Consider the following 71,574-nt stretch of genomic DNA (forward strand, 5'->3'; position numbering starts at 1 on the left):
TAAAATATTATTTATGGATTTTGAAAATCTTAATTTTTAATTATTGCACGCGCAATGTTTTGTTGGATTTTTACGTAATACAAATTTATATGTAATCTGACTAGAAATTTTGGGATAAAAATATTTCTGATCCCATCAAAATGTGGGAAGTTTTGTTGAATTCTGTCTTGAACGATTGGTTTTTTTAATAAATCTTGAATGGTTGGTTGAAATTATTAATTATTGTCCTAGCTAGAAAATGGGCTATACTTTTAACAAACTGTAAATGGGTTGTAGTAAATTCCATTAGAATTCAAAAATGGAATGTACATTCTTACAAATCGCAAATGGACTATAAGTTCTCTGCCACACACTTGTGCGCCTACTAAGTTGACGCGTCCCTAAAAAAATAAGTTGACGCGTATGCAAGGCTTTGTCAACTTCTTATAGTCAACACATGGTTCTAGTAGCAGTGGCCGTTGGATATCTATCCAACGGATGTCGTGCTTCTTCTTCAATCTCGAATATTCTAACTTCGGCCGCCCAAAAAATGGTTCCTCCCCCTGACATCTGGGGCGCACCATTTCGGAGGCTGACCTGTGGGCCTACTAAGTTTACGCGTACCAAGGGCTTTGTCAACTTAGTCAATATAAACGATTCTAGCTGCAGTGATCGTACGATGTCCATCCAGCAGCCGTAGTGCTTCTTCAACCTCTGGTCTTCTTACTCCAGCCGCCCAAAGCATCGCCGGGCGTGCCGCCTGCTTCTGCCTCCCGTGGTCGGCTGTGCTGCCGCGGAGGCCTCACTGCCCCCTACTACTCCCACTGTTGGCCAGGCCATCCCTTCACTCACCCACACCCCCTGTTATTCTGCAGCGACGGCAGCCTCACACCACAGCCGAACCAGTGAACCCTCATACTCCTCTCCGTGCAGGCTTCCACTGTCGCATCTTCCCTGGCTCCGTGTCGTCCCCTTCCTAGGCCTCCCCATCGTCCACCGCCCTGGTGCTCTCGGCACGGCGTGGTCAACGTGGTCAAGGAACGACTACCGTCGAAAGAGTACTGTATGTGGAGAGGCTGACAGTTGGGTCCACGGCGGCCGCAAGGAAATGCCTCCTTATTACGCGCAAAATAATTATTCCTCCGCCTAACAACAGGGACCCACCGGACGGGCCACCGTATTTCGCGAAAAAACACTCCCCCTGACTGCTAGGACCCACCAGCTACATCTTCGCACGCAAGGAAGTGCCTCCTTATTACGCACAAAAAAATAAATACTCCCCCTGCTAGCTGGGACCCAATATAGTGGCAGGCTGACTTGTGAGCCTACTAAGTTGATGGGGGCGGAGGGCTTTGTCAACTTAGTCAATATGCACGATTCTAGCTCCAGTGACCATACGATGTCCATCCAACGCCCATAGTGCTTCTTCAACCTCTGGTCTTCTTGCTCTAGCCGCCCAAACTAGCGCCGGTCGTGCCTCGTGCTCCTGCCTCCCGTGGTCGGCTGCGATGGAGCGGAGGCCTCACCGCCCCCTACTACTCCCACTGCTGGCCAGGCCATCCCTCTACTCACCCACACCCCCTGTTATTCTGCGGCGACGACAACCTCACACCGCAGCGAACCAGTGAACCCTCATAATCCTCTACGCGTGGGCATCCACTGTCGCGTCTTCCCCGGCTCCACGTCGTCCCCTTCCTAGGCCTCGCCGTCGTCCATCGCCCTGGTGCTCTCGGCGTGACGTGGTCAACATGGTCAAGAAATGGCTTCCATCGGACGTGGACTATACGTGGAGAGGCTGGCAGCTGGTCCACGGCCGCAGCAAGGAAGTGCCTCCTTATCACGCGCAAAATAATTATTCCTCCACCTAACAGCGGGGACCCACCGGATGGGTCACCGTATTTCACTAAAAAAATGTTTCCCCCTGACTGTTGGGACCCACCAGTTACATCTTCGCACGCAAGTAAGTGCATCCGAAAAAAACGATTCGCCCCCCTGACTGCTGGGGCCGACCAGCTACATCTTTGCACGCAAGGAAGTGCCTGACAGTCGGGACCCATCTAGTTGAAGTGTACGTAGCGTTGTCATTCTGGTCGCGAACGTGTATGTACATAGTGGTCGATGTAGAGGCGTGCACGTGTCGTAGTAGAGGCGCGCACGTAGCATGTACATGTACGTACAGCGGCCACTGTGCAAGAAAGAAAATACAGCCACGTACGTACATACGTACGGGGTTTCGAACGCCTACTCGCACATACGTACGGCCAGGGCTCGTATACAAGGCTGGGTCGGAACGGAGAAACTGCGTCGTCGTTGTGTTCATGGGAATCCAACCGGGTGGGTCAGAATGGAATGCGGCGTCGTGTTCATCGGGGGGCTTGGACGGAATAGCCGATGGAAACGAGGCCTGGTGTACCGCAGAACGGAGGAAACGGCCTTGTGTTCGACCGGCCACGTTCGAAACAGGATCCTATTCATCAGGAGGGGTCTGGCGTACCGCAAAACGGAGGAAACAGACCTCCTACGGTCGAAACGGGGTCCTGTTGATCGGGAGGGGTGTGGCGTACCGCAAAATGGAGGAAACGGACTTGTGTTGGAGCGCTACTGTCGAAACGGGGGTCCTGTTCATCGGGAGCGTGTGGCGTACCGCAAAACGGGACTCCGCGAGATAATATTCATCTCCACCGTCGACCCCCTCTAGCCTCCACGGGCTACTGTTCATCCACCGTTGACCTCCTCCAGCCTCCACCTGCGATTGTTCATCCACGGGCTCATGTTCATCCAGCCTCCACCGCGCGCTACTCCACCGGCTACTGTTCAACCATCCCTCTCCACGGGCTCCTGTTCAACCACCCCTCCACGGTCTACTGTTCATCCAGCCCTCCATCGTCTATTGTTCATCCGGCCCTCCACGGGGTGGTCCTGTTCATCCAGCCCTCCACGGGGTCCTGTTCATCCAGCCCCAACCGGCTCGATCGATCGGGGTCCTGTTCATCCAGAGGCAACACCACGGGGTCCTGTTCATCCACCCCCACCAGGAACTGTTCATCCAAACCCTCCAGCAACGCTCACTGTTCATCCAGAGGCAGCATCGATCGGCTTCAGTTAGCAGCAGTAGCGAAGGAATCGCTTGATCGGGTTCAGTTAACAGCCATCGATCGATCGTTTGGGTTCAGTAACGCGTAGCCTGCAGTGCAATCGCTCGGGTTCAGTTAGAGCCCAATGCCTCGCTCGTGTTCAGTTAGAGCCCAACGCCTTGCACCCACGCGCGTGCGTGTACGAGAGAAACGTGCATTGCTCGGCCCCGACCACCCACCATAACCGGGAACACTCCGATATTTTCCTCGCCCTTGCTTCTACCATGGTTTTTTCCGTCATGGATGGCCCAAAAAATGTCATGCAGCTCGTCTCCGGCCCGCCCAGGACGAAAAGCCCATTTTCTGTCATGATTTTTTTGTCATAGAAGTAGGAGCCCACCACATCTATGATGATACCAGGTTTTGTCACAATTATCGTCATAGAAGTGTCATAAGTATGATAGAAAAAAAATCGTTCGGCCCAAAATGTCACGGATGTGTCTTTTTTTGTAGTGTTAGTTCATAATCTTTGATGAAAACTTGAATGTTGGCTTTACATATTTGCAACAATAAGATCAAATGGAGTTTGTAAAAGTTTTTCTTTATCACTTTCAGTTTCTCAACTGAATTGCTTGAGGACAAGCAAAGGTTTAAGCTTGGGGGAGTTGATGCGTCTCCGTCGTATCTACTTTTCCAAACTCTTTTGCCCTTGTTTTGGACTCTAACTTGCATGATTTGAATGGAACTAACCTGGACAGACGCTGTTTTCAGCAGAATTGCCATGGTGTTATTTTTGTGCAGAATAAAAAGTTCTCGGAATGACTTGAAACTTCACGGAGCCAAGTTTTGGAATTAAAAAAATATTGGCGAAAGAATTAGCAGCAGTGGGCCCACACCCTAGCCACAAGGGTGGGGGTGCGCCCTTCGACCTTGTGGGCCCCCTGGACCTCCACCGGCCTCAACTCCAACTCCATATATTCACTTTCGGGGAGAAAAAAATCAGAGAAAATGATTCATTGCATTTTATGATACGGAGCCGCCGCCAAGCCCTGTTCTTCCTTGGGAGGGCACTGGAGTCCGTTCGGGGATCTGAAGAGGGGAATACGTCGCTATCGTCATCATCAACCATCCTCCATCAACAATTTCATGATGCTCATCGCCATGCGTGAGTAATTCCATCGTAGGCTTACTGGACGGTGATGGGTTGGGTGATATTTACCATGTAATCGAGTTAGTTTTGTTAGGGTTTGATCCCTAGTATCCACTATGTTCTAAGATTGATGTTGCTATGACTTTGCTATGCTTAATGCTTGTCATTAGGGCACGAGTGCCATGATTTTAGATCTCAACCCTTTATGTTTTCATGAATATATTTGTGTTCTTGATCCGATATTGCAAGTTATAGTCACCTACTATGTGTTATGATCCGGCAACCCCGGAGTGACAATAGTCGGGACCACTCCCGGTGATGACCTTAGTTTGAGGAGTTCATGTATTCACTAAGTGCTAATGCTTTGGTCTGGTACTCTATTAAAAGGAGGCCTTAATGTCCCTTAGTTTCCAATAGGACCCCGCTGCCACGGGAGGGTAGGACAAAAGATGACATGCAAGTTCTTTTCCATAAGCATGTATGACTATATTCAGAATACATGCCTACATTATATTGATGAGCTGGAGCTAGTTCTGCGTCACCCTATGTTATAACTGTTGCATGATGAATATCATCCGACATAATTATCCATCATTGATCCATTGCCTACGAGCTTTTCACATATTGATCCTTGCTCAGTTACTTTTCCATTGCCACTGTTATGATTGCTACAAAATTGTTATTGTTACTTTTGCCACCGTTACCGTTACTTTCATACTACTTTGCTACTAAATACTTTGCTGTGGATATTAAGTCTTTTAGGTGTGGTTGAATTGGCAACTCAGCTGCTAATACTTGAGAATATTATTTGGCTCCCCTTGTGTCGAATCAATAAATTTGGGTTGAATACTCTACCCTCAAAAATTATTGTGATCCCCTATACTTGTGGGTTATCAAACACCAACACAAGGCGGTGAAAGCGAGGGTGATGTCACTACTCCCAGGATCTCATCATAAGTTCGTCATGTTCATGTACCTACACGTGTATATCTTTGATGCTCTTGACATGTTCGATGTTGATCTTACCTTCTTCAATTTATTACCGGTGTTTTTGGTTGATACATCTTGCTTTTGGTAAGTGAAATTCGAAATTTGGTCGACACTTGATTAGGCGGGCCATCTAGATTCTCTGACTTTATGTGATGGTTGGTCTCTCCCATGGGCGGCGACACTATTTGTCGCTAGTAATGTAGCCAGAATAATGATTAGTAGGGTGTACAATAGCCTTATAGCGAAGGTTGTCATACATTAGACTTTGATATTTTCTTGAATGGGCTCAGTTGTCTCAGCACAACGTCACTTGGTTCTGTATCAGGAAGGAATTGAGGAAGGCTTAGTTAGTGACAATCATACGCAAATCCTCGAGGCCAACTCCAAACTTCTATTCCTTGACATCGAGCCAAGTCATTCGAGACTCCTCGGGCTTCTTGAGTGAATCTTCGATATCTAGCGCTCTCCCCTTGGTTGTATTCAAGTGAGAGTGAATAAGGGTACATACACATGGGGTCAATTAAGGTTAGGCTTGCTTGGCAAATGAATAAGGCTACCCTTGTGGTAGTAGGTTGGAGGGGTATTCTTCGACTGACTAGGTAGGAGTGGTGCATAGTACATGATAGACTAGCTCACCTAACTTCCAACTAATGGACTTCTTTATGCCGGGACATTTTTATTCTATTGACTTGTTCTTTACCTCTCTTCTCATTTGACTTATTAATCATGATTAGTCGCTTATACTTGTGTTGATTTGACTTGACTTTGATAATTTGTGACGTAAATACTAAGCGGGGCTCCACTAGAATAACTATTCACACAATAATGATAAATGACTCTTTGATTTTTTTGGAGTGTTCATGTATCCTTTTTCGTAAAGAAATATCATGACCTTTGAGCAGGTGATGTGGTAATTCCGAGGACTGGTGCAATACCAAACTAATGAAGGTGGGACGTCACATCTCTCAGCTCAAGGTGATGCCATGTCTCGCAAATGGGTGGCATGAGAACTTTAAAGGATAATTGCAACACAAAGAAGATGTGGGGTCATGGCTCCGAGCTCCGACGTGGGCAACACACTAACTTCGAGGCTCGTGCATCACCAAGTTGGCAAAGGGGTGACATCATGTCGTTGAGGCTCCCAGGATCTCTTGAGAGCAAGTATAATGGTCCTATTCAGTAGGCTACAAGGGATTCCACATCAGTAAAATTCTGAGCTGGAGGAGAGTAAAGGCAAGAGAGAGAAGAGAGCGAGCGCTTCGCTAGTCGCCCAGCTGCAGCACAAGACGCGAGAAAGTTTCGCCCGCTTGCAGCCCGAAGCCAGCGACAACGCCGCTGCTCCCAATCCACTGCGTCCCATTGTCCAATCAGCTCCTTTTTTCTTTCTGCCCATGCATGCAAACATTGATTACCCTGACCATCCAACAGCTCGTACAAAGCCAACCTTATTATACCAGACTTTTTCTATGAAGACTATTGCTGATATGGCACCCATATAGAGCCCGTTGCCGGCGTTTCTATTAGCCATGCTCTGAGAGGTCCTCGTCTTCATGTAGTGGCACGTTTTTTTTCTTTGGATGCTCTTGACATATTTAATGTATATTTTATCTTCTTCATTTATTTCTGACGCAGTAGGTTGTTACGTCTTGCTTTTGGCAAGTAAAGTTTTGAAATTTGGTTGGGACGTTGATTAGGTTGGGTCATCTAGCTTCTTCGGCTTTACACGATGGTTAGTCTCGTCCACATGATGATACCACTATTGTTGTCGTGGATACAACATGAGATTAGGGAGGCGTCATTAGCAAAAATAAAGTCGCAGCAATGAGATCTTACAAAAAAAGAGCAAAAGAATAACTTAAATCAGATTTGATGCAAGGAGACCTTTTGCAAATAGAAAGAGAGAAAATGAACAAGCAGTACTGTAATTATGATAGAGAAAATGAACAAGCAGTACTGTAAGAGCAACTCCAACGGGCTGACCAAACGAACGATGCTTTTGTTCACTTTTTGTTCATTTGGATCGGCCGCCCGCCCGGCGTCCGCCCTCTTTTAGATTTGGGTCAGTAGTGCGTCCAACGTGTCGATCCATTTCATAACTGCGCGCGCTTAGATCATGCCAGCGGCCATGTCGTCGCCCTGGTTTTGGCGCTCCAGCGCGCGGGGAAGATTCGTCGGAGGAGGGGGGGGGGGGGAATCGGCCTAACGCTCGCTGGTTTTGGCGCTCCCGCGCGCTGGTTTTGGCACGCCGCGACCGACGCTCGTTATAAGAAGGCGCTCCCTCCACACTCTGTCTGCTGCCCACTTGTCTCGCCCCCTCTCACTAGCCTCGCCGTCTCTGCGCCACCATGTCGGTGCGCCGCCTGGGCGCTTCGGATTTTCACGGATCCGCGAGCGCCGCTCCGGCGCCTTCTCCTCCGAGATCTAGTTTGGTGAGAAACGCCTCATCCTCGGCACCTTCGACACCGCAGAGTAGGCGGCCCGTGCGCACGACGTGGCGGCGTGGTGCCTCTTGAGGCCTCGTCGGAAGATGAATTTCCTCGACGTGTCGAGCCAGCGGGCGCAGGATCTCGCGCCTCTCCCGCGGCTTTTCACGGACGAGGATCATCGTGTCCACCGGAGGCGGCAGCGTCGCCTCGCCATCGCCGAGATGGACGTGGAAGCCATGGTGCTGTGGCGCGAACGCTTCCCGCAGGACATCATCGACGAGTGCCAGTTCTACAAGCAATGGAGGACGAAGAGGGAGGCGAGGAGGACGGAGCGAGCCGCCTATCGGGAGGACAAGTGTGCGCGGAAGCAGGCCGTTCAATTAAAACTGAAACTACGAGAAACGTCGGGGTGGGACTTCAAGGACGAGCGGTATGCTGACGCCTACATTCAGACATCGGAGAAAGACATTACCGAGTCGGAGTCGGAAAGCGACGAGTAGTTGATCTTTTCTTTAATCCGTGTACGCTAGAGCTATATATGTATCCTTTTTCTATCGGAAAAAATGGTCGGCGGCGTCGGCGACGAAGCAAGCGGGCAAGGGTGTGTTGTTAGATATGGAGAGGCCAATGTACCACCGACCAGCGGGCCCGGAGAGGAGAGAGGATGAGCGCGTGCGTCTGTCTTGTGTTCGCGCCGACGCAAATCCGGTGAAAAAATGGGCTGGGAATGGATCGGCACGCGGACGAACGTGGACGCGCGTTCGTTTTGATCGGCGCGTTGGGCCAATTTTTCTGTCCGCGCCGACATAAGAGCATCTTCAGCCGCGCCCCCAACAGGCCCACCCCAGGCATTTTTGCCGCGTCGACGCCGAAAAAACGGGCCCAGTCGCCCCCCAGAAGCCCGTTTTTCGCCGGCTCGGGCCGAAACTGGTGTCGGCGGACCCAAGTAGAACCCGGCGCCCTGGGGGCGCCTGGGGCGCCGGCACAAGCGAAAAAGGGCGCGTGGGTCAGCCCTATCGGCGAGTCCAGCGCATATTCCTATCGTTTCTTCCCGCTTTTCCCCCACTTCCCTCTTATTTTCTCCTTTCCTCCCGCTCGCCTCCCAGCCGGCCGCCATGCCACCGAAGAAGTACGTCGCCCCCCGCGCGGCGGCAACCGCCTCCGTCGCCCAGCCGAAGCAGAGGAAGTCAAGGGCGCCGCCGTCCAAGCCACCGGGCATGACAAACGCCGAGTGGAGGGCGGAAATTCAGCGACAGGAGGATGTCACCACCGACCGGCGCAACAGGGCCATCGCCAAGAAGGCCTGTGACAACGCGGCGCGCGCAGCTGCGGCTGCGGCTTCGGCAGACCAAGCCGAGGCCGAGGCGACTCGCGCGGGGATGATGAACCGACCCGGCAGTCACGCCCAGTACGCTCCCTAGGGCCAGCAAAGCGTCGGCTCTTCGTCGCCGCAGCCATGGGGATCGCCCTCGCTGAGCTAGCCGACGGGGACGCGCACGGTGGGTTCAACCCAAACATCACCTTTCCCCAGGACACCCGGCCCAGCGCACGCCCTCGCCCGCCTTCGCCGGCGTGCAGTACCCTCCATACAATTACTCGCCGCCCGCCTACGCGTCCTCCCCGACGCCCCATCTACGCCGTTGCGCACTGCCCTTCTCGCACCTCGGCGACACGGACGAGACCGAGGGCGACATGGACGACATCATCGCCGCAGGTTCGGCCGCGGCCGTCGCGTCTCGCGGGTTTGTCACCAGGACGAGACGGTGGATCTTAGTGGTGGCATGGACGGCGAGCTCGGCTACATCTACGGCGAGGACGAGCAGGAGGAGCAGGAGCAGGAGGAGGAGGACGAGGAGGAGGAGGAGGAGGAGGAGTCGGCGCCTGTTCCGGCGAAGGGGCGCAAGAAGAAGAAGCGGGCGTCCAGGTCAGGCGAGCCGCGCATCAAGTGGGCGTCCAAGGAGAAGAAATGCCTCACCGAAGCATGGAAAGTCGTCTGCCTCGACCCGACCACCGGCACGAACCAGAGCATCGACACGTACTGGGACCGCATCAAGGCCGAGTTCGACGAGCGCAAACTCGTCGACCCCTACTTCAAAGGCGTCTACATGCAGCGTGGCTCGAAGGCGATGGCGAACCATTGGGGGCGTATCCAGGGGGTGTGCAACAAATGGCATGGGGTCGTCGAGGAGGTCGTGGCTCGCCCGAAGAATGGCGCCGACGTTGAGGATCAGGTATGCCACGCCGGTCTCTCCCGCCTCTCTTCACCGTGTATGCCTGCCAACTGTTTGTTCCTCCGTGCAGTTGCTGCGCATGTTCGCCCTGTACTGGCAGAGCAACATCAACGCCGAATTCAAGTACCTTCATGTTTACAAGCGCATTGACAAGTGCGAGAAGTGGGCGGAAGCCCGGCGCACCCTCGACAAGGCCAAGGAGACCTACAAGCCAGACGCGCTGACTCCTGGCGCATCGGAAGGGCGGCCGGACGGCAACAAAGGTGTCAAGAAGGGGAAACACGCCGACGCGGCTACCGCTCGAGTGCACGAGTCCATCAAGCACTGCCTCACCGACGTGCAAGCCCGGGCCGTCCTTCGTGAAGAGAAGACCGACGCGCGATGGTCGGCGTTGATGTCGAGCAGCACCGTCAAGCTCGACCTGCTCCGGACCAACGTCGCCGCGAAGAAGAGAAACACCGACCTGACTTTCCTGCTGAGCGGGGCGGACATGCTCCAGAGCACCGACGAGGCGGTCAAGGCGTGGTACTTGACGGAGCGCGGCCTCAACCTGAACCAGCTTTCCTCGACACCGCTGCCGACGCCGACGCCCACGCGACGCCGCCGCCAAGCCCGCGTGATGACGCCTCCACGACGCCCAGCAGTATCGATGCCGCGCCGACACCGCCCAGCGCAGAAACAGCTCCGACACCGCCAAGTCCGCACACGCCAACTCCGTCGACGCCTGGGGCAGAGCCTGCTGAGTGATGCGAACGCAAACTTCTGCCGCTCTATTTTTTGTGCGCCTGTCCGATCGTCGAACTGTGACTTGCGATCGCCGGATTTGTGTGACGTATTTTGTGAGCGAGAACGATCAAGCTCGAATTTTCCGCGTCCTGGGACGGTGTCTGGGGGCATGACTGGAAGCTAGGTCGCCCCAGGGGCCGAACTAGCGCCGGTTCACCCCCATACCGCTATTTTTTAGCGTCCTAGGGGCCGAACGGACGAAATGGACGGCGGCGGCGGTGGCCCCAATGAAGTTGCTTTAATTATGATATCGATACGCTCAGATTGGAACATAAAAACACCTTTGGCCACTTGAATTGGTACGATCGGGATATGGTCAGATTGGAATCGAGCGAAATGATAGCTCAGATTGCAGAAGTAAATATAGCGCATCTTGTTTACATCCACACGATACCGCCGATAGTACTAGGAGCGTCGGCATGGTCGGTGCACCCATGGAGGAGCACCACCTGAACTTGCGTCCGACTGTCTGGCCACGGCCATTGACTGGCAAGTCGCCCCCACGACGACGGGTTTCCCCACCAGCACAGCACAGTACCAGGAGGCCGGCGCCGCACACGCACAGGCCCCGAGCCAGCAGAGCGCTCCCTGTCCGTCCGATCTTCGGTGGGCGGTGTCGAGATCCCGGACACCTTTAACCGCCTCGGGCAGGCCCCACCGCCGCACCCCACAGTTTCGAATTCAAACCCCTCCCCCCCTCTCTCTCTCCCCTCCCTCCCCACGCGGCGCGCTGCTCCCGAATCGAAGCTTCCAGAAGCCTACGCGGAGGCGCGCCGGGACCCGAGCGGGGTGAGGGGCGGAGGGAGGCGCATGGCGGAGGCGCGGAGGGTGTCGTTCCGCAACGGCCGCTTCGCGTCGCGGAAGACGGAGGAGGCTGGTACGCAGATCTCTCGTCGCCCCCATCCATGGCTTCTTGCTTGATCGGTTCATCCCTGTAGGCTGCAGCGCGGTGTCTCCTTCGAGATTCCTGCGGCCCGTCTTCTTCTTCTTTCTTGCTGCGCCTCGTTTTGGTTGGGTTCTGGGCGGGTTTGCGCTGAAGCGAGCGCGTGGCCATTTTCGGGCGCGTTTGTTTTAGTAACTTTGGCGGAGGGCTCGCGGGAATCGCGCGGTTCCATTTCTGGATATACCCTATTGAATCACGGGATCCTGCGGATATTGTGCCATCTGATGTGCAACGATTCTTTTTTTCCTGCTTCTATATTGGTCAAATCGACGCGCTTGTTGGCGGAAGTTCGTTGTAGAAATCGGTGTTCGTCAGACTCAGACGCGCTGCTGTGCATTCTACCCTAGTTCTGCGATATGTTTCGGTGATTCCTGAATCTGTCGCTGCTATCTTTGCTCCAAGAACCCGTGCAAAGCAGTGAAAGTGCAGCTTTTATTCCGGTTATTATTATTATTATGCATGCTTTCATTTCTGTAAGAAAAACAATGTTAGTTGCGGAGGAAAATCCTAAACCAGATTGTGCAGTTGGCCAGTTCTAATTATACTTTTAATGCAAGAGTGCCATTCTTGCAGCTAGAACGCCGCATTACTGCATTTCCTTGCATATGTAGCCAATACTACCATGTTTAGTTTAACATGCCACAATTTCCAACACATGGAGTTGTGCTTGTGTAAATCTCATTGGCTCACTGTACTTCTTGCTTTGGTTTGTGCAAGCATGGAGACGGCACCAGGCTGCAGCGTGGCTAGAGAGCATGGTTGGGCCCTTCGGCCTTACCCATTGCCCATCGGAACAAGAATTTGTTGCTGCTCTAAGAAACGGCATTGTCCTATGCAAGGCCATCAACAAAATACAGCCAGGTGTTGTGCCAAAGGTTGTTGCAAACGCCCCCTGCGATAGCCAGCCATCGACGGCTTTTCAGTATTTTGAGAACATCCGCAATTTCTTGGTTGCTGTTCAGGCACTAAAGTTGCCGAGCTTTGAGGCCTCTGATTTGGAAAAGGTTTGCTAGCTATCCTTACTGTGTTAATCTTGATGATGGATCGATGCCCATTAGCCACGACGCTAATTTGGTTGTTTGTGCAGGACAATCTTGATGCTGGGTCAGTGGGCAAGATAGTTGATTGCGTCAATTCTCTGAAGTCCTACCAGGAGCGAAAGAAATGCAGCGGAACCTATGGGCCAGTCAAGTATATGAAATCACCTCTTGCACCACGCTCTGCAATTCATGTTCAGTCTGAAAATGTCACTTTAGGATCTTCTACCCCTCAAAAGTGTCTAGACTTGACAGAGATTGATGCCGAGGGACAATCTTCTCAAAACGTGGGTCCTAACATGGAAGGTTTGTGATGCACTTTACTTTGCAAGTTTTTTACACTTATAGTGCTTAAATGTTTCTAGCCGGTAAGTAACCTCTGTCGCCGTATGGATGCTGCTTCTTTAGTTGATTTCTCAATTAATTGTGCTATTTATGTTTTGCTCCATGCGTTAACTAATTTCAGCGACTTGGTTAAACATAGTATCTGATGAATAATTCGACCATCTATGTATTGTGCATTTGCAGAGGCAATTGGAAAACTTCAGAGGATTATTCTTGATTGCATGATAAGCTGCAAGGAAAATCTGAACCAGGACGCTCTTAAAAAGGTCCTTAGTCAACAATTTTTTTGGTTGAATGTACAGAACCATGTATCAGTTTTCTGATATGGCTAAACTTATTTTCCAGGATCCAGTAACGCTAGTTGGCACTATTTTATCAAATCAACTGGAAAAAGAACAGGTGACTTATCTATTGAATTCTTCCTCTCAAATGCCATATGTATTTGTTGACGCTAGCCTCACCAATTTAGTCGCACTCAGGCTTACTTTTGTTTTATAGGCAGGCCGCAACAGTAAGCACCTGCGTCTTTCCATATTCGGTATAAGACATCTTTTCTGAAAAATGCCTGTGTCAAATGGTTGAGAATCCACATAAATATGTGATTCCTTCGCCATTAGTTGCACTGTTATTATTCAGATGACGTCTCAGTATATTTTTGCATATCATAAGTTGATGTCTACTCAAAGCGTTGTTGCACCAAATATTTTCCGTTTCTTATCATCATCTCAACTAAATTGTGTTGTCTTATTCTTTTCATGCACACTTATATTCTTGCTCAATTTAGTGCACACCAATATGTGTGATAATGTGAACTTCCTTCCATATATTAGTGATTATTACATCATAACTTAAGTATATTACTGTTACCACACTGTAATACTGGGAGAGATGTTAGAACTACATCTTTCTACGTAAAACAAAGAACAAGTTCTGTATAAAAGTAAGAATACTGATACCGTAGAAATGTAGAACTATGAGGAATCTTAACTTTATTTCCTACTCTTGGCGGTTGGGTTCCTCCTAACGAATGAAACCGATGGAGTTTGTATTTGTTTTATTACTCTGAAGCACAGCTTTTAGAAAATACCATGTGATACAAGCAGACACTAAGATCTTCGATCTTTCATATTTCTCAGTTCTGAATTCTAAACTGTGGTTATACCAAGTTCCTTTTGTTTGTGTTGTCAGACTTGTGCATTTTGTGCAATGAATTATATGGCCTTGCAGGCTGGTATAGTTGGTCTACATTTCTGTTCGCCGATCTATCAGGATTTTTCCAATTGGAAATTTTCCTTTTTAGCGCCTCTTAATATTTTATCTGTTAGGAATATGCAACTTGTATTCCCATGAGGCCATAGGCCGATATATATATACATGTACAGGTGTGGAACATATGCAGGAAACCCCTCATATAACGGGATAAATACAAAGGGGTACATGACTTATATTATAACTCTAACACCCCCCTCAAACTCATGGTGGATGAACAACACTGAGTTTGGAGAGATAAAAGCCATGTTGTGCTCTAGTCTGAGCCTTCGTCAGGAAATCCGCCAACTGTAACTCGGAAGGCACATACTGAAGAGCAATAACCTGATCCTGCACAGCAGCACGCACATAGAAAGCATCAACACCAATATGCTTGGTGAGCTCATGCTTCACAGGATCGCGTGCAATGCTGATAGCACCTGTACTGTCAGATAGAAGCAGAGTCGGTGTAGTGACAGAAACACCAAAATCCTGCAGTAACCACCGTAACCAAGTCACCTCTGCCGTCAAAAGAGCCATTGCTCGCAACTCAGCCTCGGCACTCGAACGGGAAACTGCAAGCTGTTTCTTCGTCTTCCAGGCAATGAGAGAACCACCAAGAAAAACACAGTAAGCAGAAAGTGAACGGCGATCGGAAGGATCACTAGCCCACGTAGCATCCGAATAGGCCTGGAGCTGTAAAGAACTGGAGCGAGGAAAGAATAGACGGTGAGAGATAGTGCCTCGAAGATATCGAAGAACACGAAGGAGATGACTATAGTGAACCGAGGTGGGGGCAGGGACAAACTGACTCAGAATATGAACCGGATAAGATATGTCCGGACGAGTGACAGCTAGATAGACAAGACTGCCAACAAGATGACGATAACGCGTCGAATCAGGGAGAGGATCACCATCAGTAGCACAGAGGTGAACATTGAGCTCCATAGGAGTCTCAACAACGCGCTCGTTAGTAAGAGCAGCACGAGCAAGAAGATCCTGGATATACTTTTCCTAGGATATAAAAAAGCCATCAGAGGTAGAAGAGACTTCAATCCCAAGAAAGTAGCGAAGAGGTCCAAGATCAGACATAAGAAACTGCTCACTAAGACGGGCCTTTACAAAGGCAATATACTCGGGGTCATCCCCCGTGATGATCATGTCATCAACATAAAGAAGAAGAAGTGTCCGACCACGAGGAGAAAGGTGAATAAACAATGCGGGATCATGAGCACTTGCTAAAAAATCAGCAGCAGTGATCACAGAGGCAAAGCGCTCAAACCAGGCGCGGGGGGCTTGCTTAAGGCCATAGAGAGAGCGACGAAGACGACATACCATGCCATCAGGAACAGAATACCCAGGTGGTGGCTGCATGTACACCTCCTCATGCAGCTCACCATTAAGAAAGGCATTCTTAACATCAAGCTGAGATATAGACCAGTGGCGTGCAGAGGCAACAGCAAGAAGGGTACGAACAGTGGTCATATGAGCCACAGGAGCAAAAGTCTCGTCATAATCACGACCATGCTCCTGCTGAAAACCACGAGCCACAAGACGAGCTTTGTGACGCTTAAGAGAACCATCGGAGCGAGTCTTAACCTTGTAGACCCACTTACAAGTGATCGGACGGACTCCGGGAGGAAGAGAAACAAGATCCCAAGTACCAGTGCGTTCAAGAGCAGCAATCTCCTCTGCCATCGCAAACTGCCATTCAGGATGAACAACAGCCTGACGGTAAGAAGTTGGCTCAAGAACAGCAGCACCAGCGGTGGGAAAGCCAAAGCGATCAACAGGCGGACGAGGACGAGAACGCAAGCCATAAGTAGGCTGAGAGGAAGATGACGACCCATCCATAGAGGCATCAACTGGTCGTGGACGACGAGTGTAATGCTGAGGAAGAGATGGAATAATAGAAGGAGGAATCGGCAAGGTAGAATCAGGGGGTGGTGACGAAGAAGTCACCGGAGATGAAGGTGTAGAATCCGGTGACAGACTGGGAGAGGAGACCGGGGAGGAAGTCACCGGAGATGAGGGTGGAGAACCCGGTGACATGCTAGGCGAGGAGACCGGGGAGGATGGTGGCTGCAAGTCAACTAGATGTGGAGAAGGAGAGGAAGGGGAACGGAGAGGTACAGTGTCGGCAGGGGTGAGAAGTGAGTCAGGAAAAGTGAGGAAAGAGATATTCTGCACTGAAAAAGTCGAGGAAGATGGGCGTGGGTAGAAGGGACGAGACTCTTCAAAAGTCACATCTCGAGAGATACGCAGCTGACGACCAATAGGATCCCAACAACGATACCCCTTATGCTCATCACTGTAGCCTAAGAAGACACACTCAACAGACTGAGCGGTCAGTTTGGTGCGTTCGCGAGGGGCAAGAAGAACATAGCAAACACAACCAAACGAGCGAAGCATCGAATAATCGGGAGAACGATCAAAAAGTCGCTCGAAAGGAACACCACCCTGTAGAGCAGCGGAAGGCTGTATATTGATAAGATAGGTGGATGTGGAGACGGCCTCAGCCCAAAAATGAGGCGGGAGAGAGGCAGCAATCATCAATGCACGAGCCGTCTCAAGAAGATGTCGATGCTTTCGCTCAGCCACACCATTCTGAGCATGAGCACCAGGACAAGAGAATTGAGAGAGAGTCCCGTGCTCAGCAAGAACACCACGCAACATCTTAGAGATATACTCGCCGGCAGAGTCAGCACGCAAAACACGAATGGGTGAAGAGAACTGAGTATGAACCATGGCAGCAAAACGCTTATAAATAGACAACACCTCAGAACGAGAAGTCATGAAATAAAGCCATGTGTAACGAGAGAAATCATCTATAAAAATAATATAGTATTTATGACCACCTTTCGAAGCGAAAGGGGCCGGACCCCATACATCAGAATGAACTAAATCGAAAGGACGCTTAGACACGGACTCACTATGTGAATATGGTAACTGAATCTGCTTGCCAAGACGACAACCCTGACACTCTAAAGAGACATCTCCTGAGACAGACCCCAGAAGACCTCGACGAACTAAAGAAGACAACCGAGAACCACACAGATGACCAAGTCGATGATGCCACTGCTGGAAGGAACCAGTGACGGAGGCAACAGAAGCGGGAGAACTGGCGATGGTGGTGGCAGCAGAAGGAACATGAAGCCAGTCCAACTCCCAAAGACCCTGAGAATCACGGCGGCGAGGGCCAGCCCCAACCAGAGTGTGCGTGTGACGGTCCTGGACAGAACAAGAGTCAACGTCAAGGATGACGCGACAACCAGAATCCGTAAGTTGTCCAGCAGAAAATAAATTCATGGTAAGGCGAGGAACATGAGCAACATCAGGAACAGAATAAGAAGGAGTAGTAAGATTGCCTCTACTAGCAACAGAAAGGGGAGTACCATCAGCAGTGAGGACATGAATAGGAGAATCGAGTGATCGAAGAGAGGACAAAGTGGAAGAATGAGAAGACATATGAAAAGAAGCTCCAGAGTCCAGAACCCATGGGGATGTACCTGACTGTGTAGAGGGTGAGTGCTCAGTGCGGGAAGCATCAGTCACAGAACCGGCAGCACCCGTCGAGGAAGAACCTGAAGCCGCGAGCAGACGCTTAAGTCTCAGAATATCCTGCTCAGTCAAAGCAATGGCTGAAGCTGTCGAGGTAGACGACGAAGTCCCTGAAGATGATGATCGAGCCTTGCGCAGGTGTTTCTTCTTTGTGTAGCACTGAGACTCAAGATGACCATCATTGTTGCAATAGGCGCAGTGTGGACGGGGGCGACCTGAGCCTCCAGAAGGAGTGGGCAAGAGCGGCGGAGCACTCGAGCGAGAAGTGGTCGATGGAGCAGGTGGCGTAGGAGCACGAGTAGCAAGCACAGAAGGAACCTCCAGCAAACCAGCACCACGTAAGCGAGTCTCCTCCGCACGAATCTCAGAAAGCGCCTCCATGAGAGAAATACGGCCACGAGCAAACAACTGAGCACGCCGGGGCTCAAACTCCTTACGGAGCCGAGACAAGAACTCATAGACGCGATGAAACTCCAAATTGGCCTGGACAGCCTGGCAACAGGGGCAGGTACGACACCCAGCACTACGGAGAGAATCAAGCTGACGCCAGATAGCAGAACTCTGGGCATAGAAGTCATCCACAATAGAGTCACCCTGCTGAAGAGCATGCTCCTGACGGATCACAGAGAGGTATAAGGCATCACCAGAGGGCTGATAGCGCTCACGAAGACGGGTCCACATCTCAAAGACAGTAGAAAGACCCAGAAATTCAGAAGCAAACTGAGGCAGAACACTAGCAGTGAGAACAGCTGCAGCACGAGCATCATCATCAAGCCACTGGGTGTAAGCAGACAGAGCACCATGATACAACTGAAGAGCCTCCTCATAAGTCAAAACCCTCTCATCATAAGCACGATCAGCAGCCTCATCAGCAACCTTAGCCGCATCCTTGGCGGCCTGATTAGCATCCGTGGGAAGAACCGATGGAGTGGGCGGAGTAGGAGCCACCGGAGGAACTGGACGTGGCGGACAGCAGACCTCGCCAGAAAGAACACCCCAAAGACGAATGCCACGCATGTGAATGCGCATGAAGCCAGTGAACTCGGTGTAGTTAGTACCATCAAAGATCACCGGACAGCGAGGGACAGCAACAAAACCCGAGGCAGTAGACTTTTTTTTTTTTAGGATCCGGCGAGAACAACCAGATCGGGATCAGGCGCGGGCTACAAGAGCTTCGGAAGCCGGCTGGAGAGGGAACCCGCGGCTGGGGCAGGGATGGGCGGCTGGAGCAGGGACGGGCGGCTGAGACGAGCTCCCTGGGCGCCCACGGGAAGGGCGGCTGAGACGAGCGGGATGGGCGGCTGGGTAACTCCCGATCTGGACGAGCCGGCAGCCAAGCTCCCTGGGCACCGGCGGGATGAGCGGCTTGGAGGACTCCCGGCGGCTTGGAGGACTCCCGGCGGCTTGAGACGAGCGGGATGAATCGGGACGGGCCGGCAGCAGTAGCCCGTGCGAGCGCTCCTGGGCAGCCCTGCGAGCGGCCGGCGGGAAAGGAGAGCAGGGCTCCTGCGGGCGGCTGGGAGAACTCCCGATCGGGACGGAGAGGAGATCGAGCGAATAGCTTCGATCGAACAGACAGATCAAACGCACGAGTTGCAGCGTGCAAAAAATTGACCTAGCTCTAATACCATGTTAGGAATATGCAACTTGTATTCCCATGAGGCCATAGGCCGATATATATATACATGTACAGGTGTGGAACATATGCAGGAAACCCCTCATATAACGGGATAAATACAAAGGGGTACATGACTTATATTATAACTCTAACATTATCAAGGCTAATTACAGCTGACACCAATGCCTTTTATGCAGTTCAAACCACTCCTTCAACTTATTTCTCCAGAAGGGGCTGCTACGAAAAATGAACCAAATCAACAAATCGAGGTAATGTTTAAATATTGCAATGTCCTTTTCCATTTATCTGCAGAAGTTAGCGGAAATGACTTGGACAATATTTTTCTCAAGAGAGAAGCAAAAGCTTTGTGTTTATAGAATAATAGAATGAAAAGCATTGGTTGACAAGCCTAAAGACACCTAAGCAATATCTAGCTGCTATGCCATATTGGCAGCTAAAGATTTCATGCATCGCCTTTAATCTCATGAATAAACTTTTAAAATGTGCAACTAGAGAATAGCCATTTTAGTATTTGGCTGTGATACAGGTTCATAACCTGACATTCTATCAGTTTTTCCTCATAGTTATGGTAAAAGGCTACATATATCTTTGCTGATTTGACTATGTACTTCACATCTGGGATGCGTAATAAATGCCGGTGCTGAAGCCTGAAGAACACAATACCAGAATACACTCTTACTCTGTTTAAAAATGTTGTTATAGGGTAGAGATAAGGTCAAATAACTCTAGCTTCTGAGGAATTCCCCCAAGACATTTATTTCCGCAACACTTCAGTGACGAATTATGACACTTAGCTCAAATTTTGTACATCATTGTGATGCATTATACCATTATTTTCTTTCAGTGTTCAAACTCGCAGAATGAGAATAGACTGCGTCTCTTGGAAGCACAGGAATCTGAACTTTTGGTGAGATCTCATGCTGCTAACTAAAGTGTATTGAAGTTTGATAGTCAGCATCATCCATTTAAGGTTTTCTTAAAATAAACGTGTTTTTGAGATACTGCAATGATCTTATATGTTCCTTAAATGGCAAGTTTTACCTCTTTGTGGGTTCAACAACAGTTTGCTCAGCACTCAGTTTGTACTTTGTAATGACATGACTTATTTTACAGGAGCTCAAGACAATGTTTCAAGAGGTTAAAGTTGATTTCAGGTCTTTGCAGACCCAATTCCAAGATGATATCACAGAATTAGGTATGTTGCTTAAACCTTCGCCAGAGCACACAGTTCCAGGTATTCGAAGTAAGCTCCATTTACAAGCTTTAGCGGTCTGGTGTAACACTGAGACTTACTTTACAGGCCATAACATTCAAGGGATATCCAAAGCTGCTCTTGGCTATAACCAAGCTGTGAAAGAAAACAGAAACCTGTATAACATGCTTCAAGAAGTGCGAGGTATCAGTATAGTTCAGTGTTGTCATGGATGTTACTGTTTTGATGACTTCTAAGAGTTTTTTTTTATAGGGAATATCCGAGTCTTCTGCCGGATAAGACCACTTATGAACTCAAAGTCTATTTCTTCAATTGAACATGTTGGAAATGATGGTTCGATAATGGTTTGTGATCCATATAAGCCACAAACTACACGTAAGATCTTTCAGTTCAACCAAATTTTTGGGCCAACAACCACTCAAGGTAATATGGTCTAAACTTTTCCTCAAAATATTGGTCTAAACTGTACTTGAAGTTGTATGCCCATGTCTTTATCTAATTTTTACATCTTCATGCTCAAATATCCCCAGATGAGATTTACAGGGAGACGCAATCATTGATTAGATCTGTCATGGATGGTTATAATGTGTGCATATTGGCTTATGGGCAGACAGGTTCTGGCAAAACCCATACAATGGTATAGAGACAAATCATATTTTCTACAGTAACTCCTTATTTTTACTGGACCATATTGAATCACATGTAATTGTTCTTTGTCTGTGCATGATGGTGATTAGTGCGCCCCGTCTGGTGGGTTATCGTCTAACGATCTTGGAATCAATTACATGGCACTGAACGATCTCTTCACTATATCAACTTCTAGAGAAGATGTAAAGTATGATATACGAGTGCAGATGGTTGAAATATACAATGAGCAAGTTCGTGATCTCCTAAGCGAAGATACTTCAAGCACGAAATATCCTTTCATATCTGATGTGCCACTCTTGTTATATTTTTGTCCCAGTGGAATCCAATTTCATAACTGTGTTGGTTCCTGACATTAATTTCACATTAGATATAAGGTCTTCAAGCAATGGTCTGTTCAACCTTCCAGATGCAAAGATGTGCCCAGTTCAGTCCCCTTCTGATGTTATGACTTTGATGCTGCTGGGGGAAAAGCACCGTGCTTCTGGTCCAACAGCAATGAACAATAGAAGCAGTAGGTCTCACAGGTTTGAGTTCGCACTATCTGCCCCAGTAACCTTTTTGTGTGCTCTTTCAATATTTGCTGCAACTGATTTTTTATGTTTGCAGTATCTTGACTGTCCATGTAAATGGGAAGGACATTTCTGGCAATGTCAGCTGTAGCTGCCTGCATTTGGTAGATCTTGCAGGAAGTGAAAGGGTTGACAGGTCAGAAGCCACGGGGGACAGATTGAAGGAGGCTCAGCATATTAACAAGTCACTGTCTTGCCTAGGGGATGTCATCACTGCCTTAGCTCAGAAGAATTCTCACATTCCCTACAGAAATAGCAAACTTACCCAATTGCTACAGAGTTCATTAGGTATATGGCTACATCTTGGAACATGCTCACCACATTCACTGGTCTAGCTATTGATATTAATACTACTGATCAACCAAGTGGTTGGTCACTTTTGATGTTATATGTCTTTTCTTTAAGTATCTTCTACATAATCAGCATCATAGTTTAAGTGCATGCAAAATCACTGATAATGAAGCAGTGCTTTCATTGGCTCCATCCTACCTTGTTATACATTGACGTTATATTCCCACTGTAATATCTTATAATATTGTTTTTGCATTGCCGATGACAGGGGGAAATGCAAAGACATTGATGTTAGCCCACATAAGTCCGGAGGGGGAATCTTATGTAGAAACTCTTAGCACACTGAAATTTGCCCAAAGGGCTTCTACTGTTGAACTTGGAACTGCTCATGCAAACAAAGAAAGCAATGATATAAGAGAGCTTAAAGAACAGGTAATTTTCCTGTTGCTTCCAATTGCATATTCAAGAGTTGTTGCTAGTTTCCTAAATCAACAATATAATTTGACCACCTTTACAATGTTGCATTTACACTTAAATTTATTATTTCATCACTTTATCTTTGTGTGAAACATTGGACTGAAGAATGGAAGACTTTGTCCTTACAGAATTTTGCATTTATCTCTGTGTTGCTAGTGTACATTGAATTTTTATTGCTCCAAATGCTTACATTTGATATGTATTTCATTTGCTTTACAAACAGAAGATAAGTATGTAAGATTCAACATATTTTCAGGTAGAAACTCTCAAAAAGGCATTGGCAACCAAAGAATTTGAAAGATCGTCACTTAAACTGAAGGAAAATACAGTAACGAGTGAGAGAACAAAGCAACTCCCGCAGCGTACCCCACCAAGGCCGCGTAGGTTAAGCCTAGAGACTACTAGTAGTGAAAAGGGTAGCATACCAGGAAAGCCTCCAAAATCACCTGTTTCAGCGATGACGTTCAACAGAGATCACGGGACAGCTCATGACAAGGAGTGCAGTATTGATGTCTTCAACCACACAAAGATCCACAGATCTGTAATACAGGTATATCTTGCTCTGAATAACTTCATAATGTTTGGTGATGTAACGACTGACCTTTTATCCTTCTTCCTCATTGTGATAAAAGATGTCCCCAACATTATCTGAAGAGCCAGTCGGACATGAGAGTGAGACGATAGTTACAACAGATGATACGGTTACCTTTTATCAACTACCCCCTGATGGTTATAATCAATACAAGCAGTCAGGTTTGGATACTCTCCAGAGAACACCATGCAGATCAAGGTACATGGGTGTGCAAGTGAGTCAGACGGAAGAACCTTCTGATGCCAAATTGGATAAAACAACCACAAGCAGCGTGGCGAAGAGAGGGTCACATTTAAGAAGATCCATTCAGAGCAGCATAGGGAAGTTGATTCATGGCTCTGAAAGAAGGTAGGTCCATTCAGAGCAGCATATTAGTATGCACTTGCAAACGATTATAGATTGTAATTCTGCATGTGCACTAAGCTTTCTCTGCCGTTGACACACGTTGCAGGAATACTCCACATTCAGCCCAAGCAACTCCTGCCAAAATCACAACTAATGCAAATAATGACGGCGCATCTCCAATTACTACCAACGCGAGGTTAAAAAGAAGACAGTCACTAACAGGTCTCCCACCTCCATCGACGACCATGTCACGCAGATCATCTCTAGGAGGAAAGTCGGATTCGAGTAAGTATCTGGATAAAGAAAATGTTGTTTTACTCCTACTTCATATACTTAATATGTAATGATGGAGGCTGCCTTGTGCAGAGGAGTAATCAACTAAATTGTTACTAATGTTGTACCGTTTGATGAAAGGTGTACAAAATAGCCAAATCATTGCATGTGCTGCCAGCGCCAGAAATTACAAGCCACTGCCATTCTCCTGGGTTCGATGGCCTGAACAACATCAATGTGAATTCTCCATTCTTTCTTAACCAATCCTTTGCTTCCCAGGCCAAAACCACTATAACCCTCTTTTAGCTGCTTGCATTCTATTTCCTCATGGCTTCAGTAATCATTGGTTTTGATACATATGCAATCAAAGAAATCATCAAGGATTCTTGCCATTGCTTTCTGAGCCTATAGATCCCTTCCTGTCAGTATATTGTTCCTAGTTTTTAAAATTTTCCGAGTGAGCTGCTAGTTGATGCTTGGAACTGAATTTTACTTGTTCCCTACTGCAACTTTAAGAATGCAGCAAGTGGGAAACAGAGCTCTGCAGGAGAAAATGCCCAATCAGATATAATTTTACTATAAATCCTGGTGCTGTATATAGTTTTAAAGGACGTTGTGTTGTGATGATCCTAAGTTTTTTACTGAAAGAGCTTCAACTTCCATTGACAGGTTCAAGTGACAGAAAAGCCAAAACGCCACCTCCGATGAATTCAGCTGCGAAGGCAAAGAGATGGCTGTGAATCCTCAGTGAAAATCGTCAGAGATTTCCATCTCAAGCTGAGCATGAGTCCGCGATAGCTGCCGAGTTAGAGTCATCAGCTTCTGTCAAACCATGATACTGCTGAAGAAGGAACACCAGGCAAGGGTTCGCGATGTTGAGAGAGCCCCCCACAGGTTCAGGCTAGGTTACATTCCTTGTAACAACTGAAACTTCTTGAGAGGTTACATAACATGTGGATGGAGTATGGAAATGGAAGCAAGTAAAGAATGCTTGTTTTGTGTTTGTTGTATTCTGAATCTCTGAATGTGTCGAGAAAGCAATGCACAAATGATTCAGATTAACCTAGCAGCCAAGTGTCAGATTTGGCATATGTAATTTCATGGCTACTTCTGGAACATTTTTGTAACTGCTCGTTTGGCCTCGGTTTTCCTTTTTCTTTATTTCACATGAGCTAAATAGCCTTCGCATGGTCAGGATGCTTACGCTTTAGAGTCTTCACTTATGCTGATCCATCAGTTTCAGACAACCAGATACTTGGAGGCTCGTATTGTTTTGAGAGACCATGGGCACACTTTTGTGGTGGCAAGAAATATTAGATTTGACAACATGACTGGTCCTCTTTCAGTTTAGTTTCTTTTTTGCAGGGACTCTTTTAGTTTAGTTTAATCACCTGTCGGGATGCAATTTGGTTTTTGACAAAGGGTGGATTTCCTTAGCTTAAAATTGAGCATCAGGGATACAAACCCAGTGGGCCCACACCGGCCTTTGCATGGTTATAGGATACACACAACCAACATCAACACATACACAAAAAACACACTGGCACTAAGTCAGAATCTGAAGCGAGCTGTTGACTCTTCCAGTAAAGTAGTGAGGGAAAAAGAGGCATGTCAGATTGAATTGGGAGCAATGAAGGGTCATATGGATTTATTACTCAATCAACTTGATTTACTTACAAACAAAGTGGACAAGCAAGACTCCTGTATAGTATATCTGAAAAAAACAAGGAGTTTGGTATGATTGCCGGGCAGGCTGGAGCGAGCTGTGCAGCATGCAGTACGTCAAAATGAGGTCAATTTCAGTGAGTTACTTGACAGATTTAGAAATGGTAGACTCTCTAAAGGAGGTGGAGAAACAAATCAATATTTATGTAACATCACTGAAGAAAAGGAGAACATATTCACATCAACCATTTATAAGGAAACAGAGTTTTCTTTTTTTTTGAAAGAAAAGGCAGAACAATTTCTGCCTTATGCATTTCAAAACAGGTATGAAACCTGAGTGACCGAGGTCAATTGCATGAAGGCAATGTTAGCGCTGCACGAAAAATGCAGCTGGCCATTGCCAAGCCATGTTGAGCTAGGAACAGAAGAAAAGGGATGGGAAAAGAGATACAAAAGGAGCTACAGGATGGGGAATACGAGAGCCTATCAAAAAATCTCCATCCACCGAAGCATGATCTGCTGGTCTGCAGAGTTCTTCGCCCAATGATGCCATAGGTGAATCATGTTGGCTGCTTCACTTAGTAAGAGAGCATCAGGCCATCTGTTATTGTCAAAAACTCAGGCATTTCGAGCGCTCCATAAAGTGACCGCACACACAGCAAAAAGCACATGCCATAGTTTGCCAATTCTGTATGATGCCAGAGGTGATGAGACAAACTCCAGAAGGCTGTTTGCCTGCACAGCCAGGTCTAGCACCCCAATTTTCTTCCAAAGGACATCCGCAGCTTTGCATCTGAGCACCAAGTGAGTAATTGATTCAGTGGCAGGGCAAACATCACATCCGTCATGTGATGCAATAGCTTTCCAATTCTTTTTAACCATGTTATCTCGAGTGTTCAGCCTACCATGCAAGGCCAGCCAGAGAAAAACTCGGTGGCACATGGGGATGATGCTGTTCCATATGAAAGCAGCCTGCGGCCAATTCATACCTCTGAAAGTTAACAAATTATAAAAGTACGCCATGGTTGCTTCGCCCTTGTGAATAGAAGAAACCCTTTTATCACCGTGTGTTAGATCCGGCTGTATGTTGCAAAGCTTCGCCAGCAGGTCATCCAGTTGCCGTGCAGCGGTCATAGACAGGTTGGGATGTAATTGAATGTTCCATTGCCCACTGTACTGAGAGGCCACAGTGCATAACTTGTTCCTGGCAAAAGTGAAAAGCGTGGGAAAAGAGTCCCTTAACCGGCCATTGCCTGACTAATCATCTAGCCAGAAGGAAATCCTGGAGCCGTCTCCTAACGAACACTTTGTAGCGTTGATGACCAGAGGCATCGAGTTTTTGAGGCATCTCCACATAGGTGTATCTCCATTGCTTGCTACCATTGGAATGGTGCGTTCACAGTATCGTCGTGCAAACCAACTAAAGCAGGGAACTTCACTATCTTGCAACACCTTCATGGTGAAGCGGCAGATCATAGCCAAATTATGCGCACGTAAATCCCGGATTATGAGTCCCCCAGTGCCCCTGGGGAGGGTAACAACATCCCAGGCCACAAGCATTGCCCTCCAAGGGCAGATTTCTTTCCTTGCCACAAAAAACCCCTGAGAATTTGCTCAAGCTTACCCAGGGACTCCTTCGGCCATAGAAAACAGGCCATATAATAATTTGGTATAGCTGCAAGTACAGAGTTTATCATAGTAAGCCTCCCTCCCCAAGACAAGAAGGTTGCCAACCAGCCAGAGAGTCTTTTGTCCACTCGGTGTATGACTGGCATCAACATCGCATGGGTGATCTTGTTTGTTGACAACGGCAAGCCCAAGTAGTTACAAGGAAAGGTTGAGACCGGACACTCTAACAGCTCAGAAACTTGCTGGCCAGTAGATTGCTCCATGTTGATGGGCACAAAGGTGCTTTTATTGGAGTTGATCTGCAGATCAGTGAAGTCAGAGAAACGCTTAAGCATCCTCTTGACGATTGCGTCTTGCTCCACAGTCCCTTTGATCAGCATCAGGGTGTCGTCAGCGTACTGCAGCACCGGGAAAAAGGAATCCATCTCCAACGGATGTAGCAGATTGCCTCTCCTGAACTCCTCACAACACATCTGCTGCAGCACATCTGCCACTAAAATAAACAGGTAGGGTGATAATGAATCCCCCTGCCGGAGACCACACTTTGCGAGGGTCGGCTCCCCCAGTTTTCCATTCAAAGTAACCCTTGCCAACTTGTGTAGAGAAGGTTCTTGATCCAGAAGATCCACCTTTGTCCAAAACCCCTGGCGGCCAAAACAGCAAACAGTGCGTCCCAGCTAACACTATCAAAAGCTTTCTTGAAGTCTAGCTTCAGTACAATTGGTATCTTCTTCCTTTTTGCATATTGTACAAGCTCTGCAGCGAGGGAAATTTTTTCAACAATGCATCTGCCAGCAAGGAAACCAGATTGTAGTGGGTGCACTAGTTTAGGTATCCACAGCTGCAGCCTGGTAGTTAGGAATTTTGTGGCTAGCTTGGGGAGGCTATGCACCAAGGATATAGGCCGGAAGTCTTTAATCTCCATTGAAATTTCTTTTTTAGGCAGCAAGACAATGGATGCAGAATTGACGCCTGAGAGATCGGCGTTATTTGCATGAAAGTCACTGAAAAAATTCAGCAGATCAGGTTTCAGAGTTTCCTTGAAGCATTTGTAGAACTCATTTGTGAAACCGTCCGGCCCAGGACTACGGTTGTTCGGGGAACGTTTGATTGCAGAGACGATTTCAGCCCATGAAAACTGCTCTTCTAGCGAGCTTAGGTCGATCGGATCATAGAGCGCTGAGATATCTACGACCGGTACCGAAGGAGAGGCCTGTCCGAACAAGGTGTTAAAATACTCAGTTGCTATCCTGAGCTTGTCCTCATCATCAAAGAATTCGATACCATCCTTGACAAGAACTCTGATTTTGTTCCTTCTTGAATGACTATTTGCAGCAGCATGGAAAAAACGGGTGTTTTCATCCCCCAAAGTGCATTGACAGATTTTTGCCCTTCTCCTCCAAATGCTAGTTTGCCAAAGGATTAACTGCTGGACTTTCTTATTGGCATGATCTCTAAGACAAAACTCCAAGTTAGAGAGTGTCCTGTACTCCTCAACCGCATTCAAAAAGTCCACAACATGCTTGTTATTTTCCATGAGCAGCTGAACACTTCCCCTGCTTCTACCCTACTTGCGGATGGCAGCTCGAATTCTTCTCATCTTAATGCTGATAAGAGATGTAGTCGCAGCAAAGGCCCTGGTGCCTCTAGTCCAACCTTCTGAGATAATCCCCCTGACCTCTTCAATATCCAGCCAAAAATTCTCGAACCTGAAAAAATTGCTTCTGGTGGTGTCTTTACTGAATTCCACGATGAACAGAGCATGATCAGAAGTTGCGGCCATTATGGCAGTGGCCACAGTTTGGAAGAAACCCAAATTCCACTCGGCGTTGACGAGCACCCTGTCCAGCTTAACAAGCATTGGTTCCCTTCTCTTATTGGACCAAGTATATTTGCGATTTGCAATATGAATATCATCCAAGCCATGTTCTCTAATCCAGCTGTTAAAGTGCTCCATGACTGACCAGTTTATGCGTCCTCTAGATTTCTCGTGGGCAGACCTGTACATGTTGAAGTCACCCAGCAGTATCCACGATCCACCCACAAGAGCAGCAGCTTGGTTGAGGTGCTGAAAAAAATCTTCCCTTTCTGAACTATCACATGGGGCATATACAGTGGTCAGTGTGGCGGCATTTCCATTGGAATTTGACTGAAAGGGAAGATTCAAGCTCTGAAGTTTTGTTTCCTGCAAGCACGCAACGTCAGCACGGCTAGAGTGAGTCGCATCCTTGATTAAAGAGCATTTATCAGTGTCACCAAGACCGCATATGTTCCAGTTTAGAATCCTCATATTAGATGTGGGGGACACACAAAAAACAAGGAAGAACAAAGACAGAGGACAGCAAGGACCAAGGAGGTACTCTGAATGTAAGACTGGAAATTCATTTGAATAGAGACAAGAGATGCAAATACAAGTAGGATGCAGATACAACAGCCGCAGACGCAGCAGACCGACACATGCAGATACAACTACCCCTGAGAGTGACATGGACTGAAGATAAGAACGCATGACAAGTCTTGTTGAATCTATTGAAAAAAGAGTCTTGTTGAATCTATGAGAGAGTTTGAGAATCTTGTTACAGATCAAGAAACTATCATTTCACAGTGAATCTAGGTTGGCTGTTTTTTGTTTCATTCTTGATATAAGGTTGCCTATATGATCGAGATTCGTGATCGATGCTGAAGAAATTCGCGGACAAGGAACATAACTAAAAAGAATTTCTATTGATAATACTAATTCAGACACCAATTACATCAAGAGTAGCCCCATTGGCCACGTTTGGTTCCAGAGACCAAATTCACATCTAGACTGGCTAGAATCAGCCGAGCTAAGCTCTGATTCTGATGGCTAGCACGATTTACACTAACAGCTGAGCTACACTGAACCTGGTGCCATGGGTGGTTCATTCAGTTGGTCCATACGAAGTAGGGGCAGACGGGTCCCATGGCCGGCGTCCAGTTGCCACACCCGAAGAAGCACTTCCCCTGCATCGGCCCTGGCACGGACACCACGCCTCCTCTGGTCGGTACCCTGCAGTAGCAGAAGCACGTCCCAGGCAAGCCATCGCAGGGGCTTATCATGTGAGGCTGCGGCGGCTGCTGCTGCTGCTGGATCAGCGGCGGCGCCAGCGCCGATGAGCCACCGCAAGGGCTTGTGAGAAGCTGCTGCGGCTGCTGCTGGATCGGCGGCGATGGCGCCAGCGAGCCCGTGATGGTCATCTTGACCCCACGCAACATGAGCTCAACAAGAAGCCGCGCCGTGTTGCGCGCGTCATCCAACCCGCTGTGCAGGCGGCCCTCCCAGTCCAGTCCCGCCGCCCGGACCGCCTCCTGAAGGGTGACCCGCCCTCCGCCGCCGAGCGCCGCCTGGAAGGGGACCCTCAGGTTGATCCAGCGATCGAAGTAGGACGGCTTCTCGATCCCCTTGAAGCGGCACTCTGACTCGAGCATGGTGCGGCAATCCCAATCTCCCCAGGTCACGACGGCCAAGCTCCCTGCCCCCGCCGTCGCCGCCTTCAGCCAAGCCTCGTGCAGCCAGAGCGCCTCGCCGAGATCCACGCCGCTGTCGACGTCCTCCTGCCGGATGCCGGTGAGTTCCCTGCAAAATTGAGTCAGCACAGGGTGATGTTTTGGACGAACGTACCTGCGAAACGCCGACTCGATGCGGCCGGTGGCGCCGTCGACGAGCACGGCGGGGAACTCGATGATTTCCTGCGGGAAGATCCTCCCGTCTTTCACGCACGTCGCCTCGAAGTCGACCACCACGAAGAAGTCGAAATCTTGCACCTGCCCCTGCCCGCGCGCCGCCATGTTCGACGGAGTGCGCGAGATGGGGGGAAGTTGGGCGGCGAAGATAGGGGAAAGATCAGATCGAAAAACTAGGGTTGCGAACCCGTCGGTGCGTCGTCCCCTTTAAATCTAATCGATAATCGAAGCAAAAACGAAATCTGATTCTTGGATCCGCAGCTCGACGGATTGGCGTAACTTCTATCCAAATCCAATCCGATGCTTTTCGGAACAGCAGTTGGCGCGTTTTTTTTATGTCGTTGGCGCTATTTTTGTAATCTAATCAACAAACCCAAGGCTGTGATTTCTCAAAAAAAAAAAGGTTGTGATTAGCGGGGAATAAAAACAATGGCTGTGCATCTTCACATGTTCATGTGTTAGTTGGTTTTGTTGACCCTTTTTTTATTATTATCTCGCTACTTCTACTTTAGGGCATGGCCAATACTCCAGCATGGACAGATGCTCCAGCACGCCACGTAGGTCGGATAGCTGAGTTTAGCAAAAGGTGTAGCTCGCAGAGATAGATGGGATCCCGCAGAAGAGGCCGGCTCTCCCCTGACAAAAGTGCAGACGCTGCCAATGAGGAAGGGTTGGACATCACCGTGCTAACTTTAACAGGACAAGCCTACTCTATGGTGAATAGAAAAAGGCTGCCAACCCTGAGGACAATACCGCTCCTTCCGTTGGACCAAGGTAGAATTAGACAGTGGCTTTAGTTGCTTTTATCTACGTGAAACATTAGGGCAGTGGTGTGGTGCTGCCCCCATTGTACACGCCCTTAGAGTCTTAGAACATCTATAGCCGGGCATCCCAAACCTGCCTCAAACCTTGGGCGGACAGCCCGCACTGACCAGTAAAACAAAAACGACTCACCCAGGCGCTTCAAAACGCCCTCAAACGCACGGACTGTCCGGCGCCCATTAATCCACCGGCTAGTTGCCGGCGGAGCCCGACGAGGACAGTGGCTCCTCGCTTGGGTCTATCGCCGGTCACTGACGACAGGACGGATGCTTGGCGGCTCCGCTGGATGAATGCCAAGGCGTGGCAGCTTGCCATTGAGCAGTCTGAGTGCGAGGGGGCAGAGGCAGCGGCGGAGGCGGCTCGGCTCACGAAGCTCAAGCGGCAGGAGGACACGACCGTCCGGTGGCTCAAAATGCTCATCGTCCTCTCCGACTCCTCCGAGAAGACGACGACGATGACCATGGCACCTCGTCCGATGACCGGGCAATCCTCCACCAATCGCCGACACCTACAGCTGCACTGTCAACCGAAAGGGGAAAGGTTCGGCGAGGAAGTGGTGAAGATCCACCTTCTCCACTTTAATTTCAAGTTTCCAGATGTAGTTTAAATTTGTCTGCCGTTTATGTGCATCATGTGAATTTTGGCGATCTTTTAAAGATCTTTTGGTGAACGGATTGTGCATTTTATGTCCGATTGTATGTATGTTTCATGTTCTACGTAGTTTTATTCATGTTGCATGGTTTAGTATGGATATAAGGGATCGAATATGAGATACACGGATGTGGACGACGCTTTTTGAGGCCTGGCCGGTCAATGCCCACAGACACAACTGGACGCATCAGCGAACGCTTCAAAAGATGATGTAAAACTTGATGATATAAAAATGATTATAGGCTAGAACAGATAAGATGTTTGGACACCGTGCCTGCGGTTGCTTTTTCATATGCCCAAAAACTGAAGCCCAAAGTGAAAAACTGAAAAGCAATTGAAACTTGAAATCCAACGGCGGAGAGGTCGGGAGCTTCGAACGGGACTAGCTTCTCGGTGGTGGTCAGGTCGGTAGATTGGAGGACACCTAATCACTAATAAACCTCAGCGGCCGACGATGGTGTGGCAGCTACCATCTTGGACGGAGGAACTTTTTGAATTGATGACGGTGTTTCGAGCGTCCACAATAGTTTTCTTGGCCGAAAGGTACGAGTAGTGGCGTGGCAGCGAGGCTGGGGCTGTCACCGGATTCGCGGCGACAAGTAAGTTCCACCATGGCGGTTGGGTTACCGACGCGGCAACACCGTGTTGGGGAACGTAGTAATTTCAAAAAAATTCCTACGCACACGCAAGATCATGGTGATGCATAGCAACGAGAGGGAAGAGTGTTGTCCACGTACCCTCGTAGACCGAAAGCGGAAGCGTTAGCACAACGCGGTTGATGTAGTCGTACGTCTTCACAATCCGACCGATCAAGTACCGAACGCATGACACCTTCGAGTTCAGCACACGTTCAGCCCGATGACGTCCCTCGAACTTCGATCCAGCCGAGTGCTGAGGGAGAGTTTCGTCAGCATGACGGCGTGGTGACGATGATGATGTTCTACCGACACAGGGCTTCGCCTAAGCACCGCTATAGTATTATCGAGGTGGACAATGGTGGAGGGGGGCACCGCACACGGCTAAAAAATCAAATAAATTGTTGTGTCTATGGGGTGCCCCCCTGCCCCGTATATAAAGGAGCAAGGGAGGGAGGTGCGGCCGGCCAGGAGAAGGCGCGCCAGGAGGAGTCCTACTCCCACCGGGAGTAGGACTCCCTCCCTTCCTTGTTGGATTAGGAGAAGGGGGGAAAGAGGAGGGAGAGAGGAAGGAAAGGGCGGGCGCCGCCCCCCTCTCCTTGTCCTATTCGGACTAGAGGGGGAGGGGCGCGCGGCCTTGCCCTAGCCGCCTCTTCTCTTCTCCACTAAGGCCCACTATGGCCCACTAAGACCTCGGGGGGTTCCGGTAACCCCTCGGTACTCCGATAAAATCCTGATTTCACCCGGAACATTTCCGATATCCAAATATAGACTTCCAATATATCAATCTTCATGTCTCAACCATTTCGAGACTCCTCGTCATGTCCGTGATCACATCCGGGACTCCGAACTAACTTCGGTACATCAAAACTCATAAACTCATAATATAACTGTCATCGAAACCTTAAGCGTGCGGACCCTACGGGTTCGAGAACAATGTAGACATGACCGAGACATGTCTCCGGTCAATAACCAATAGCGGAACCTGGATGCTCATATTGGCTCCCACATATTCTACGAAGATCTTTATCGGTCAGACCGCATAACAACATACGTTGTTCCCTTTGTCATCGGTATGTTACTTGTCCGAGATTCGATCGTCGGTATCTCAATACCTAGTTCAATCTCGTTACCAGCAAGTCTCTTTACTCATTTCGTAATACATCATCTCACAACCAACTCATTAGTTGCAATGCTTGCAAGGCTTATGTGATGTGCATTACCGAGAGGGCCCAGAGATACCTCTCCGACAATCGGAGTGACAAATCCTAATCTCGAAATACGCCAACCCAACAAGTACCTTCGGAGACACCTGTAGAGCACCTTTATAATCACCCAGTTACGTTGTGACGTTTGGTAGCACACAAAGTGTTCCTCCGGTAAACGGGAGTTGCATAATCTCATAGTCATAGGAACATGTATAAGTCATGAAGAAAGCAATAGCAACATACTAAATGATCGAGTGCTAAGCTAACAGAATGGGTCAAGTCAATCACATCATTCTCCTAATGATGTGATCCCGTTAATCAAATGACAACTCATGTCTATGGCTAGAAAACATAACCATCTTTGATCAACGAGCTAGTCAAGTAGAGGCATACTAGTGACACTCTGTTTGTCTATGTATTCACACAAGTATTATGTTTCCGGTTAATACAATTCTAGCATGAATAATAAACATTTATCATGATATAAGGAAATAAATAATAACTTTATTATTGCCTCTAGGGCATATTTCCTTCAGTCTCCCACTTGCACTAGAGTCAATAATCTAGATTATACAGTCATGATTCTAACACCCATGGAGTCTTGGTGCTGATCATGTTTTGCTCGTGGAAGAGGCTTAGTCAATGGGTCTGCAACATTCAGATCCGTGTGTATCTTGCAAATTTCTATGTCTCCCACCTGGACTAGATCCCGGATGGAATTGAAGCGTCTCTTGATGTGCTTGGTTCTCTTGTGAAATCTAGATTCCTTCGCCAAGGCAATTGCTCCAGTATTGTCACAAAAGATTTTTATTGGACCCGATGCACTAGGTATGACACCTAGATCGGATATGAACTCCTTCATCCAGACTCCTTCATTTGCTGCTTCCGAAGCAGCTATGTACTCCGCTTCACACGTAGATCCCGCCATGATGCTTTGTTTAGAACTGCACCAACTTATAGCTCCACCATTCAATGTAAACACGTATCTGGTTTGCGATTTAGAATCGTCCGGATCAGTGTCAAAACTTGCATTAATGTAACCATTTACAATGAGCTCTTTGTCACCTCCATAAACGAGAAACATATCCTTAGTCCTTTTCAGGTATTTCAGGATATTCTTGACCACTGTCCAGTGATCCACTCCTGGATTACTTTGGTACCTCCCTGCTAGACTTCTAGCAAGGCACACATCAGGTCTGGTACACAGCATTGCATACATGATAGAGCCTATGGCTGAAGCATAGGGAACATCTTTCATCTTCTCTCTATCTTCTGCAGTGGTCGGGCATTGAGTCTTACTCAACTTCACACCTTGTAACACAGGCAAGAACCCTTTCTTTGCTTGATCCATTTTGAACTTCTTCAAAACTTTGTCAAGGTATGTGCTTTGTGAAAGTCCAATTAAGCGTCTTGATCTATCTCTATAGATCTTGATGCCCAATATATAAGCATCTTCACCGAGGTCTTTCATTGAAAAACTCTTATTCAAGTATCCCTTTATGCTATCCAGAAATTCTATATCATTTCCAATCAGCAATATGTCATCCACATATAATATCAGAAATTCTACAGAGCTCCCACTCACTTTATTGTAAATACAGGCTTCTCCAAAAGTCTGTACAAAACCAAATGCTTTGATCACACTATCAAAGCGTTTATTCCAACTCCGAGAGGCTTGCACCAGTCCATAAATGGATCGCTGGAGCTTGCACACTTTGTTGGCTCCCTTTGGATCGACAAAACTTTCCGGTTGCATCATATACAACTCTTCTTCCAGAAATCCATTCAGGAATGCAGTTTTTACATCCATTTGCCAAATTTCATAATCATAAAATGCGGCAATTGCTAACATGATTCAGACAGACTTAAGCATCGCTACGGGTGAGAAGGTCTCATCGTAGTCAATCCCTTGAACTTGTCGAAAACCTTTCGCAACAAGTCGAGCTTTATAGACAGTAATATTACCGTCAGCGTCAGTCTTCTTCTTGAAGATCCATTTATTCTCAATGGCTTGACGATCATCGGGCAAGTCAACCAAAGTCCACACTTTGTTCTCATACATGGATCCCATCTCAGATTTCATGGCCTCAAGCCATTTTGCGGAATCTGGGCTCACCATCGCTTCTTCATAGTTCGTCGGTTCGTCATGGTCTAGTAACATAACCTCCATAACAAGATTACCGTACCACTCTGGTGCGGATCTTACTCTGGTTGACCTACGAGGTTTAGTAACAACTTGATCTGAAGTTCCATGATCATCATCATTAACTTCTTCACTAATTGGTATAGACGTCACAGGAACCGGTTTCTGTGATGAACTACTTTCCAATAAGGGAGCAGGTATGGTTACCTCATCAAGTTCTACTTTCCTCCCACTCACTTCTTTCGAGAGAAACTCCTTCTCTAGAAAGGATCCATTCTTAGCAACGAATCTCTTGCCTTCAGATCTGTGATAGAAGGTGTACCCAACAGTCTCCTTTGGGTATCCTATGAAGACACATTTCTCCGATTTGGATTCGAGCTTATCAGGTTGAAGCTTTTTCACATAAGCATCGCAGCCCCAAACTTTAAGAAACGACAACTTTGGTTTCTTGCCAAACCACAGTTCATAAGGCGTCGTCTCAACGGATTTCGATGGTGCCCTATTTAATGTGAATGCGGCGGTCTCTAAAGCATAACCCCAAAATGATAGCGGTAAATCAATAAGAGACATCATAGATCGCACCATATCTAGTAAAGTACGATTACGACGTTCGGACACACCATTACGTTGTGGTGTTCCAGGTGGCGTGAGTTGTGAAACTATTCCTCATTGTTTCAAATGTATACCAAACTCGTAACTCAAATATTCTCCTCCACAATCAGATCGTAGAAACTTTATTTTCTTGTTACGATGATTTTCAACTTCACTCTGAAATTCTTTGAACTTTCCAAATGTTTCAGACTTATGTTTCATTAATTAGATATACCCATATCTGCTTAAATCATCTGTGAAGGTGAGAAAATAACGATACCCGCCGCGAGCCTCAATATTCATTGGTCCACATACATCAGTATGTATGATCTCCAATAAATCAGTTGCTTGCTCCATAGCTCCGGAGAATGGCATTTTAGTCATCTTGCCCATTGTGACGCCCCCGATTTGACCGTACACTAATCATACACGCAAACGTGTACGATCAAGATCAGGGACTCACGGGAAGATATCACAACACAACTCTACAAATAAAATAAGTCATACAAGCATCATATTACAAGCCAGGGGCCTCGAAGGCTCGAATACAAGAGCTCGATCATAGACGAGTCAGCGGAAGCAACAATATCTGAGTACAGACATAAGTTAAACAAGTTGCCTTAAGAAGGCTAGCACAAACTGGGATACAGATCGAAAGAGGTGCAGGCCCCCTGCCTGGGATCCTCCTAAACTACTCCTGGTCGTCGTCGGCGGGCAGCACGTAGTAGTAGGCACCTCCGGTGTAGTAGGAGTCGTCGTCGACGGTGGCGTCTGGATCCTGGGCTCCAACATCTGGTTGCGACAACCAGGTAGAAGGGATAGGGGAAAATAGGGAGAAAGCAACCGTGAGTACTCATCCAAAGTACTCGCAAGCAAGGAGCTACACTACATATGCATGGGTAAATGTGTAAAGGGCCATATCGGTGGACTGAACTGCAGAAAGCCAGAATAAGAGGGGGATAGCTAATCCTGTCGAAGACTATGCTTCTGGCCACCTCCATCTTGCAGCATGTAGAAGAGAGTAGACTGAAGTCCTCCAAGTAGCATCGCATAGCATAACCCTAACCGATGATCCTCCCCTCGTCGCCCTGTGAGAGAGCGATCACCGGTTGTATCTGGCACTTGGAAGGGTGTGTTTTATTAAGTATCCGGTTCTAGTTGTCATAAGGTCAAGGTACAACTCCAAGTCGTCCTGTTACCGAAGATCACGGCTATTCGAATAGATTAACTTCCCTGCAGGGGTGCACCACATAACCCAACACGCTCGATCCCATTTGGCCGGACACACTTTTCTGGGTCATGCCCGGCCTCGGAAGATCAACACGTCGCAGCCCTACCTAGGCACAACAGAGAGGTCAGCACGCCGGTCTAAATCCTATGGCGCAGGGGTCTGGGCCCATCGCCCTTTGCACACCTGCACGTTGCGAACGCGGCCGGAAGCAGACCTAGCCTAGTAGGCGTTCCAGTCCAATCCGGCGCGCGCCACTCAGTCGCTGACGTCACGAAGGCTTCGGCTGATACCACGACGTCGAGTGCCCATAACTGTCCCCGCGTAGATGGTTAGTGCGTATAGGCCAGTAGCCAGACTCAGATCAAATACCAAGATCTCGTTAAGCGTGTTATTTTGAAATAACCGCGAACGCCGACCAGGGCCAGGCCCACCTCTCTACTAGGTGGTCTCAACCTGCCCTGTCGCTTCGCCACGAAGATCCACACAGAGGGCCGTCGGGAAAGTATGTCCTTCCAGCCCCCAATTCGTGAATCAACTGCGGGTACTCCTCGAGCCAACCCGACTTTGGTCATCACATGTATCATGTATAAAGTATATAGTATATACCCGTGATCACCTCCCGAGTGATCACGGCCCGATAATATAGCATGGCAGACGGACAAGAATGTATGGCCATTGATGATAATCTAGCATCCTATACTAAGCATTAGGATTGCAGGTAAAGGTAACAACAGTAGTAGCAAGGACAAGCTATGCATCAGAATAGGATTAACGGAAAGCAGTAACATGCTACACTACTCTAATGCAAGAAGTAGAGAAAAGAGTAGGCGATATCTGGTGATCAAAGGGGGGGCTTGCCTGGTTGCTCTGGCAAGAGAGAGGGGTCGTCAACACCGTAGTTGTACTGGGTAGCAGCGGCGTCGGTCTCGGTGTCTAGCGAGAGAAGAGGGGGAAGAAACAATAAATATAATGCAAACAAATGCATGACGATGCATGACATGACAAAGCATGGTGCTAGGTGTGCCCTAACGCGGTACGAGGTGGTACCGGTGAAGGGGGAAAACATCCGGGAAAGTATCCCCGGTGTTTCGCGTTTTCGGGCAGAGTAGTCGGAGGGGGAAAGTTACGAGTTCGATAGGTTAGGGTGGTGTGGCGGACGAACGGGTTGCGTATCCGGAATCGTCTCGTCGTTCTGAGCAACTTTCATGTACAAAGTATTTTCATCCGAGTTACGGATTAAAAGATATGATTTTCTAAAGATTTAAATCATTTTCTGATTTTAATTATATATTTAATTCCAACATTATCCAAAACAGTGTGTGGTGACGTAGGCATGACATCAGAGTGATGTCAGCAGGTCAACTGGTCGGTTGACCAGTCAAACCAGACAGGTGGGTCCAGTGGGACCCACATGTCATTGTCAGGGGCATTAACAGGGGGTTTAGACTAACTAAACAGGTTAATTAGAGGGTGGGACCCAGTAGTTAGTGAGAGAATAGGGTTTTAATTAGCTAACTATTTAGTTAACCAATTATTCTTTTTATTTATTTCGTTTATTGAAGTGGGGCCTATAGGTCAGTGAGATAGGGGCGGCCCAGTCAGCAGTTGACCCAGTCAACAGGTCAACAGGGGGCCCTGGGCCCACCAGTCAGTGGCCCAGGTGGTGGGACCCGCGGTGCCAGGTCATCAGGGCCGGCCCTCACCGCCGGCGACCAAAAGCACGGCGTAGACCCGCCGGAGTTCGCCGGAAATTGCGCACAGGGCACGGATCGCGCGCGCCTGGGCTCGTTCGAACGAGCGCGCAGAGGCGCATCTAGTGGGGGCGGTGGCGTGGCCGGAGGGGGGCCGCAGCGTCACCGGTGACGAGCGGGGCGGATGCCGGCGTTCGGCCGCGAGAGGGAAACGGCGCTGCGGCACGACAGCAAGTACCCTAAACGGCCAGGAGGCCTCTACGGGCGCGTGCGAGCACGACAGGCATGAGCCCGGGACCAAATGGTCACCGGACGGCTGCCGGCGACGGGCGCGTGCGGCGATGCGTTCGGGCGTTCATCGAGCTAGGGGCTAGCGGCCACGGAGCAGTGCATGAGCGGGTGCGTTGGGTTCCTGGGGGCACCAGGAACAAGATGCCGTGCTCAGGCGAGCACGACGGAGAGTACGGCCACGGCGGCGGGCTCTCGGGTACTTCGGCGGCAGCTGGCTAGGGCGCACGAGAGATAGAGAGGAGGGAGCAGGGGCTCACCGAGCGGCGCACACGGTGGCCCTTGGGGGTTTAGTAGCTGCAGGGGCGCGGCCGGAGTCGGTGAAGAACGGCGGCGGAGTTTGTCGGAGCAGAGGAAGACGAAGGCGGCGTCGGGGTGTTGCGGTGGCTCCGGTCTCCAACGGGGAGCACCAGTTGAAGCAACGGACGACGGCGGCCCTTGGAGACACCGTGGGGCAGCGAGGTGGGCACGGTGGCCGTGGCTAGGCCGGAGCCATGGCGGCGGTGGCGCTCGGTTACAGAGGGGAACGAGGGGGAGCGCGGTGGATCTGAGGGGGAAGGCGCGGGGACCGAGGGGAGAGTGGGGCGAGTGGGAGGAGAGACCGAGGGGGTGCGGCGTGGCGACCTTATCCCCTCGTCGTCGCCGGCGAGAGGGTGAGGCGGGGACGCGCCCCTGTTCCGACCCGGGTCGGGGGAACAGGGAAGGGAGGCGGGCCGGTTCGGCCGGATGGGCCAGGTGGGTTAGCTGGGCCAGATGGCCCAGGGGGGTTTTCCTTTCTCTTTCTTTTTTTTTTCTTTTCTTTTTTATTTCATTTTAAAGTATTTAGTCGTTTACTAAAAACGTGTTTTCTGCACCATAATTACCTTTGTAATATTTGGCGTCCACCGAACATTTTTGTTTCAATTTTGAAAACTTTTATTGTCGACCTTAATTTTAAGTTTGAATTTGACGCGTTTTCGAATTATCCCGAGATTAATAACAGTAATCGCAGATGACATGGCATCATTAGGAGAGTTTTACTGTAGCCAAATTATCCGGGCATTACACCCATGAGGCACGGTTCGCAAGTACCAAATGATTCATAATCAAGTGGTTCTAAAAGTCCATCAGTATGGAGTTTCTTCATGCGCTTTATACCGATATGACCTAAACGGCAGTGCCACAAATAAGTTGCACTATCATTATCAACTCCGCATCTTTTGGCTTCAACATTATGAATATGTGTATCACTACTATCGAGATTCATCAAAAATAGACCACTCTTCAAGGGTGCATGACCATAAAAGATATTACTCATATAAATAGAACAACCATTATTCTCTGATTTAAATGAATAACCGTCTTGCATCAAACAAGATCCAGATATAATGTTCATGCTTAACGCTGGCACCAAATAACAATTATTTAGGTCTAATACTAATCTCGAAGGTAGATGTAGAGGTAGCGTGCCGACGGCGATCACATCGACTTTGGAACCGTTTCCCACGCGCATCATCACCTCGTCCTTGGCCAGTGTTCGCTTAATCCGTAGTCCCTGTTTTGAGTTGCAAATATTAGCAACAGAACCAGTATCAAATACCCAGGTGCTACTGCGAGCTCTGGTAAGGTACACATCAATAACATGTATATCACATATACCTTTGTTCACCTTGCCATCCTTCTTATCCGCCAAATACTTGGGGCAGTTCCGCTTCCAGTGACCAGTCTGCTTGCAGTAGAAGCACTCAGTCTCAGGCTTAGGTCCAGACTTGGGTTTCTTCTCTTGAGCAGCAACTTGCTTTCTGTTCTTCTTGAAGTTCCCCTTCTTCTTCCCTTTGCCCTTTTTCTTGAAACTGGTGGTCTTATTGACCATCAACACTTGATGCTGATAACCCACAAGTATAGGGGATCGCAATAGTTTTCGATAAGTAAGAGTGTCGAACCCAACGAGGAGCTAAAGGCAGAACAGATATTCCCTCAAGTTCTATCGACCACTGATACAACTCTACGCACGCTTGACGTTCGCTTTACCTAGAACAAGTATGAAACTAGAAGTACTTTGTAGGTGTTGTTGGATAGGTTTGCAAGGTAATAGAGAGCGCGTAAATAAAAGCTAGGGCTGTTTAGATAAAGACACAACTACATTAATTTTAGTAAAGAGTGTTTTGTTACGAGAAAGTTATTTGTCCCTAGGCAATCGATAACTAGACCGGTAATCATTATTGCAGTTTCATATGAGGGAGAGGCATAAGCTAACATACTTTCTCTACTTGGATCATATGCACTTATGATTGGAACTCTAGCAAGCATCTGCAACTACTAAAGATCATTAAGGTAAAACCCAACCATAGCATTAAAGCATCAAGTCCTCTTTATCCCATACGCAACAACCCCCTTACTCGGGTTTGTGTTTCAGTCACTCACGCAACCCACTATAAGCGAATCATAAACGTATTGCAACACCCTACAGCGGGAATCCCTCACGCTTGCGCGACACGGAGATCACCATAGGACAACACCAATAATAAGACATGCAACTCAAACCAATCATGATCATCAAATAACCCATAGGACAAAACGGATCTACTCAAACATAATAGGATAGCCATACATCATTGGGAAATAATATATAGCGTTGAGCACCATGTTTAAGTAGAGATTACAGCGGGTAAGAGAGAGGTTACACCGCTGCATAGAGGGGGGGAAGAGTTGGTGATGATGGCAGTGAAGTTGTTGGTGAAGATTGCGGTGATGATGATGGCCCCCGGTGGCACTCCGGTGCCACCGGAAGCGAGGGGGGAGAGCCCCCTCCTTCTTCTTCTCCTTCCTTGACCTCCTCCCTAGATGGGAGAAGGGTTTCCCCTCTGGTCCATGGCCTCCATGGCGTGGGAGGGGCGAGAGACCCTCCGAGATTGGATCTGTCTCTCTGTTTCTGCGTTCTCAGATTCTACCCTTTCACCATTTCTTATATTCCCGGAGATCCGTAACTCCGATTGGGCTGAAATTTTAACACGATCTCTATCCGGATATTAGCTTTCTTTCGGCAAAAGAAGGGCATCAACCGCCTTATGGGGTGTCCACGAGGGTCAGGGGCGCGCCCCCTGCCTCGTGGGCCCCTCGAGCATCGTCTTGCATTGATTTCACTTCCCAAAAATCATATATATTCCAAAAAAATCTCCGTCAGTTTTTATCCCGTTTGGACTCTGTTTGATATGGATATTCTGCGAAACAAAAAACATGCAATAAACAGGAACTGACACTGGGCACTGAATCAATATGTTAGTCCGAAAAATAGTATAAAAAGTTGCCAAAAGTATATGAAAGTTGTAGAATATTGGTATGGAACAATCAAAAATTATAGATACGACGGAGACGTATCAGATGCTCCTTCTTGATTTCTACCTCCGCAGCCTTTAGCATTGCGAAGAGCTCGGGAATCGTCTTATCCATCCCTTGCATGTTATAGTTCATCACGAAGCTTTTGTAGCTTGGTGGCAGTGATTGAAGAATTCTGCCAATGACGCTATCATCCGGAAGATTAACTCCCAGTTGAATCAAGTGATTGCAGTACCCAGACATCTTGAGTATATGCCCACTTATTGGAGAATTCTCCTCCATCTTGCAGCTATAGAACTTTTTGGAGACTTCATATCTCTCAATCCGGGCATTTTCTTGAAATATTAACTTCAACTCCTGGAACATCTCATATGCTCCATGACGTTCAAAACGTCGTTGAAGTCCCGGTTCTAAGCCGTAAAGCATGGCACACTGAACTATTGAGTAGTCATCAGCTTTGCTCCACCAGACGTTCATAACATCTGGTGTTGCTCCTGCCGCAGGTTTGGCACCTAGCGGTGCTTCCAGGATGTAATTCTTCTGTGCAGGAATGAGGATAATCCTCAAGTTATGGACCCAGTTCGTGTAATTGCTACCATCAACTTCCAACTTTGCTTTCTCAAGGAACACATTAAAATTCAACGGAACAACAGCACAGGCCATCTATCTACAATCAACATAGACAAGCAAGATACTATCAGGTACTAAGTTTATGATAAATTTAAGTTCAATTAATCATATTACTTAAGAACTCCCACTTAGATAGACATCTCTCTAATCCTCTAAGTGATCACATGATCCATATCAACTAAACCATAACCGACCATCACGTGAAATGGAGTAGCTTTCAATGGTGAACAGCTATATGATTCACGCTCGACCTTTCGGTCTCAGAGTTCCGAGGCCATATCTACATATGCTAGGCTCGTCAAGTTTAACCTGAGTATTCTGCGTGTGCAAAATTGTCTTGCACCCGTTGTAGATGGACGCAGAGCTTATCACACCCGATCATCATGTGGTGTCTGGGCACGACGAACTTTGGCAACGGTGCATACTCAGGGAGAACACTTTTATCTAGAAATTTAGTGAGAGATCATCTTACAATGCTACCGTCAATCAAAGCAAGATAAGATGCATAAAAGATAAACATCACATGCAATCAATATAAGTGATATGATATGGCCATCATCATCTTGTGCTTGTGATCTCCATCTCCGAAGCACCGTCATGATCACCATCGTCATCACGTGACACATTGATCTCCATCGTAGCATCGTTGTTGTCTCACCAATCTTATGCTTCTACGACTATCGCTACCGCTTAGTGATAAAGTAAAGCATTACAGGGCGATTGCATTGCATACAATAAAGCGACAACCATATGGCTCCTGCGAGTTGCCGATATCTTGGTTACAAAACATGATCATATCATACAATAAAATTTAGCATCATGCTTTGACCATATCACATCACAACATGCCCTGCAAAAACAAGTTAGACGTCCTCTACTTTGTTGTTGCAAGTTTTACGTGGCTGCTATGGGCTGAGCAAGAACCGTTCTTACCTATGCATCAAAACCACAACGATAGTTTGTCAAGTTGGTGATGTTTTAACCTTCGCAAGGACCGGGCATAGCCACACTCGGTTCAACTAAAGTTGGAGAAACTGTCACCAGCCAGCCACCTGTGTGAAAGCACGTCAGTAGAACCAGTCTCGCGTAAGCGTACACGTAATGTCGGTCCGGGCCGCTTCATCCAACAATATCGCCGAACCAAAGTATGACATGCTCGGATGCCACTGTTGGGGAACGTAGTAATTTCAAAAAAATTCCTACGCACATGCAAGATCATGGTGATGCATAGAAACGAGAGGGGAGAGTGTTGTCCACGTACCCTCGTAGAACGAAAGCGGAAGCATTAGCACAACGCGGTTGATGTAGTCATATGTCTTCACGATCCGACCGATCAAGTACCGAACGCACATCACCTCCGAGTTCAGCACACGTTCAGCCCGATGACGTCCCTCGAACTCAGATCTAGCCGAGTGTTGAGGGAGAGTTTCGTCAGCACGACAGCGTGGTGACGATGATGATGTTCTACCGACGCAGGGCTTCGCCTAAGCACCGCTACAGTATTATCGAGGTGGACTATGGTGGAGGGGGGCACCGCACATGGCTAAAAGATCAAATCAATTGTTGTGTCTATGGGGTGCCCCCTGCCCCCGTATATAAAGGAGCAAGGGGGGAGGTGCGGCCGGCCAGGAGGAGGCGCGCCAGGAGGAGTCCTACTCCCACCGGGAGTAGGACTCCCTCCCTTCCTTGTTGGATTAGGAGAAGGGGGGAAAGAGGAGGGAGAGAGGAAGGAAGGGGGGGGGGCGCCGCCCCCCTCTCCTTGTCCTATTCGGACTAGAGGGGGAGGGGCGCGCGGCCCTGCCCTAGCCGCCTCTCCTCTTCTCCACTAAGGCCCACTACGGCTCATTAAGCCCCCAGGGGGTTCCGGTAACCCCTCGGTACTCCGATAAAATCCCGATTTCACCCGGAACATTTCTGATATCCAAATATAGGGTTCCAATATATCAATCTTCATGTCTCGACCATTTCGAGACTCCTCGTCATGTCCGTGATCACATCCGGGACTCCGAACAACCTTCGGTACATCAAAACTCATAAACTCATAATATAACCGTCATAGAAACTTTAAGCGTGCGGACCCTATGGTTTCGAGAACTATGTAGACATGACCGAGACACATCTCCGGTTAATAACCAATAGCGGAACCTGAATGCTCATATTGTCTCCCACATATTCTACGAAGATATTTATTGGTCATACCGCATAACAACATACGTTGTTCCCTTTGTCATCGGTATGTTACTTGCCCGAGATTCGATCGTTGGTATCTCAATACCTAGTTCAATCTCGTTACCGGCAAGTCTCTTTACTCGTTCCGTAATACATCATCCCACAACTAACTCATTAGTTGCAATGCTTGCAAGGCTTAAGTGATGTGTATTACCGAGTGGGCCCAGAGATACCTCTCCGACAATCGCAGTGACAAATCCTAATCTCGAAATACGCCAACCCAACAAGTACCTTCGGAGACACCTGTAGAGCACCTTTATAATCACCCAGTTACGTTGTGACGTTTGGTAGCACACAAAGTGTTCCTCCGGTAAACGGGAGTTGCATAATCTCATAGTCATAGGAACATGTATAAGTCATGAAGAAAGCAATAGCAACATACTAAACGATCGAGTGCCAAGCTAACAGAATGGGTCAAGTCAATCACATCATTCTCCTAATGATGTGATCCCGTTAATCAAATGACAACTCATGTCTATGGCTAGAAAACATAACCATCTTTGATCAACGAGCTAGTCAAGTAGAGGCATACTAGTGACACTCTGTTTGTCTATGTATTCACACAAGTATTATGTTTCCGGTTAATACAATTCTAGCATGAATAATAAACATTTATCATGATATAAGGAAATAAATAATAACTTTATTATTGCCTCTAGGGCATATTTCCTTCACACCAGAAGGCATCTAAACATTACGGATAGTTACTTTGACTCTTATAACATGACCCAAGTTGGCTAGGCAGCTGGAACATTTGGTCCCAGCTCACCTGGTCAATTTGGGCCATGCATCAGAGATCCAATGATCCACATGTATTTTCTCTATTTGTGCACCTAGAGGGTGATTGCATTGTAGTCTCCTACACAATTTTTTTGGAGCCCTTATAAATACCCAAATGATATGTGTTACAAGTCAGATGCGTGGCACTTTGGCCCTGACGTTTTTCGACAACAATTATAGTCAGGCTAGGATGGAAAATGAGTGGATGAAAAGATAATTTGTTATCCGCGGAAGGGAAGAAAATCTTACTGAAATCAGTTGTACAAGCTATCCCAACTTATTCCATGTCTGTCTTTAAAATCCCTAAAAAATTGCCAAGGAATCATTGATGCGATGTCGCAATTTTGGTGGGGCGGCGATGAAAATCAAAAGAGAATGCATTGGATGGCGTGTGGAAGATGTGTATGTCAAAATACCAAGGAGGAATGGGCTTCCGAGATATACATTGCTTCAACCTGGCTTTCTTAACCAAACAAGTGTGGCGTCTGCTTGATAATCCTAATTCCCTATGTGCCACATCTTGAGAACTAAATATTTTCCGAATGGGCTTAATAAGTGCAAGTCTAAAAATAGATTATTCCTTTACTTGGCAAAGCATTATGGCGGGAGTTGATTCTCTCAAACATGGTTATACTTGGAGAGTTGGAAATAGACAAAATATTAATTTTTGTTGAGATGCATGGATCCCGAACTATGCAAATAGGAAAATTATTACTCCTAGAAGAGAGCATCTTCTGTCAAAAGTTGCTGATCTTATCGATCCAGTCACCAATTTTTGGGATGAAGATTTAGTAAGACAGATGTTGTGTCCAACTGATAGTCAAAGGGTGCTCGCGATTTCCCTCCCTATGCATAATATAAAAGATTTCATTGCTTGGAGCTATACAAAGAATGGATTGTTCATGGTTCGTTCGGCTTATTTGAAGAATTGAACAAACAACATGGGATGAAATTGCAACATACAAATGGTATTGATAGAAAAAATGTCAATCCTATTTGGAGTAAGATTTGGAAATTATCTTATCCGGCAAAGGTGAAAATTTTCATTTGGCATACTTTGCATGGAACCCTCCTGTGTTGTGTTACACTTACTAATAGTCATATGAAAGTTTCGCCCATTTGCCCATCATGTTTCAATGGGCCAGAAGATACAAAACACATGTTGTTTCTATGTCAGAAGGCGACAGAGGTTTGGGAGAAGCTGGGATTGCATGAGGCCATTAGTAAAGCTTGTGCTATCGATCGTGCGGGAGAGGCAGTTCTTGAGTTCTTACTTCTTATGCTGGAGCAAGAACTATCTATAGTGGGCATCCAATATGTACATGAATTGGTCGCTATAACAGCTTGGTATTTATGGTGGGACGGACATACGCTAGTTCATCAGGGAAAGTCTCAAGATGCACACCGAACTTTGATGGTGGGCCGTGCTATAATGGCAAACTATGTTATTGTTAATGCACACTCCTCAAGGGCAACAAATAGAATAGAGGGATGGACAAGACCTCCTATGGGTTTTGTGAAATTGAATGTCGATGCTTCTTTTGATAAGGACATGCTTAGAGGCACAATTGGGGTTGTCCTTAGGGATGACAAAGGAATGTTCATTGTTGGCGGGAATTGGAAGATGGATTGGTGTGCAGATGTCTTAACAGCAAAAGCGTTGGCTCTAAGACTTAGCTTATTACTTGCATAGAAGGTGGGATGCAATCGTCTTGTTGTTAACTCCGACAATATGAAAGTAATTGACACAATGAAGAATGGAGGACATTTAGCGAGCGCGGGTTAGCTAAATTTTCTGTGAAAAGGGATTGGTTTGAGGAACATATGAATGATATTGTAACTTCTCTTATTGACAATGCAACCGTTATTTTCAATAAATAAAGCAGATGTTTGATACGTCTCCGTCATATCTATAATTTTTTATTGTTCCATGCCAATATTATACAACTTTCACATACTTTTGGCAACTTTTTATACTATTTTTGAGACTAACATAATGATCCAGTGCCCAGTGCCAGTTCATGTTTGTTGCATGTTTTTTTGTTTCGTAGAAAATCCATATCAAACGGAGTCTAAATGGGACAAAAACTGACGGAGAGTTTTTTTTGGAATATATGTGATTTTTGGGAAGAAGAATCAACGCGAGACGATGCCCGAGGGGGCCACGTGGCAGGGGGGCGCAACCCAGGGGGTCAGGCACGCCCTGGGCCCTCGTGGACATCCCGTAAGGCGGTTGGTGCCACTCTTTTGCCACAAGAAAGCTAATACCCGGATAAAAATCGTATCCAAATTTCAGCCCAATCGGAGTTACGGATCTCCGGAAATTTAAGAAACGGTGAAAGGGCGGATTCAGGGAACGCAGAAATAGAGATAGACAGAGAGACAGATCCAATCTCGGAGGGGCTCTCGCCCCTCCCATGCCATGGAGGCCATGGACCAGAGGGGAAACCCTTCTCCCATCTAGGAAGAAGGTCAAGGAAGGAGAAGAAGAAGAAGGGGGGCTCTCTCCCCCTCTCTCCCGGTGGCGCCAAAACGCCGTCGGGGCCATCATCGTCACCGCAATCTACACCAACACCTCCGTCATATTCACCAACATCTTCATCACCTTCGCCCATCTATCTACAGCGGTCCACTCTCCTGCAACCCGTTGTACCCTCTACTTGAACATGGTGCTTTATGCTTCATATTATTATCCAATGATGTGTTGCCATCCTATGATGTCTGAGTAGATTTTCGTTGTCCTATCGGTGATTGGTGAATTGCTATGATTGGTTTAATTTTCTTGTGGTTGTGTTGCTGTCCTTTGGTGCCCATCATATGAGCGCGCGCGTGGATCACACCATAGGGTTAGTTGTATGTTGATAGGACTATGTATTGGAGGGCAAGAGTGACAGAAGCTTCAACCTAGCACAGAAATTGATGCATACGGGATTGAAGGGGGATCAATATATGTTAACGCTATGGTTGGGTTTTACCTTAATGAACGTTAGTAGTTGCGGATGCTTGCTAATAGTTCCAATCATAAGCATAGAATTCCAAGTCAGGGATGACATGCTAGCAGTGGCCTCTCCCACATAAAACTTGCTATCAGTCTAGTAACGTAGTCAATTGCTTAGGGACAATTTCGCAACTCCTACCACCACTTTTCCACACTCACTATACTAACTTTATTACTTCTTTACCTAAAACAACCCCTAGTTTTTATTTACGTGCTCTTTATATTCTTGCAAACCTATCCCATTACACCTACAAAGTACTTCTAGTTTTATACTTGTTCTAGGTAAAGCGAACATCAAGTGTGCGTAGAGTTGTATCGGTGGTCGATAAAACTTGAGGGAATATTTGTTCTACCTTTAGCTCCTCGTTGGGTTCGACACTCTTACTTATCGAAAGAGGCTACAATTGATCCCCTATATTTGTGGGTTATCAAGACCTTTTTCTGGCGCCGTTGCCGGGGAGCAATAGCGTGGGGTGAATATTCTCGTGTGTGCTTGTTTGCTTTATCATTAAGTAGTTTTTATTTTGTGCTCTTGTTTTCTATCTTTAGTTACGGGTAGGAACGCAAAATACCAAAAAAATAGTTGTACCTACTACACCAATGGTCGAAGAACAACTCAAAATCTATCACACTACTGAAGCTTTTTACTTGGATCATCTTCGACCCTATGTGCTCGGGCTGAAACCCCAACTAGCTTAGTTGAGGGCAAATCTTTAGATGAGCATGCTTGTTATGTGCGACACCGCATATCTGAAAAGGGAAACTTTTACTGGATCAAATTCATCGTTTGCAGTGCTATGCTTGGAATTTATGTGAAATATATGATTGTACTTGTTGTTCTAAAGACCCTAAGAAACACCTTCCTTACTGATACGTCTCCGTCGTATCTACTTTTCCAAACACTTTTGCCCTTGTTTTGGACTCTAACTTGCATGATTTGAATGGAACTAACCCGGACTGACGCTGTTTTCAGCAGAATTGCCATGGTGTTATTTTTGTGCAGAAATAAAAGTTCTCGGAATGACCTGAAAATCAACGGAGATTATTTTTGGAATATATAAAAAATACTGGAAGAAGAATCCATGTCAGGGTGCCCACACCGTGTCCACGAGGGTGGGGGCGCGCCCCCTGCCTCATGGTCCCCCTGATGCTCCACCGACATCCACCTTGACTCCATATATTCACTTTCGGGGAGGAAAAAATCAGAGAGAAGGATTCATCGTGTTTTACGATACGGAGCCGTCGCCAAGCCCTAAACTCTCTCGGGAGGGCTGATCTGGAGTCCGTTCGGGGCTCGGGAGAGGAATTCGTCGCCATCATCATCATCAACCTTCCTCCATCACCAATTTCATGATGTTCACCGCCGTGCGTGAGTAATTCCATCATAGGCTTGCTGTACGGTAATGGGTTGGATGAGATTTATCATGTAATCAAGTTAGTTTTGTTAGGGTTTGATCCCTAGTATCCACTATGTTCTGAGATTGATGTTGCTATGACTTTGCTATGCTTAATGCTTGTCACTAGGGCCCGAGTGCCATGATTTCAGATCTGAACCTATTATGTTTTCATGAATATATGAGAGTTCTTGATCCTATCTTGCAAGTCTATAGTCACCTATTATGTGTTATGATCCGTTAACCCCGAAATGACAATAATCGGGACCATTACCGGTGATGACCGTAGTTTGAGGAGTTCATGTATTCACCATGTGTTAATGCTTTGGTTCGGTACTGTGTTAAAAGGAGGCCTTAATATCCCTTAGTTTCGAATAGGACCCCGCTGCCACGGGAGGGTAGGACAAAAGATGTCATGCAAGTTCTTTTCCATAAGCACGTATGACTATATTCGGAATACATGCCTACATTACATTGATGAACTGGAGCTAGTTCTGTGTAACCCTATGTCATAACTGTTGCATGATTGATCGCATCCGACATAATTCTCCATCATCGATCCAATGCCTACGAGCTTGTCATATATTGTTCTTCGCTTATTTACTTTTCCGTTGCTACTGTTACAATCACTATAAAACCCAAAAATATTACTTTTTCTACCGTTACCACTACTATCATATTACTTTGCTACTAAATACCTTGCTGTACATATTAAGTTTCCAGGTGTGGTTGAATTGACAACTCAACTGCTAATACTTGAGAATGTTCTTTGGCTCCCCTTGTGTTGAATCAATAAATTTGGGTTGAATACTCTACCCACGAAAACTGTTGCGATCCCCTATACTTGTGGGTTATCACTTACCAATGTGGGCTTAGTGATAATGGAATCGTATCTTCATATGCCGAGGGTGTTTATAATTACTATGATGTTCAACAAATTAAAGAATTTGTTGCTTTTAGAGGTACTTGTGAAATTGCTTCTTTTATTGAAGAGTGTGATACTACTCTCTACAAATCTGAAAATTTGGCCATACTTAAATATTTCTATGATAATTATGCTTCTAATCCTTATATTAAACCATATATTGAGGACTCTTCCGTTGTCCAAGAAGAGACTAATATTTTGCAGGAGTCTATGGAAGAAGAAATTAATGACATTGTGAGCTCATTGGATGAAAAAGATGAGGAGGAGAGAAAAGAACAAAAGGAGGAAGAGCGGATTGATCACCCATTCCCACCATCTAATGAGAGTAACTCTTTATCCCATACATTGTTTCATTTCCCTTCGAATCTACCAAAGGATGAATGCTATGATGATTGTTATGATCCCGTTGATTCTTTTGAAACATCCCTTTTTGATGATGCTTGCTATGCTTGTGGCCAAGATGCCAATATGAATTATGCTTATGGAGATGAACTCTCTATAGTTCCTTATGTTAAACATGAAATTGTTGCTATTGCACCCACGCATGATAGTCCTATTATCTTTTTGAATTCTCCCGACTACAGTATATCAGAGAAGTTTGCCCTTATTAAGGATTATATTGATGGGTTGCGTTTTACTACTACATGTGATGATTTTGATAGATATAATATGCATGTGCTTGCTGCTCCTACTTGCAATTATTATGAGAGAGGAACTACATCTCCGCCTCTCCATGTTTCCAATATGATAAAATTGCAAGAAACTGTTTATACTATGCATTGGCCTTTACTATGTGTACATGAATTGTTCTTTTATGACATGTGATGCATAGGAAGAGAGTTAGACTTCGTTGTTGCATGGTATATGTTACTTTGTGCTCACTACTAAATCACAAATCATCGTTAATTAAAATTGGCTTTGATATACCTTGGGATCCGGGTGGATCCATTAGTTGAGCACTATGTGCCTAGCTTAATGGCTTTAAAGAAAGCGCTGCCAGGGAGACAACCAGGAAGTTTTAGAGAGTCATTTATTTCTGTTGTGTGCTTTTATAAAGTTTAAAAATAAAAATAATGTGCCAAGATTTTCCTTTAGGATGTTTACATTGCTTGTTGGTTTGTGCGGTGTAGGACAGAAACTTTGGCTGTAGTGCGCGATTTTACATTTTTTACTGGAATGTCAAACGGTTCTGAAACTTTTTGCACTGTCTTTTTATACATTTTTTCCTAATTATTTCAGAATTTTTGGAGTAACAGAGGTATGGTGAATGTTCAGATTATTACAGACTGTCCTGTTTAAGACAGATTCTGTTTTTGATGCATAGTTTGCTTGTTTTGATGAAACTATCGATTTCTATCAATGGATTAAGCCATGGAAAAGTTAATTACAGTACATAAAATGCAAAAGTAAAATATGAATTGGTTTTCAACAGTACTTAGAGTAGTGATTTGCTTTATTACACTAACGGATCTTACCGAGTTTTCTGTTGAGTTTTGTGTGGATGAAGTGTTCGAAGATCGAGGAGGTCTCGATGTGAGTAGAAGGAGGAGAGGCAAGAGCTCAAGCTTGGGGATTCCCAAGGTACCCCAAGTAAATATTCAAGGAGACTCAAGCGTCTAAGCTTGGGGATGCCCCAGAAGGCATCCCATCTTTCTTCAACAAGTATCGGTATGTTTTCGGATTTGTTTCGTTCATGCGATATGTGCAAATCTTGGAGCATATTTTTCATTTAGTTTTCATTTTTATTTTATGCACCATGCTGGTATGAGATAGTCCATGGTTTATTTATAGAATGCTCATTTCACTTCACTTATATTTTTTGAGTATGGCTTTGTAGAATGCTTCATGTGCTTCACTTATATCATTTGAAGTTTGGATTGCCTGTTTCTCTTCACATAGAAAACCGCCATTTGTAGAATGCTCTTTTGCTTCACTTATATTTGTTAGAGCATGGGCATATCTTTTGTAGAAATAATTAAACTCTCTTGCTTCACTTATATCTATTTAGAGAGATGACAGGAATTGGTCATTCACATGGTTAGTCATAAAATCCTACATAAAACTTGTAGATCACTGAATATGATATGTTTGATTCCTTGCAATAGTTTTGCGATATAAAGATGGTGATATTAGAGTCATGCTAGTGGGTAGTTGTGTATTGTAGAAATACTTGTGTTGAAGTTTGTGATTCCCGTAGCATGCACGTATGGTGAACCGTTATGTAACGAAGTTGGAGCATGAGGTATTTATTGATTGTCTTCCTTATGAGTGGCGGTTGGGGACGAGCGATGGTCTTTTCCTACCAATCTATCCCCCTAGGAGCATGCGCGTAGTACTTTGTTTCGATGACTAATAGATTTTTGCAATAAGTATGTGAGTTCTTTTTGACTAATGTTGAGTCCATGGAGTTATACGCACTCTCGCCCTTCCATCATTGCTAGCCCCTTCGGTACCGTGCATTGCCCTTTCTCACCTCGAGAGTTGGTGCAAACTTCGCCGACGCATCCAAACCCCGTGATATGATGCGCTCTTTCACACATAGGCCTCCTTATATCTTCCTCAAAACAGCCACCATACCTACCTACACTACAAAAAAAGACACATCCGTGACATTTTGGGCCGAACAAAAAAAATTTATGTCATACATATGACACTTCTATGAAGATAATTGTGAAAAAACCCGGTATCGTCATAGATGTGGTTGGCTCCTACTTCTATGACAAAAAATCATGACAGAAAATGGGCTTTTCGTCCTGGGCGGGCCAGAGACGCAGCTGGATGACATTCTTTAGGCCGTCCATGACGGAAAAAACCGTGGTAGAAGCGAGGGGGAGGAAAATTTCGGGGAGTTCCCAGTTACGGTGGGAGGTCGGGGGCCGAGCGATGCACGTTTCTCTCGTACACGTACGCGTGTGTGTGTGAGGCGTTGGCTCTAACTGAACCCGAGCAAGGCGTTGGGCTCTAACTGAACCCGAGCGATTGCACTGCAGGCTACGCGTTACTGAACCCGAGCGATCGATCGATGGATGTTAACTGAACCCGATCGAGCGATTCCTTCGCTATTGCTGCTAACTGAAGCCGATCGATACTGCCTCTGGGATGAACAGTGAGCATTGCAGGGGGGGGGGTTTGGATGAACAGTGTGCGGTGGCGTTGCCTCTGGATGAACAGGACCCCATGGTGTGGTGGAGGGCTGGATGAACAGTAGACGGTGGAGGGGTGCCCGTGGAGGGGTGGTTGAACAGGACCCCGTGGTGTGGAGGGCTGGATGAACAGTAGACGGTGGAGGGGTGGTTGAACAGTAGCCAGTGAAGTAGCGCGCTGTGGAGGCTGGATGAACAGGAGCCCGTGGAGGCTGGAGGAGGTCGACGGTAGCCCGTGGAGGCTGGAGGAGGTCGACGGTGGAGATGAACAGTATCCCATGGAGTCCCGTTTTGCGGTACGCCACACCCCTCCTGATGAACAGGACCCCCGTTTCGACCGTAGGAGGTCCGTTTCGTCCGTTTTGCGGTACGCCACACCCCTCCCGATCAACAGGACCCCTGTTTCGACCATAGGAGGTCCGTTTCCTCCGTTTTGCGGTACGCCACACCCCTCCCGATCAACAGGACCCCCGTTTCGACCGTAGGAGGTCTGTTTCCTCCGTTCTCCGGTATGCCAGGCCTCGTTTCCATCGCCTGTTCTGTCCAAGCCCTCCCGATGAACACGACCACGCATTCCATTTCGACCCAGCCCGTTGGCTCCCATGCGTTCCGTTGCCTCCCGATGAACACGACGCATTCCATTGCCTCCCCATGAACACGACACATTCCATTGCCTCCCCATGAACACGATGGCGATGGTGTTTCTCCGTTCCGACCAAGCCATGTACACGAGCCCTGGCCGTACGTATGCGCGAGTAGGCGTTCGAGACCCTGCCCGTATGTACGTACGTGACCGTATTTTCTTTCTTGCACCCTGGCCGATGTACGTACGTGTACATGCTACGTGCGCGCCTCTACTACGACACGTGCGCGCCTCTACATCGACCAGTATATATGTACGTACACGTTTGCGGCCAGAATGACAACGCTACGTATGCTTCGACTAGGTGGGTCCCGACTGTCAGGCACTTCCTTGCATGCGAAGATGTAGCTGGTGGGTCCCAGCAGTCAGGGGGGCGAATCGTTTTGTTTTTTGCCCAGACGCACTTCCTTGCGTGCAAAGGTGTAGCTGGTGGGTCCCAGCAGTCAGTGGGGAAATGTTTTTTTCGTGAAATACGATGGCCCGTCCGGTGGGTCCCCGCTGTCAGGTGGAGGAATAATTATTTTGCACATAATAAGGAGGCACTTCCTTGCTGCGGCCGTGGACCCAGCTGTCAGCCTCTCCACGTACAGTCCATGTCCGATGGAAGCCGTTCCTTGACCACGTTGACCACGCCGCGCCGAGAGCACCAGGGCGGTGGACGACGGCGAGGCCTAGGAAGGGGACGACACGGAGCCGGGGAAGACGCGGCAGTGGATGCCCACGCGTAGAGGAGTACGAGGGTTTACTGGTTCGCTGCGGTGTGAGGCTGTCGTCGCCGCAGAATAACAGGGGGTGTGGGTGAGTAGAGGGATGGCCTGGCCAGCGGTGGGAGTAGTAGGGGGCGGTGAGGCCTCCGCCGCATCGCATCCGGCCACGGGAGGTAGGAGCACGAGGCACGACCGGCACTGGTTTGGGCGGCTGGAGCAAGAAGACCAGAGGTTGAAGAAGCACTATGGCCGTTGGATGGACATCGTACGGTCACTAGAGCTAGAATCGTGCATATTGACTAAGTTGACAAAGCCCTCCGTCCCCGTCAACTTAGTAGGCCCACAAGTCAGCCTGCCACTATACTGGGTCCCAGCTAACAGGGGGAGTATTCATTTTTTTGTGCGTAATAAGGAGGCACTTCCTTGTGTGCGCAGATATAGCTGGTGGGTCCGAGCTGTCAGCGGTGGTAACATTTTTTTTCGCGAAATACAGAGGCCCTTTCGGTGGGTCCCTGATGTCAGGTGGAGGAATCATTATTTTGCGCGTAATAAGGAGGCATTTCCTTGCGTGCGGCCGTGGACCCAGTTGTCGGCCTCTCCACGTACAATCCACTTCAGATGCATGTCGGTCGTTGACCACGTTGACCAGGCCGTGCTGAGAGCACCAGGGCGGTGGACGATGGCGAGGCCTAGGAAGGGAACGACACGCAGGCAGGGAAGACTTGGCAGTTGTTTCCCACACGGAGGGGAGTACGATTGTACGAGGGTTTATTGGTTCGTCTGCCGTCGCCGGAGAATAACAGCAGGTGTGGGTGAGTAGAGGGATGGCTAGGCCAGCGATGGGAGTACGGTGGGGCGGTGAGGCCTGCGCAGCAGCACAGCCGGCCGCGGGGAGGAAGGAGCAGGCAGTCCCGCCGGCGCTTGTTTGAGCGGCTGGAGCAGGAAGAGCAGAGATTGAAGAAGCACGACAGCCGTTCGATGGACATCCAACAGTCACTTCTTGTGCGTCAACCTTTTTTAGGAAAGCCTCAAATCTATGGAAAACAGCATACAGCCTATCTGCCATTATTTCTATAATTTACAACCCATTTGCTAATTCTTAAGGTTTTTTTTGGAGCCCATATTATTTTTGTTAGCATTACAACCCATATTGTGGCCACGGTTAAAAAATTATACGAATTTTTGCATATTTCGGTGCGGTCCGAACTGTTTTTAATCCCGAAATTTCGACTCACATTCAAACTGATTTTAAAAATAAATGTATATCAATATAAAATCCAACAAATTCTCCACGCATAAAAATTAATGTAATTTAAAATCTTGAAATGAAACAAAGATATTTGAAACTAATTGCCGATTTGATGTGTTTTAAAAATGTACAACCCATTTCTCATTACTGATGGGCCATTTTCTCGTCCAGCGGAATGAAAGCTCTCCTCGTCTTGAAAGATTTGCAGCCCAACAGGCCTGACAAAGCGACTTACTTGGCAAATCACAAAAAAACTGGGCTGTGGCCGTGGACCCAGCTGTCAGCCTCTCCACGTACAGTACTCTTTTGATGGAAGTCGTTCCTGGACCACGTTGACCACGCCGCGCGGAGAGCACCACGGCGGTGGACGACGGCGAGGCCTTAGGAAGGGGACGACGCGGAGCCGGGGAAGACGCGGAAGTGGAAGCCCGCGTGGAGAGGAGTACGAGGGTTCACTGGTTCGGCTGCGGTGTGAGGCTGCCTTCGCCGTAGGGCCTGGCCAGCAGTGGGAATAGTAGGGGGCGGTGAGGCCTCCGCGGTAGCACAGCCGGCCACGGGAGGCAGGAGCATGCGGCATGACCGGCGCTGCTTTGGGTGGCTGGAGCAAGAAGACCAGAGGTTGAAGAAGCACTATGGCCGTTGGATGGACATCGTACGGTCACTGGAGCTAGAATCGTTCATATTGACTAAGTTGACAAAGGCCTTCGTCCCCATCAACTTAGTAGGCCCACAAGTCAGCCTCCCACCAAGGTGGGTCCCAGGTAGCCGGGGGAGTATTCATTTCTTTGTGCGTAATAAGGAGGCACTTCCGGTGGGTCCGAGCAGACAGCGGGGGAACGTTTTTTCGCGAAATATGGTGGCCCGTCAGGTGGGTCCCAGCAGTCAGGGGGCAAACATTTTTTCGCAAAATACGGTGGCCCGTCCAGTGGGTCATTGCTGTCAGTTGGAGGAATCATTATTTTCCACGTAATAAGGAGGCACTTACTTGCTGCGACCGTGGACCCAACTGAGACTCTCCACGTACAGTATACTTTCGATGGAAGTCGTTCCTTGACCACGTTGACCTCGCCGCGTTCCGTTGCATGCATGCGTCCATGGGCGTGGTGCGTCCCCACTGTCAGCCTCTCACGTACAGTCATCTTCCGATGACTCTCGGTTGTTGACCATGTTGACCACACCGTGCCGAGCGCACCCAGACTAGAACGACCCGGAGATGGGGAAGACGGGGCAGTGGAGTCGCAGATGGAGAGGAGTGGGAAACTTCACTGGTTCGGGTGCGCGGCAGCACAGCCACGGTGCCGCCCACGGGAGACAGGAGCAAGAACAGAGGTTGAAGAAGGAGCACGGCTGTTGGATTAACATCCAACGGTCTAGCTGCTAGAATCATTTGTTGATTAAGTTGACAAAGCCGTGCGTACACGTCCGCTTAGTAGGCCCACAACAGTCACCAAATCTGACGGGTCCCAGCTGTCAACGGGATGAATAATTTTTTTCACAAAACAAGGAGGCACTTCCTTCCGTGCGAAGATACAGCCGGTGGGTCCCAGCTGTCAGGTGGAGGAAACATTTTTTTCAGCTTAATAAGGAGGAACTTTCCTTGCGTGCGACCATGGACCTCGTGGGTCCCAGCCGTCAGGCTCTCCACGTACAGTCCTCTTCCGATGACTCTCGTTTGTTGACCATGCCGCACTGAACGCAGTGAGGCGGTGGACGATGGCGAGGCCCCGGACGGGAACGGCTAGGAGATGGGAAAACATGGCAGTGGAGTCGCATATTGAGAGGAGGAGAAGGGTTATAACTGGTTCTATTGCGGCGTGGGGCTGTAGTCTGTGAAGAATAACAGGAGGTGTCGAGGGGTGGAGGGATAGCCTGGCCGGCGGTGGGGTAGCGCTTCGCAGCGATGCGTGCTAAGCAGAGCCGCTAGCCGCTGGAGGCCGGACCAGGCGGTCCCGGCGACGCTGGAGGAAGAAGACGAGAGATTGAAGGTGCACGCCGGCCATTGGATATAAATCCAATGGCTGTGGATGACACAATCATTTGTTGACCAAGTTGACAACGCCCTGCGTAGGCTTCGACCTATTGGCCCACATGTCAGCCTGCAAAAATGTGGCATATATTTAACCCATGTTTTCTAGAATGTACAGTCTATTTGCTGGGCCGGGTGAACAAATAATTTCGCGTCAATCAGGCCCATTTATATTTTCTAAGAAATCCCAACCCATTTGCACTTCCCTGAAATACACGTATTAGGTGGGCTCGTTATATATATAATGTTATGTTAGAAGGAGCAATTAATATCAAAGAATAAACCGGAGAGGCACATTATATATATATATAATTAAGAAATTAGCGAGTTATTGCTCAAAATAAAAATGAGTGCGTTATTATTAAATTGGTCCTTAAAATCTTCGCAAGCTTTTGTACGCAATCATCAGGATTTTCCTTGCCTGTGAGTCAAAAACAACCAGGATTTTCCTTGCCAACTTCCGTTAAACATTTAATTTTATAAGTTAATAACATGTGGGATGTTTTTATAATGTATATATAAGTCTCTATAAAATATACGATAATAGTAATTATATAAATCTTTCCCTAATAATAAAGCACGGATTGACTCTTTGGGTTCACCGTCACAATATGCTTCTTTCCGTGAATTTATGCTTTCAGTTTTTTTCCGTTAGTTTTGATCGACAGTCCGTCCAATTGCTGCGAGGCGGTACTAAAAACTTTGTCCATCCAATTGGTCCATGTCCACATTCTCTTATTGGGCATGCACGCATGTTTCGGCCTGCATGCACGCTTCTGTATCTGTACCTTACCTGATTTTCACACATGTACTCGGAGTAATCCCACCTCGATTGCTTACATGAAAGTCTACCAGTTTATATACCTGGAAAATTGCATATCAACAACGAGCCTCTTGAATCAACAAACACAGAAAGAGAACGAAGGGAAATTGTACAACAAAACGGCAGTCCAGCGCGAAGCTGTTCAGTCTGGTGCTCGCTGGGGTGAGGAAGCGGAGGCGCAGCGCGCAGATGCCTGCGACGCGGGACAGAGGGCAGAGGATGATGGAGGCGGAATGCCGAGGTCGGGCTGTGGACTCGGAGTGGAGGAGCCACGGAGAGGCCTGGGAGCTACCATGGCAGCCACGAGAGCGAGATGGGCCTGGCCATGCTCGGCGATCGTCAGCCGACTTCGTGTTTCTCTACTGATGATCCCTGAACACCTGCTGCCCGGGGTCGTCTACATGCTGTTATCTCAGTTTGCTTGGTAGTTTCATTCTTGCTTAAGATTAGACCTAGGCGTGTAGATGCAGATGGACATTGGAGGTACAGTGTTGGCACTGACGACTTGGATAGAAATATTTTTGTATGCACTCCGAGTGGGTCAGTCTATATACACTTAAATTTTCACATTTAGTTTCCTTCAGTTAGACGACAGCAAGGAGATAATGCACTCCTTTTTTTTGAAAAATATCATAAGGGACATCTTTTGGAAGAATGACGAGCCATGTTGGCCGTAGTTGGAGTGAAAGAATTACAATTTTTTTGTGCCAAATAATCAGATATAGCACTGGTTCAGAAAAAAAACCGAAACCATGAGAAATGTTGTTGTTAGATGTCAGTGCGCATCATATATCCTCTTGGCCATGCCGGTCATAACAGCAACAACTTTCTTCAGGCTGGTGATGCTCATATTGTCAATCATTCTCACTGTGGTGCCTGAGACAAAAACTCCTAAGGCAGTTTGGTAATTTATGATGTTATTACACCGCAGCACATGTAATGACAGACCCGGTAAAGAAGAATAGAACGTAAGTGTGTGCCATATTTTTTCCCGATGCAACGCACGGGCCCTTATGCTAGTATATATAATGTGGTAGAAGGGAAACCATAAATTGGACACAACATTACTTTTATAAGAGACCTGCGTTTTATACCCCACAGTAGGCATACTAACAAGTTCACACACAAATACAACAGAAAAGGTAAACATTCATATCAAACTCAGGTTCACAGGACACGTTCATATTCATAGCCAACATTCACTATCAACAACTCAAAAGATTCATATATACACAAGCTCAGCATATCTATGCATCCAAATGATTGATAGATCACACGACAATATTCATACATAATTGACAAAAAGATTCAGATATACACATGTTCAGTATGTTTATGCATCCAAATGATTGAGATCATAGCCAATATGATCCATGGACGAACTTTAATTACCTTGGGTACAGACTGGTAAATGGTGTTCAATCGGAGGTACTTCTTGCTAAAATTAGTTCTTGTACGAGTAAACTTTCGAGTACATAAGAGGCAACACAGACAATCTGAACTTTGCTTGTAGGTTTATCCTCAAATAGTGGCCTCGTGCCGAGGGAGGTTTGAGCAACTTGGCCACTACTTTCATCCAACTAGTTTACTAGCTCATCTTGGTCCTGTATCTTGCCAAAATTCTACATTGCAGACGAGAAAGGAGGCGGTTGAGAAAATGAACCACCCAAATTTTTTGTGCAGTTCAACTGAAATGGAGCATCCTTGGTGTGCAGACTGATTAAGTGCCAGATGAATATACGCGTCAACCAACTTGTCTGGAATCTTTAGACTCCATGCCATATAGTTCGCTACCATATGTGCCGATAACCAAAAGGCACAAGTTGGGACCAAAGACTGGACTGCGTTTTTCTGGGCTATGCACCAAGCAATATTTTTGGCGTTCACTCTCCTAATACTTGGAGTTTGACAATTGGTTGATGCCGGTTGATACTCGAATGAATATAGGCACTTCTTGTCAACATCGATGCTTGTCTGAGTGAACTTTGGAGTACATAGCAGCAGCATAAGTACCTGTCCATCTGATCATTTTGTGCAGTTCTACTGAAATCACTCGATTTAATGATTTGCCTGCGAGTTCAGGCTCCAAATTACTCCTTTATGAAATCGTCAAACAGTAGCACAATACCAAATTACCAATACATATGACAGGCACAATAATTAGGATAAAGACCAGAACCAACCTGTGTGAGGTAGCATATCAATTACTATTTCCTTTGACTAGAAGCCGAGATAAGCCAAGCGACTGACAGCAAAGGAAGAAAGCAAGCGGAGATTAGCGACTGAAAGGAAAGGACGGAAGCTGTCGAGGCAATGAAGCACCCAAAGTTTTTGTGCAGTTCCACCAAAATTGAGCATCCCTGTTGGCACATATATTGAGAGAGTGAGATTACTGTAATAGTGGGACTAGTTGATGAAACATATACTAACAAATAGAAGCACCCTCATTATCTTAATGGGTAAAGTTAGCAACATAGTAGTCTTTCTTAAAGAGAGGTATTAGTTTATTTAATCAGTGCCAATTAGCTCAACTCAACACTCAAAGCATTGTCATTTATCATAGGTTGCAAAACTTTAATGTGCAAAGATAAAGGAGTTTCTCATGAGAGTAGCACGATACAAATAGAGATGACAGCAAACTAATATGGATGAAGGCCTTAGGCCCATACCTACCTGAGAAAAAAAGCTTATTCATGTAGTCCCATAAGAGATGATAAAGCACTCACTGGAATCACACAATAGTATATATTTTTGTGCACTTCAAATGTATGGTTGAAATCACTCTTGTTTACCAGTGCTGAGATTATATCGAAAGATTATCAAGAACTTCCAGCAGAGTTAAAGCACTGGCTGGGATATAGTTCATTGTATTGTATTGTGTAGTTACACTAAAATGTATGATTGGCACAACATGATCCCTGTTTGCACAAGTAGGAACAAGGTGAAACCTTCATTAGTTTAGTGAGAAAGGATAGGAAGACATTAGCATATTACTCAAACGGTAGCATCAAATTCATGATGGACAATACGCAAAACATTGCCTCATTGAACCAATGACAATAAATTGACATGCAAAACAATAGCACTATTATGTAATGATACTAATAATATTCCCTCCCTGCTCCACCACATGATTCACCTCCATAGACAAACATACACACGTACATGATTCAGTATAGGGTCCTACTAAAGATTTGTTTAACTCCAACAGGAAAATTAGGCAGTAATAAATTAGTGGTACTTAAGTACCCCTAATTAATTAAGTGAGACCGCAGAAGTGGAAGGGCTCCCTGGAGGATCGTCTCACATGTAAGGTAGTCGTTATCGGAGCCCTTGAATGGCCTCGACTGAGGCCTCTAGCTTCAGCAAGATCGCCTTGGCACTGTTTATTCTTCTTCTTCCTCCTCTTCATGCTCTGTTTTTCTTTCTCCTCACCAGTTGGTGAAACCAAGTACATGATTGGCCTTCTAATTCAGAATTGGTTTTGTCAGTGAGGGAGTACAAGTGTACTAGTAAAAACAGCATTATTTTCTAATGGCAGTCGGAAAATAGAGATGAACACATGCATTAAATATCATTCTTACCTAAAGGAAGGTTATGGCGCAAATATGGATGATGAGGATTGGAACATAGATCTCCCTTTGTGCAGTTCCACCAAAATGAACCAACTGTTCCATTCTGACATTCCAGTTAAACAGCACAAAAGTCACTTCTTTTAAGAAGAGTTTTGTGCAGTGCACCAAAAGGTCACAACAGCAACCAGGTGAATGGATATCCCTGTTTGCATAAAAAGGCAAAGAGGAAACAGTCAGTGTCTCAAACAATTACAGGAAAAAACATTTGGCTAAACTTGTCATGGCTTATAACAGTGGCATGGCTTCATTTTTACCAGGGACATTAGATTAAGAACAGTGGGTGCACCAGCAGTCCAGCACCATGTACGTAAACAGGGGCATAAAGTGGTGATTCATAGTTTGTTGCCCCGAGAAACAAACATCCAAGAAACATATCTGGGTTGGTCCCATTTTTGTTCACTCTAGCCACCTACTCCTATGTGTGGATAGCAAATCTAGTCCTGGTCATACCACTGTGTACAACGTTACCCCTATATTTACCTTTTCGACCAAGAGACCGGTTGGATGACCAGTCTGTACTACTTTCACCCCCTTTCCTTCCTGTTTGTACCAAGTCCGATGTACATACTAAATTCCCCCACCCGCACTTTATTTCTTGTTTGAACCAAGTACTACAAGATTCGAGTCCATGAAGTAGCTTTACCTCTAACAATAGAAGAAAAAAAATATGTGATGTTGGACCATCCGATTGAGAGGGGCTGAGAGGTAGAAAATGATGCACATGCAGCAACGTAGCGAGCTAAGGAAGTAGAGCTAAGGCGGTTTCGAACGAAGATATACCTGAAGGTCGTCGGGATGTGGATAGGTGGGTGGCGGGAGGCCGGATTCGCCCATAGGCAACGACGAAGGGATCGGAGGACCTCCCGCGCCGGCGCTCGGCCAGAGATAATGGTGCGCCAGCAGTGGGTCTCCTCCCTCGCTGTCGACGACGGCCTAAATGCTGCCCCTCCTCCCCTTCACCGGCGGAGGGGATACGTCCGGATCTGTAACCAGCGGTGAGGATAGAAAGCCAGTGTTTTTTGAATGGAGAAAGACAGTGTTACTACCCCTATCTTGTTTAGATCTGGAGAGGATGGGAGTGTGTGAATAGAGCAACCCTAGAAAGCAAGCGCGGAGGCTCCGGCCTATATATACATAGTGGGGTAGTTTTCCTTTTTCACTCCATCAAAACAATCATTTAAAATTGTGTACTACTACATGCCAGGTCGCGGTTTTTTTAGTTGTTGATTGTATTTTGACATAGCTACCCGCTTGTTCCAAGTGGTGTTACGGTGTGCCAGGTCACACTTTGTATCGTTCAAGTCTGGTACTACAAGTCCCTCCATTAAATGAACAACCACCCCCTCGTAAAAATTGTGAACAAGCCCATGGCTAAAATTAGCGGAAACGTGGGTTGCCCCAACATGCATTATTATTTATATTTTCTACTCCCTCCATTCCTAAATATAAGTCTTTTTTATTAGCCACACCTAAGACAAGATTTTTTTTATTAGCAGTGAACCCCACATGTCATAGACACAAAAATTGTGGCAAGATTCCCTTAGGCAAGCCAAAGTGTGTCTAACAATTTGAGCAACTCAGGTTAGGCAAGTGTGGGAAAAATAATGTGGCAACATAAGACAAACATAGTCACAATCCAAACAGCCCCGTAATTTTTTGTGACATGCATGAAAATTTGGTTAGTTAAATTTATAGTCAAAATTTGGCAAGGTGCATCAAATCAACACATGCAAGTATCAAAAGGAAAGTCACGGCATGCATGCATGCGTTGTACTCCCTCCGTTTCCAAATATAAGTCTTTTTAGAGATTGCAACAAGTGACTACATACGAAGCAGAATATGTCTACTCCTACATACGAAGTAGCCCATTTGAAATGTGTAAAAAGACTTATATCGAGTGCAGTTCTTTGATGTGTCGCGTCAACTCGTACAAGACCGAGAAATTTGATTACTACAACGCCCTTTCCCTCGCGGACTGAGCTCCGGTGCCTTAACTGCACCTGCCTTTTGCTGCATGACAGGAGGGCCAACCACCTGTTGGGCCCACCTGTCATAGACGCAAAGGCAGGAGCAGTAAGTAGAAGTTTTCGCTACACGCTATCCCTCCCGCACGAGGTGGACGGACATGCAGCAGTGGATTCGATATTGTAGAAGTAGGAGTAACATCATTGTTCGTCTTCTCGAAGAGGCGAAGAGCCAAGCGCAACCCGAACATGGCAGTTGCGAACGCTCGCGTGGTGCGGTTCCTTGGAGTACTAGCCAGGCTCTTGCATGAGACAAAATTGCTATTGTTTAACAATTAAACTCCATTATCCATTGGTTGATACTCATTCTGCATAGGTCCACACGCTTATCACCGTTTCCTCCTGGGGTCACCAATGTTTATTTGCTAATTAATAGCATTGCATGCAATGAACTAGCCATTGCAAGTCATTAAAAGCATGCACACCTCTCATCTCTTATTGGTTGATATGTCAAGAAACAAGAAACAAGGTAGAAGTTAATGCACCGCGCCTAAGTGTTTTGGGACTATTTGGTTTTCGTAAGATGACTTACACACCTAGACGGAGGGAGTAGTATAGCCCTGTAAACCGAAAAGGAGTATTTGCCTTTCTAGAGATTTCAACAAGTGACTAGACTACACCGTGTGCAGTACTCCCTCCCTTCCGATTTATAGGGCTCAAATATCAAATCTCATGAACCAAGGCATTTTGCGATTGGAGGAATGTATCTCGTACTTTACAAAACTACCCTAATTAAACTCATGCATTAATTACGTAGTTCTCTCGTTTTCCTCTTCGCCTTGGTCGCGGTGCACAATATTGAGCACTCCTATATGACTAGCAGCTCTATCTACATGCGGGACATTTGAAAGCATCCGGGCCCGCGTGCCATCCACCAAATCACAGCGAGGTGCTACAGTCGGGACTCACCTGTAACCCCGGTGTGGCCGTCATGACCCGTCATATCACAAAACCCACACCTTTACCAGCAGTGGTAAGGTGGACTCCAAGTTGGACTGGACGAAGCAACCATCATTTCACTGGAACGCTCGTTCAAGCCCTTTCTTGAAGAAAACCTCACTCCAGGCTACTCACTTCTTCCATTTTTCTTCTGTACCGACGAAGGAAAGGTGGGCGAATCAGTTATGCTGCTATATTTTCATTCCAAGAATCTTCTTTTTGCGAAGCACCGACCGATTCTCATATCCTATTCTTTTCCCGTTTTCATTGCGATTGTGGTTTCCTTTCGATTGCTTTTTGTTTGTTAGTTCATTGATGGATCCTGGAGCACTAGGCAAAGAGTTGCCGGCGGACAACCCACTGGAGACAACGATCTCCAGGAAGAGAGAACCGACCAACGAGTTGACCATGTTGGCGGACCAACCCATGGAGACGAAGAACTCCAAGAAACAAGCACTGGCCAAAGAGTTGAGGGCATTGGCGGACGAACTCCTCAAAGGAAGTTGGAAGAACAACAAGGGCCCCACCGTGCCTACCCCAGGAACTCTGATTGCCACCTATGTGAGGCTCAAGACCGAGTTTGAGGAGATAGTCGCCGTTGAGAAGCAGTATTCCCCTGGCAAGGTGATGGCCCCCATCGAGGACGAGGAGATGGCCCCCGGAGGGATGAGATCCCCTGGTGAGCTGCAGAAGGGAAAAAATAATGGCTTATTACCATAGTTGTGGTTTTTGATTATTTGCAATGTGCTTGCTAATATTTTAGGGTTGTGCAGGTGTCGGTGGACGTCCTTGATGATTCCGATGTCGTGGCCCGTCCTGTTGGCATCGCCCCGGAGATCGATTCCGATGCCGCTGTCCATCCTGTGGACATCGCCCCAGAGATCGATTCTGATGTCGCGGTCAGTCCTATGGACATTGCCCCAGAAATCGATTCCCATACGGCTGTCCATGTTGTGGTCATTGCCTGAGAGATTGATGACAAGAAATAGTTGGTCGCGCTAATCCTTCAGGGTAGTTTGCATTGCCCTGTGTTTAATTACCAGAACGATGCGTGTTATCAAACCATCTTAGGGCTAGTGCACTGTCTTGTGTGGGCAGATCTTGCTACTTTTGTTTGATAGTGAATCATGCAATGAATCATGCGAACCCTCTCCGAGTTATGGAAACAGATGTATCCTCACCAGCTTTTGATGTAATATATGGCATGCTTAGATGTAAGTTTGAACTGTTTATCATATCACCAGGGCTTGTTTGATGATTCTTGGTGTTAGTAGGCTAGCTACTGTGCGAGCTATAGTACTTGCAAAACACTCACCGAAGAGAAACGTTGGGGCTGATGAGCTCGTGGTACGCTTATACTTATCCCTGGTCGATCGACCAATAGCCCTAGCTCCTAAAATTGTAGGCTTGGCGATCGATCAGACAATAGTCGACATACATTCAGGCCTCATTTGGTTCATAGGGTAGGAAAATCGTAGCAAAAGTATAGAGAACGTGCAACACAAAATCATAGCAGTGCAGAGACGTACTCCCTCCGTTCCAAAATAGATGACCTAGGCGGGCTAGTTTGGCCTAGTGGGTTTCAGTGATATGACGTGGTACAGTGTCGTCCAGTCTTCGTGTGTGGTAGCAGAATTGCAGGTACAGTAAGTTTTCTTGAAGAAGCGGAATTCAACGAATTCATGATGGTTCCTTTGTCCGAACAACTTACAGTGGGAAAGGTTGGGCCTGCGATACGAGCGGGGTAGACAGGATAATTTTGTGCATGGCAGGTGGACCAGGATGGCCGACGTCCCACATGTCGGCGAATGAAAGTATTCTTTCCGATATAGAGGACGAGCAACGAGTATTCATTGTTTATTTTTGATGAAAGCTATTGTCTCCACTGTTACGACGGAGGAGTGTGAAACACGGCAGCCCAGTGAACTTGGCATGTGCACCACTCCCTCTTCCTCATGTAATGCTCGGAGGAGTGTGAAACACGGCTTTTTCTCACTTTCTCTCTATCTATTTCCTCTCAAATATTTTTTACCTTTCTTTTTTTAAGACACAAATGTTTTTATGCCTTTTTTAGAATTATTTTTTTATACCTAGGAGCACGTGTAGAGACGGGCTCTTGCAGAGCCCACTCCTTGACTTTGTCAATGCCTCTCTCTCCTCCACATAAGGATTACTACTTGTTATGCATGCATGCGGCGGGCAGCTGGCGTCTTGAGGGGCCAGGGCGGTGAGAGCGGGCTCCGGAAGCAGTCCGGACTCCAGCATGGCCCACCTCACGTTATCACCATATATTTCTTGGAGTCCATGCGCGGCGGGTAGGCGATCTCTTCTCCCTCCCCCGTTTCTCTCTTCTCAGCCGACGCCCGCCGAGCGATTAGATTTTGGCTATCGACGGTTTATTCAATTACGGTCCCACATGTCAGTGAAATTGCAAGACAACGCGTGTCCCCTCTGGTGAGCGGCGTGCGAGCCGGACTGTCGGGGTTGCGACGCGTACGAGTCATAAGTGTGCCGCCTTTTCCTTTAGAACTTGCCAAGCGTAACATTTTCGCACAATCGATCGATAGAAATCCAGAACAAAATGACGAGGGCGGTGCTTTCCCGCTCGTTAGGCGGGCTAGTTCGAGTGATATGACATGCTATAGTGCCGTCCACTTGCTCCAATTTTATGTAAGCAAGAGTTTACACTCTTACGCGGGAGGAGTGCGAAACACCACGGATCTGATTTTGATCGAGGGATAACTGTTCCCTGCCAAATAATGAAGGATTGTTAGCGATTATAGCATGATAGTTAGGGCATCTCCAGCACTGGCCCACAAATTTACACCGGCATCTGTCCGAGGACACTGATGGATGCCATCCGATGCTGCCCGCATACCTTTCGACAACTATATGAACTAACCAGATGAAATTCGTGCAAACAAAGCAAATTTCAAATTAACCGGATGAAATTCATTACATTTCGAAAACTTTTCCTACAAACTGGACGAAATTCATTATATATTTCGCACAAACCGTACTAAAACCTACTCTAAACCTAATCTAAACGATCGCCGGCTGTAACACCCCAGTTGTAAAACTTCCATAATTGGAGATGTACCCAGCCTTGTCATGTTCAATACTAAGTGTTTTTCCTCCTTGTGGTTTTCATTTTGGGTTTGCCTTGTTTCCTTTCTTGCCTTGTCTTGTCTTTACTTGCCATCTTGTTGCATCATTGGCCTCATCTTAGTGTTGCATTTGTGCTTCTTGTCATGATGCATTTCATCATCCCCTTCATGTGCATTGTGTGTTTCATGCATGTTATATTGTTGCTTGACCCATGTGTGATCCGTACATGACCACCTCTATGCATCATCACCTCTCCTCCTTTTTCTTCCTTCTTCCTTTTTGGAAGTGCCGTCTTGCCCTCCTCCATAAATGTTCATCTTCTCCATATAAATCTTGCTACATGTCCAGAAACCCCCTGCCAAATTTTCACCTCTTTTAGAATTGTTTTGGTTGGCTTCAAAAATGCATCAAGTTTGAATTTTATTCAAACTTGCTTTATTTTTCTACCTCTAAAATTGTCCACACCAATTTTTTTAAATAGAGCATATTTCCAGGAGCTCGGGGATATTTTTTGTTTCTGCCAAATACATCTCCTACCTCCCTGACCTTTTCCTTTCTTCAGCCGTGATTTTTAAATGTTTAGAATTTTAGAGGAGAAGGAGAGGACCTTCCCAGCACAGCCACTTGGGCCTTTTCTCACACCCGGCCCAGCCATCCACCCTCACCGCAGCCCAGTCAGCCCACGCGTACAGGAGATTCGTCCTCCTGTACGGCAGGCCATCCAGAGCAGCCACGTCGGCACGCCAGATGATTTGACGGCCAGAGCTCGTCCCTAGACCCTATAAAAGACGTCCCCGGTGCCCTAGGGTCTCCCCTCGACCGATCCCCCTCCTCTTCTTCCCTCTCCTCCGCCTAGGTTAGCGCCACGCGCCTCGCTGTCGCCCTACCCACCATGACCCGAGCGAGCAAGAGCTCAAGCTCGGGGTAGCC

General features: G+C 47.1%; 4 protein-coding genes across 5 annotated transcripts; 1 reads left to right on the forward strand and 3 right to left on the reverse strand.

The window, feature by feature from the left end:
• Positions 1 to 11,173: 11,173 nt before the first annotated feature.
• On the forward strand, positions 11,174 to 24,946 carry LOC125543519 (P-loop nucleoside triphosphate hydrolases superfamily protein with CH (Calponin Homology) domain-containing protein). 2 transcript variants are annotated; one of them, XM_048706889.2, is made up of 20 exons: positions 11,213 to 11,513; positions 12,297 to 12,583; positions 12,667 to 12,922; positions 13,145 to 13,227; positions 13,307 to 13,360; positions 19,586 to 19,657; positions 20,254 to 20,316; positions 20,523 to 20,604; positions 20,710 to 20,805; positions 20,875 to 21,045; positions 21,153 to 21,259; positions 21,360 to 21,538; positions 21,633 to 21,794; positions 21,877 to 22,127; positions 22,399 to 22,562; positions 22,864 to 23,157; positions 23,240 to 23,547; positions 23,651 to 23,829; positions 23,959 to 24,054; positions 24,487 to 24,946. In XM_048706889.2, exons 1-20 carry the CDS (start codon positions 11,447 to 11,449, stop codon positions 24,555 to 24,557), a joined length of 3,042 nt encoding a protein of 1,013 aa, XP_048562846.1. In that variant the 5' UTR covers positions 11,213 to 11,446; the 3' UTR covers positions 24,558 to 24,946. The 2 variants fall into 2 exon arrangements, with proteins under 2 accessions (XP_048562847.1, XP_048562846.1); XM_048706890.2 differs by lacking the exon at positions 23,959 to 24,054 and having other exon boundaries at positions 11,174 to 11,513.
• On the reverse strand, positions 14,620 to 19,437 carry LOC147979093 (uncharacterized). The gene is made up of 5 exons (XM_087545753.1): positions 19,399 to 19,437; positions 17,253 to 18,880; positions 15,826 to 15,913; positions 15,545 to 15,634; positions 14,620 to 14,649 (listed from the first exon to the last, which is right to left on the reverse strand). Exons 1-5 carry the CDS (start codon positions 19,435 to 19,437, stop codon positions 14,620 to 14,622), a joined length of 1,875 nt encoding a protein of 624 aa, XP_087401879.1.
• Positions 24,947 to 28,678: 3,732 nt separating the features above from the next.
• Positions 28,679 to 29,401, reverse strand: LOC147979094 (uncharacterized). Its single transcript, XM_087515033.1, has one exon. The coding sequence runs from the start codon at positions 29,399 to 29,401 to the stop codon at positions 28,679 to 28,681; it is 723 nt and encodes a 240-aa protein (XP_087371159.1).
• Positions 29,402 to 29,816: 415 nt separating this feature from the next.
• Positions 29,817 to 31,204, reverse strand: LOC125543520 (uncharacterized). The gene has a single exon (XM_048706891.2). It carries the CDS (start codon positions 30,919 to 30,921, stop codon positions 30,019 to 30,021), a length of 903 nt encoding a protein of 300 aa, XP_048562848.1. The 5' UTR covers positions 30,922 to 31,204; the 3' UTR covers positions 29,817 to 30,018.
• Between the last annotated feature and the right edge of the window lie 40,370 nt (positions 31,205 to 71,574).

This window comes from Triticum urartu, chromosome 3A (assembly GCF_056163025.1).
Source record: "Triticum urartu cultivar PI428250 chromosome 3A, HENAU_Tu73, whole genome shotgun sequence".
In the NCBI taxonomy this organism is placed as follows: Eukaryota; Viridiplantae; Streptophyta; class Magnoliopsida; order Poales; family Poaceae; genus Triticum; species Triticum urartu.

Coding starts and splice junctions, on each gene's coding strand:
- LOC125543519 (XM_048706889.2), top strand. CDS start 11,447: ATGGCGGAGGCGCGGAGGGTGTCGTTCCGCAACGGCCGCTTCGCGTCG. Junction 20,605..20,709: donor AGATGATATCACAGAATTAG/GTATGTTGCTTA, acceptor CTTACTTTACAG/GCCATAACATTCAAGGGATA. Junction 23,548..23,650: donor ATTCATGGCTCTGAAAGAAG/GTAGGTCCATTC, acceptor CACACGTTGCAG/GAATACTCCACATTCAGCCC.
- LOC147979093 (XM_087545753.1), bottom strand. CDS start 19,437: ATGGCCTCATGGGAATACAAGTTGCATATTCCTAACATG. Junction 15,914..17,252: donor GGTCATCTGTGTGGTTCTCG/GTTGTCTTCTTT, acceptor CCTGAATGGCAG/TTTGCGATGGCAGAGGAGAT. Junction 15,635..15,825: donor CGGAGTCCGTCCGATCACTT/GTAAGTGGGTCT, acceptor TCTATATCTCAG/CTTGATGTTAAGAATGCCTT.
- LOC125543520 (XM_048706891.2), bottom strand. CDS start 30,921: ATGGCGGCGCGCGGGCAGGGGCAGGTGCAAGATTTCGACTTCTTCGTG.
- LOC147979094 (XM_087515033.1), bottom strand. CDS start 29,401: ATGAGGATTCTAAACTGGAACATATGCGGTCTTGGTGACACTGATAAA.